The sequence below is a fragment of the Chenopodium quinoa genome, unplaced genomic scaffold (genome assembly GCF_001683475.1).
Source record: "Chenopodium quinoa cultivar QQ74 unplaced genomic scaffold, ASM168347v1, whole genome shotgun sequence".
NCBI classification, from domain to species: Eukaryota; Viridiplantae; Streptophyta; class Magnoliopsida; order Caryophyllales; family Amaranthaceae; genus Chenopodium; species Chenopodium quinoa.
This window is the reverse complement of record NW_018744268.1, coordinates 2,771,053-2,843,141: the sequence shown is the minus strand read 5'-3', so window position 1 is coordinate 2,843,141 and position 72,089 is coordinate 2,771,053. Positions and strand designations below refer to the sequence as shown.

Genomic DNA, 72,089 nt, shown 5'->3' with positions numbered 1-72,089 from the left:
GCCCGGAGGCGCGCCCGGCCTGGTGGGAGAAGCTTTGGCTGGCGCCCGGCGACGCGCCCGGCCTGGCGCGAGATTTGTATTATGAGCAAAAAGGCGCGCCCGATCGGGCGGTGCCTCGCCCGAACGGGTGCGTGTATTTCTTAGGAGACGTTTAACGTAGTTTTAATTTGTTTTAATTTAGGATTTTGTATGGAGTATAAATACTCCTCCGTAATACGATTTTAGCATCTCTTCTTCTTCTTTTTACTCTTTCTTTACTCTCTTAATTATTCTCTTAGATTTATTTTCTCTTAGACCTTTGTTCTTAATCTACTCTTAATTCCAGATTTATTTTGGTAACGATTTCTCTTCCCTTAATCTTAGTTATTTACTTTATTCTTTTTTATCATGTCTTGCTTTATTACTTTGATTAGTTTAGATTTAATTATGTGTGAGTAGTTTTATTTCTAGGGTTTATGGGGATCAATAATTAATATGAAGGGGTAATTTATTGTTGTTGATTATCAATGCTAGATTAATTTCCTATTGATTGATTTAATGCTCTATGACTAGATTAGGCCTATCTTTTATGCATGAGTTTGACAATATTGATTCAAGATTCGAGAGATGAGATTTGATGTTTAGGTCTACTTTCAATAGGCAGATTAATTTATAAATGGTTAAGTCGAGATTCGAGAGATGAGATTTAATACCGGTAAATTAATTGTGTAATTGTAATACGTAGCGAAAGCCCTTTACAATCTGGTTAATTGATGCATTGATGATTGACTATTATTCATTATTGGTATTGCATGATAATTTCTTATTGAATTGTTTTAACGTTTTACAATTGCGGCTTGTAAAAGTATAGCAATATTGAATTGATGAATCGAGCAGATGTTAATTTGATATTAAAGGCAATTTTCAATAGGAACTTAGATCTAGTAAATTGCGAGAGCCTTTAGATCTATATTGATTAATAAATTGCGAGAGCTTGTTAATCATGTTATTTATGCAATGTCAATTATTGATTACTATGTTTTGCCCTGGAGTATTATTTATTGGTGAACCTATGCCCTAGATCCTTTTACATATTGTTTTCTCCCTATTCTCACTCTTAGTAGTTCAGTTTCTTATTCGAATATAAATATTGGTTACTTAGATAATTTAGATTTATAATAATTAATTAGGAGTAAAAAGACTTGTTTCCCTGTAGAGATCGACCCTACTTCCCTATCTGCTTTAGTTAGAGGACTTAGGAATTATTTTTGATTAGGGGATACAACTTTACCCTGTCACCTAGTATCATGTTTAGGATGTTCCTTGTATCATATTAGGATGCTTTCTTTAGTATGATATTTAGGGTTATTGCTTATATCAATTATGATTTATATGATGCTTCCTATTTTCTTTCCTAATAGCATGTTAGTATCATGTTAGGGTTAAATATTTGATCTTTATTGTTTAATGACATGCTAGGGTTGTTATTAATCTTGTTAGTATCATGCCTAGGATCTTGCTATTATTATGCTTTAACATGATTATGATTTATGATTATAATTTTATTATGATGATAATTATGTTGCTTGATATATATTATTTACTATTATTGCTTGATCACGCCTTTTATGCATGTTTAAAGAGAATTGGTACTTTTAATCACGCTTAATAAGTTAATTAATAAACTTGTTTAGGGTTAATATGATTATAATTCAAGTGATCGCGAATAATAGTTTTATTTGTGCATTAAATTCAACCAACATAGATTAAACAGGTTTAGGGTTAATCGTATTGATTGCATGTTAGTCAGAAAGCACACATGAATACGATCAGAATAAAGTAGAGGCCTATTATTAGGGCAGGTTCAATCTCTTTTAGGTTGGATTTATACCTTCATCCCCGAACTACCAGTCATGGTTCCAGACCTATTGGAGTTGACGATCTCCTAGATCGTTAAGGGGTGTAACCTTCACCCTGTGAACGGTTTACAAGTTCCTAAAACTTATTGGCAACTCTTTTGCTCTATCTTCTTTCCCTTTGGACGCCACCGTACTTAATTGTATGATCACAGTGGGGTTCAAGTTTGGGATGATGCTTGAAATATTCCCTACAGTTATACAATACTCCCAACTTTTTTTTATTCACATAACACATTTAATTTATTTTTTTTTTAACTATTATGGTTCTACAATACTCCCAACTTTTTTTTTTGTAAAGTGTTCCATTAGGGTGTGTGCGGAGTTTTAGGCAAAAATATAAATCAATGTATAAGTGTGTATGGTTATGAATTAAAAATTTGGAAGAGTAAGAGAGGTAAATAAAATGGGGGACCACTAGGTATAATATAAGAAAAGAATAATATTATAAAATGATGATATGGTAAAAAAGAAGAGAGATAAATAATGTATGTGGGGTTTCTAAATTTAGTAATGGGCACTTATAAAAATATGGAGGGAGTATATCTTTAGATTAGTCACAATGTTTATTTTTATAGGTTGGAACATGGAAGATGTCCTTCGTCTAGGGTTTGTATGTCCCTCGTCTAGGGCTTGCTGTTAACCTCGATTTTCTTACTCTCAACCTCTTAAATCTTCCTAAAATAAACTAATTTCCATCACAAATTCTGTTTTGATCATGGCGAGGACTTGTTGAACGATTTTGAGAGAATTAGATTAACTGATGAAGAGTCAAAAGTAATTGGTGCAAATTCTGGTGATACTGATGATGATGAGACAAAGTATCAGATTGCTTTATCGTTGATAGGGAAACTTATGAATACTAAACCCTTTAATGTAGAAGCGATGAAACAAACCCTAACTTTGGTGTGGAAACTACATGACAATGTCTCGATAAAGATGGTGGTTTCGAATCTTTTTGTGTTCCAATTTGTGAGCGAGGCGGATACGAGATGGTCCTTGATGGTTTCCCGTGGTTTTTTGATGGGAAGCTTCTTGTTCTCAAGGAGGTGAATGGGGATGAACAACCCTCGGAAGTTGTCTTCAAGCATGCTCCTATGTGGGTAAGGAACATTAAGCGAAACAAGAAGACTTTGATCGAGATTGGTGACTTTTTTGGTACGTTTCTGGAAATTGATGATTCGGATCCTCTGGGTTGGGGGGGGGGGGGATTTGTGCGAATTAAGGTGATGATTAATGTAAAAAAGCCATTGCAAAGGGGGCTGTTCTTGGCAGTGGGTGCGTCAAGCTCAAAGTGGGTGACTCTAAAGTATGAACTTCTAGAGGATTTTTGCTTCTTTTGTGGGAGGTTGGATCACACTGAGTTGGGTTGCTCTTATATTGACGAAGCGAGTGAAACTGATGAAGAAATTTTTTATCAATATGGTCCTTGGCTGCGTGCTTCGCTTAGGAAAGCTTCTCGTAAACCTGCTGCGGAAATTGAAAAAGAGAAAAAATTCAAGGAGAAGTTGTCTTCTGCGAGAAAGGTGCGTGTGCCAAGCTACCATGATTCTGATACTGTTAAACTTGGTCCCCCAGGTGTTTCCAGAAAACTATATTTTCCCCCTCCTCGACCATGAGAAACTTCTTTGGTGAAGGTTATTGATGAGAAGACTTCGAAGTCAGTGCTAAGGCTGAAGAGTGTGGTGGAGGAGGATGGTGATAAGGTATGTGATGAGATATGTGAAGGCTTGGCTACCCCAGAAGAGAGAATTGATCCTAATTTGGGAGTTGGGAGGGTCGGTGATGAAGTTTCTGATATGGAGCATGACTTGATTGAAAATCCGAATGAAGTGGCAGTAAGAGAGAGGAAAACAATAAGGTGAAAGACTGGTAATATTGTTGGGGGGGCCGAAGGACTATTTACTAGAAACAAGGAAAGGGGGTAGGAGTTAAGAGAAATTTGGATGAGATTGTGCTCCCTGACTCAGATCTGATGGAGTCTCAAATAATAAAAAATAAAAATAAAAAACAAAAACAAAATCTAGTAGCTTACTCATAGCCGAGACGGGATAAATCAAGTAAGGGGTGTTGGATCGAGCCAACCCCTGAAAATCCATGAAAATATTGTGTTGGAATTGCAGGGGAGCGGGCAACTCTCGTGCAATTTGTGCTCTCGTTATTGGAGTCGTAGTATTTGCCCAGATATTATTTTTTTGTCTGAGACCATGATTAGTGAACATAAGTCAGATAATTTAAAAACAAAATTTAATTTCTCTAATTTTCTTGGGATTGATAGTAGAGGCAAGTCAGGTGGGTTGTGTGTGTATTGGAGGGAAGGGGTGGATTTCTCTTTAGTGTCCTTCTCGGATCATCATATTTGTGGGGATGTTAAAGAGGTTGGGGGAAGAATTTGGAGGTTTGTAGGTGTGTATGGGTGGGCGGACAAGGCTATGAAGTGTAACACTTGGTCCTTGGTGCGTGAGCTGTATCTTGAATCCCCTTACCCCACTGTCTTTGGAGGAGATTTTAACGAGATACTCGGGAACCATGGGAAGTCAGAGGGTGTTTTGCGTGATCAACGAGCCATGGATACATTTAGGGAGGTTCTTGATGATTGTAGCTTGGGGGATCTTGGTTATAAGGGGTCTTGGGTCACGTGGGAAAGAGGTATTCCATCAGAGAGGTGGTGAGGGAAAGGTTGAATAGATTTGTGGGTTGTACAAGGTGGTGTGTTTGGTTTAATCAGGTGCATGTTACTCATTTAACAAAGTTGAAATCTGATCATGTAGCTCTCCTCATCGACACTTATCCTAAAAAGCGCAAAAAGAAGAAAATAAAAAGAAATTTTTTTGGTTTGAAACCTGTTGGGTACTTATAGAATGTATTTCGGATGTTATTCGTGACTCTTTGTGTGGAGCTCAACATCTTGATATGTCGAATAAACTGCTGGCAGTAGCTCAAGACTTGACAAGGTGAAGCAAGGATACCTTCGAGGACTTAGGTGAGAAAATAGCTGAGACAGAAGAGGCGCTTAAGGAGGCTTAATTACACTCGAATGCTCAGCTAAATTTTGACAAGTGTAATAGGTTGGAGGCACTTCTTGATGATTTACATGAAAAAATGAAGCTTATTGGTTCCTTAGATCGAGAGTCTCGGAGATTAAAGATAGGGACCGTAATACAAAGTACTTTCACCACAAAGCGTCCCAAAGAAAAAGCAAAAATTACATTAAACGTCTCATGGATACTAATGGAGAATGGCGATCCGGAAAACTTGAAGTTGACAAGATCATTCTTGGATTTATGGCTTGTTGTTCACAGGAGGTGAGATTGATGATGGATTGCTCAATGAGGTGCTTTCCAGTGTGTCTCAATAAGTGTCTGAAGGTATGAATAACTCTCTATGCCGCCCCTATCCAAAAGATGAAATTGTTGCCCTGTCACAAATGAGTCCTTGTAAGGTCCCTGATGGTTTCCATGCTATTTTTTTATCGTAAATATTGGCATATTGTTGGAGATGATGTGACTTTATTCGTCAATAATATTATTTCTGGTAGAGTGTCAATGTCTTATGTAAATCGAACTAATGTGGCTCTCATCCCGAAAGTTAAGGACCCTACTTGTATCTCTCAGTTTCGGCCAATATTATTATGCAATGTTTTGTATAAATTAGCTTCAAAATCTATGGCTAATATGCTTAAACCACTCCTTCAAAGTATGGTTACTGAAAATTAGAGTGCTTTTGTCCCAAAACATTTAATTACTGATAATGCTCTCATTGCTTTGGAGCTCTTTCATACTATGAAGAAGAGATCAAAAGGTCGTAGGGTTCGATTGCTATAAAACTGGATATGAGCCAGGCTTATGATCGAGTTGAGTGGAAATTTTTAAGGAGGTTGTTGACTAAATTGGTTTTTGCCGGAGCTTAGATGGATACTATAATGACTTTTATTTCTACAGTCAGCTACTCTTTCATCATCAATGGAATTCTCTCAAATGATCTTATTCCCTCTAGAGGTCTTCGTCAAGGTGATCTTATTTCCCCTTATCTTTTCATTCTATTTTATGATGTTCTTTCTAGAATGTTACAGTTGGCTTCGGAGAGAAAATTGATCCATGGTGTAAGGGCTAGCAGAAATGGCCCCAAGATTACTCATTTGTTTTTTGCAGATGATAGTCTCCTCTTTACTAGAGCTACTCGACAGGAATGTTCAGTCATTGTTGATATTCTTAACAAATACGAAGCAACTTCTGGGCAAAAAATTAATTTGGAAAAGTTGGAAGTATCTTTTAGTAAAGGGGTTCCGTTGCCTTCCAGGATCACTTTTAGCTCTGTTCTTGGTATGGAGATGGTTGAGAGCCATGTGAAATATCTTGGTTTGCCGACTGAGATAGGGAGATTGAAGAAAGCGTTTTTTGCATTTGTGAAGGATCAAATATGGAAGAAGGTTCAAGGTTAGAAGGAGAAGCTATTGTCTAGGGCCGGGAAGGAAGTGCTTCTAAAATTAGTCGTCCAAGCAATCTCTACTTACCATATGGGGGTGTATCAGTTTCCATTTGGCTTGATTTAAGAGATTCATTGTATGATGGCTCGGTTTTGGTGGGGGTTGAATGAGAAGGGTAGGAAGATCCATTGGAAGAGTTAGGATACTCTATGTCAGCCGAAATTCCTTGGAGGCATGGGTTTTAGGGACTTGGGAATTTTTAACCAAGCCCTCATTAGGAAACAAATATGGCGCCTTGCTACCAATGAGGGTTTTCTTGTGAGCCGCGTTTTGAAGGCTAAATATTATCCGAATACTTCCATTTTTTAGGATGCTCTTGGTCCGGTTTCAAGTTATTCTTGGCAGAGTTTATGGAGCTCCAAGGCCCTAGTTAAGGAGGGTAAGCTTTGGAGGGTTGGTGATGGCCGAAACATTAACATTCGGGATGACTCGTGGCTCATTAACGATGGCAACTGTTTAGGGTAATTTTACCCCGCCACATGGTCCAATCAGAGGATGACACGTGTCAGCCTCAGTATGGCCCAAAGTGGACCAACCCCTGCCTGACACGTGTCACTCCTAAATTTAGGGGGAAAATGGCGGCATTCAGGCCCAAATCCCGAGAAAGCCGCAAAGCGGCGCAGCCTGACAAGGGCAATAAACGCGTCGTCAATTGTCTATCCCTAGATCAAATACAATTTATACAACCTAAACAAACCTAATACAAGTATAAGGCAAGCATAGGGGTCGAACCACAGAGAACAGTAAACACCACCAAATGTTATCGACAATTAAGCTAGTCCGGAATAGGAGATAAATAAACTAAAGTCTAAAAATGCTAAAACAAGAAATAAAACATTAAGGCACCAAGGGAAATGGGTAGGTGAAGTTGACGCTTGACCATACAATAACAAAGTAGCATATCAATGGTAAACTAAACATGCATGAATATCTAAGTAAAGGGTCCAATCTAACCGCCTTCCGGGGTCAATTGGCTTCTCCTAACATAGCCTCTATGTTTCCACACTAGAACCATATACTAGGAGGTACTATTAAATAACAATCGATAGTAATGAATCTCAACTAAGTCAACTTCCGTTACTTGTTAGTAAAGACTCATCTTTGATCAACTAACAATGTGCACTTGCAAGAAAGACCAAAGAATATCAAGCATGCAAAGACTTTAATCACCATTAACATAACCCCAACATTCACCATCCCCACACCCTTGGCTAGATGACTACTCACAAATCATATTGAAAACAATATCAATCATCAAATCAATAAGCATCAACATGATTAATAAGCAAAGAAGAAAAATAAAAGCAAATAAGCAAAATCAAAAACAAAGGTAAAGAGAAAGAGTAAGAGATTGCTCATTAATTGAAGATGAAGGTCTACAAAGGATTGAGCAAGCTCCTTCTTCAAGATCCAAGTTCATTAATGAAGGAAACCACACTTTCTCTCTCTACCAATGAAGACTAACCCTAACCTAACCTAAAACTAAAACTAATTAGAGAGAAGAATAGACAGTTTTTCAATGTTCTTCTAATTACCCAAAAATTGAGTATTTATACTAAGCTAATAAAACTAGGAAAAATAGAAAAATAAAAGAAGGAAATAAAATAAAGAAAGAAAAGGAAATAAAAAGAAAATAAAAGAGAAAAGAAAACAAAAGAGAAAAGAAATAAGAAAAGGAAAAGGAAAATAAATAAAAATAAAAGAAAAAGAAAAATAAAACCAAAATCCCCCAAAACATCAGCTACCCCGTTTCCCCTTTTCTTCCAAATTCATGGCTGCTCTATCATCATCAACCATCAGCAAGCAATCATCTTAATCACCACCGCTCATCATCATTGAAAATCGGCATCAAGCAAACACCACCGTTCGATCCTCATTAAAAGCCATGTGCATAACTCGTGAAGAGGTTCGGTCGAACCATGGGTTGGTGCGGCCGAACTACGGGGTTGGTTCGGTCAAACCATGGGTATGTTCGACCACTCCTCTTCGAATAACAAAACCCCCAAAGTCTCTGACACGAAGTTCGGCCGAACATCTCAATGGGTTTGCTCGAACTTGATTGATTTTCAATTTGTTCTGATTTTTTTTGTAATTGATGCTGGTGAGTGATTTTTTGCTTAATTGGTGGTTGTTTTGTTGTTGTTGTGGCTGGTGGTTTGCGGGGTGAAGCACGGGTTGTTGCGTGGTGATTGCGGTCAATTGCGGGTTGGTAGTGGTTGATTGGTGGCAGCAGGGGGGTTCTGATTGGTGGTGTTGGTGTTGTGAGGGTGAGTGGAATTGGTGGTTGATGGTGGTTGTTGTTGCTGATTTGTGGTGGGTACGGAGGTGATTGAGGGAGACAGCAGCTATGAGGGGTGTTGTGGTGCTTGCGGGGCTGCAGGCTGGTTGTGTGTGGTGGTGTTGCAGGGTTGCAGGGTGTGGTTGGGTAGTGTATTGGTTGCGGCAGCTGTGAGGGGTGTGGCTGGTCGAGGGAGCTGCTGTGATGTGTGGTGGCGCTGCTGTGGTGTGGTCAGGTTGTGTTGCTGTTGGTGTTGGTTGAGGGAGGCATCAGGGGAAAGGTTGGTGTGGTGGAGGTTAAGAAAGAGATGGGGGGAAGAATAGGAGGCAGCATTTAAAGGCAGCACAACACAGTTTTCTTGGCTCAAAATTTGTGCCTCGAACCTCGGACTTCGAACTTGATTTGAACATGGAAATCGAGCGTCAACCCGAACACACCTACAACCAAAAACCAAACATGAGGGGAGAAATGGGACAAAGAATAAAATAAAACAAAATGAAAATAAACAAAGGACGAAATAAAACAAAACCACGACAAATAAAATAAAATAAATAAAATAGAAATAAATAAAATAAAATAAAAATAAGAGACATAAAACTAAACTAATAAAAATAAAACAAAAACTATACAAGCAAATAAAGTAAAATAAAATACGAAAATAAACTAAAGCTAATAAAATAAAGAAATTAAACTAAAACGCTCCAAACTACCAAATAAACAAGAAACTTTATTAAAGAGAAAACAAGAGAAAGAAAGGGAAAATAAGATAAAATAAACACGAAAATGACGCTAAAACTACTCCCTAAGAGTGACATAAATGTCACTCATCACAGCCCACCAATGATTAGGGTTCAGTGACCTAATCAGGGGCACAAATCCCGAGGACCCTATAAATAGGGAGATTCCCCTCTTTTAGAGGGCACGTTTTTTCATTTATTACACACTGTCCCTGTGATAGAGACATCTGAGCTTGGAATCCGAGCAGATACCCACTTAAATTTCCGCACCTTTTTCTCTCCCTTCAAGTTACTAACTTGCTCGTCGGAGGCGGAGCACCACCCAACCTGTGTCTCCGTTTGTTTTGCAGGTACAGCTCACGCCGAATTAGTCTTCATGCTGTAACTCTCCCGAGGGACAAAAACACCCAAAACATTTGGCTCCGTCTGTAGGGGAGAGTACCTCGAAGATGGTTCAAGAGTCTGTACCACCCCCTAACCGTCTGGGCGATGACCCAGAAGTCTTTACAGACAAGGAGGATGAGGATCCTCAGGTCAAAACCTTTACAGCCGATGATGGCTCGCTCAGAATCAAGCGCATCCGGCGGGGTATCTGCGAGAAAATAGTCTTTGAGACCAATCGAAGAAAGGGTCAGGCGTTTTTTACCTTGGCCTTGACTACGGCCGCAGCTTTTTCCGCAAGCTCCTTGCGGATGACTGCAAAGGACCGCTGGGGAGTCTTCTCCGTTTGCAATATGTTTAAAGCTTCTTCTGTAAAAAAGAAAGAGATTGGTCAATGTCATAAATCAATTCTGACACAAAAGCACTACAGGCGGATGTAAACGCAGGCGCATACGTTTGGTAAACATGTGTCCTAGCCCGCAGGCGGCTAAGAAACACTTGTCCCTGAACCAGGCGCTCTTGGGAATCCAGTTCTTGGGAACTTTTATTGTTTCCCCGGTTGACAAGGTCGCGTCTGTGAGGCCGAAAAAGTCTGCCTCGATGATTTTGTCAAAATTCTCATCCGGGATCCGGGAAAGAGCGCATTTCCGGCAAATCAGGTCGGGCTTCTTATTGTCTTGGCGGAATTCATAGTTTTCCCGCTTGCTGGGGGCTGACATCAGGTAGAACCTGTGCTTCCAGCCGTCGTATATTGAGACCTTATCCAAGGTCATCATGTATTGGGGATGTGTGGTTAAAGTGTACCACGCCCTCCAACCACCTGGGCTTCGGCTAAGATAATGCATCCTAGCAAAAGCTTCCCATCCGGGTTGGAGCCCCTGAAACTCACAGGCGGCAACATACCCCAAAATGTTTGCCCAAGATTTGGGGTTAAGTTGCCAGAATCCGAGGCCGTAGCCTCTCAAGATTGCCTTCACCGTCTGATGAAGGGGAAAGCGAAGACCGGCCTTGAACGCCGCCTCATAACATCTGAAGTAGTTGTTGGCGTTCTGTTGATCGTTTTCCCAGGCGATGGTGCCGTCCTCAGGCGGCACTCTGATTCTGTACCCGTCTCCTAACGGGTGCATTTGTGTAAAGTTCTTCAGGTTCTCCTCCATTTGAATCCTGTCCTTGGAGGAGACGTGAATTTTGAAGGGTTTCGTCCTTATCCCTCCATTTCTTTCTCTCCTCCTCCTCGCTATCCTCAAGCGGGGGCACGTCGTCGCTGCTCTCAGAGGTGGAGGCGGAGCTGTCGCTCTCCGTGTCCTCCTCATTTTGGGTCAAAGGAGCTGAGACGGCCTCATCGCCGCCTTGGTCGCACTCTTCCAAAAAGGAATCTGCGGGAGTTGAAGGGGCACGCGGAGGGGATCTCTCTAGAGCCGTCTGGTTTCTCTGACCAGACGTTTCTCCCTCAGGCGTTTGGCCGCCTGAGCCCTCGCTTTTGTAGTTCGGATCGGTGGTCGTCTTCATAGTCCGAGCCATTGTGTCCTGCACAAACACATAAATGGTCGGAATCCAAGGCAAAGGGTGGTCCCAACACCCCGAGACGGCACTCACAGTCCTAGACTCGGCCGTCCCTGGTGACCGGCTGGACTCTAACCTAGGATGTGTTGTGTGTGTTGGTGATGCATCCATTTATTGTAAGAAATATGTACAAGCGGTGAAATAAGAAAAAGAGCTGAGAGAGGCAGAGACGGTACCTTTAGATGTGATATCTGAAGATAGACGGGTCCGGCTGGGTTGATGAAGAACGAGCTTTCTTGCTTATGCCTGACTCAAACGGATGACTTCTGCTCTCTCAAAGTTGACTCTCTTGAAAATTTTTGTAAACGTACAAAAAATGACGAGGGTAAACGGCTATATATAGAGGGTAAATACAGGGGCATTCCCGTAATTTACTCGGAAGGCGAACGGTTACTCTTTAATGGTAAAATTACCACCAATCAGAGTGTGACACGTGTTACAGATGCCACGTGGCGTGCCACGTCACATCTGTAAGGGGCAAATGTTTAGGGTAATTTTACCCCGCCACGTGGTCCAATTAGAGGATGACACGTGTCAGCCTCAGGATGGCCCAAAGTGGACCAACCCCTGCCTGACACGTGTCACTCCTGAAATTAGGGGGAAATGGCGGCATTCAGGCCCAAATCCCGAGAAATCCGCAAAGCGGCGCAGCCCACCAATGATTAGGGTTCAGTGACCTAATCAGGGGCACAAATCCCGAGGACACTATAAATAGGGAGATTCCCCTCTTTTAGAGGGCACGTTTTTTCATTTATTACACACTGTCCCTGTGATAGAGATATCTGAGCTTGGAATCCGAGCAGATACCCACCTAAATTTCCGCACCTTTTTCTCTTCCTTCAAGTTACTAACTTGCTCGTCGGAGGCGGAGCACCACCCAACCGGTGTCTCCGTTTGTTTTGCAGGTACAGCTCACGCCGGATCAGTCTTCGTGCTGTAACTCTCCCGAGGGACAAAAACACCCAAAACATTTGGCTCCGTCTGTAGGGGAGAAGTTGGAGAGCTTATTTAATGAGTAGGATAGGCAGGCTATTTTAGCCATTCCTATCAGCGAGAGAATGCCTAGTGATGCTCTTACTTGGGCTTACTCGAAGAATGGCTTATACGAAGTAAAATTGGCTTACTTGTTGGGTATGTCCCTTGCTTAGGATGATTTTGATCTATTCAGGGTTGAGATTTGGAAGGCAAAGACAGCTCCTAAGGTGCGACAATTTTTATGGAGATGTTGCTCCAATTCTTAGCCAACCCGCAACATTTTGGCTCATAGACGTCTAATTGAAGACCATACTTGTCCCTACTGCAACTCGGCAAATGAAACAACAATTCGTGCTGTAATTTTATGCCCCAATGCTAATCAATTATGGCTGAAAAGTGGATGCAAGGAGGCTCTTAATTTTGCTGCTGTAGACTCCTTTGGTGAAATTCTTCTCTCATGGGCAAAAAACTTGCAGGAGGATGTTTACCAGAAAAGCTTGTTCCTTACTTGGTTTATTTGGTTTCGCCACAATTAGTGGGTATTTGAGAATGAGTGGGACGCTGATGCGGATGTTCTTCTTAGATATAGCAGGCTTGTACTCGATTTTGATGAGTATACTGAGAAAATTTACGGGGGCACGACCCCTCCCTCTGAGCCTGCTGGTAGGACTGTGTGGCTGCCTCCTCCCCCTGGTGCCGTGAAAATTAATGTTGATGCTTCTATCTCCGAGAATGGATGGGTGGGACTTGGCGCAATAGCTCGTTGGGAGCCTTTAATTGCAGAAAGCAAGGCTGCTCTATTTGGGTTAAAGAAGGCGGAATATCTAGGCTATATGGATGTTATTTTGGAGGCTGATTCTTTGCAACTTGTCTCTAAAATCAAGAAGAAATATTTCTCCTTTGCATCAGTGGATGGCATTTTAGAAGATATTGTTGCGGATTTTTTCGAATTTTTCTTCCATTTTTTGGTCTCATGTAAAGCGTTAGGGTAATTTTGTTTCCCATCACCTAGCTAGGTTAGTGTCGTTTGGTCGTCAGAAATTATGGGAGTACCTTGTTCCAGATGAGGTTTCTCCATATGTACTCTTGGACATTCTTTCACTTAATTAATGCACTAGTGTAGGGAATATTTCAAGCATTACCCCTAGCTTGAACCCCACTGTTATCATACACTAAAGTACAGTGGCGTCCAAAGGGAAAGAAGATAGAGCAAAAGAGTCGCTAACAAGTTTTAGGAACTTGTAAACCGTTCACGAGGTGAAGGTTAGACCCCTTAACGATCCAGGAGATCGTTAACTTCAATAGGTATGGAACCATGACTGGTAGTTCGGGGATGAAGGTACAAATCCAACCTAATAAAGATTGAACCTGCCCTAGTAATAGACCTCTACTTTATTTTGATCGTATTCATGTGGGCTTTCTGACTAACATACAATCAATAGGATTAACCTAAACTTGTTTTTCTATGTTGGTTGAATATTAATGCACAAATAAACTATTATTGGCGATCACTTGTATTATAATCAAATTAACCCTACACAAGATTATTAATTATCTTATTAAGCGTGATTACAAGGACCAATTCCCTTTAAACATGCATAAAAGGTGTGACCTAGCAATAACAATAAATATATCAAGCAACATAATAATAATCATCATAATAAATTATAACAATTATAAAAAATTAATCATGTTAAAGCATAATATTAATAGCAAGATCATAGGCATGATACTAACAAGATGAATAACAAACCCTAGCATGTCACTAAACAAATAAAAATCAAAGCTTTAACCCTAACATGATACTAACATGAATATTATGAAAGAAAATAGGAAGCATCATAATAATCATAATTGTCATATTTGATAAAAGAGATTATAGTTGTTACCCTAAACATGATACTAGGAAGATCAAAACGCCCTAACATGGCACTAGGAATCATAATAACAACCTAGACATGATTTCTAAATCATAAATAACAATAAATCAATTAAAGCACTTACTTCGATGCCTCGTATCTCTTTCTAATAACAAAATACACACGTTAGTAATTTCAACGAAAATAATAAAACAACAATTGAAAGAGAGATTTGGGACCAAACCCTCAGAAATTAAAACCTTTCACGTCTAGGGCGAAGGCAACTTCGAATTATGCTAGGTGTTTCTTGGTCTTGTGAATGCAAAATTTTGTTTGCAAAAGGGTTGGTTTAGAAAAGAGAGAGAGAGAGAGTAATCAAGAGATTCTTGTGAGAATTGGTGATTAAAAATGGAGGTTTTAGGAGGCTATTTATAGTAAAAATCTGCCAAACGGATAGAAAAACATATCAGAGTTTCAACGAGGATAAAACAAGTTAGCGCCAGACGCTAAACATTAGCGTCAGGCACCAAGCATTAGCGCCAGGCGCTAAGGCTAGCGCCAGGCGCCAAGCATTAGCGCCAGGCGCTAATCCTTGTCGTCAGGCGCTAGAAATTATTTTCACTCGTTTTCATAATTCTGATAAAATTTAGCCGTACAGAAGGGCAAAATTGTATTTTCCTTAAAAACACTCTTTTATTCTAATTAAAACTCTAAAAAGTCAACCAAAGTCAATTTATCAATGCTAATTGAACTAGGAATGATAAAGAACCCTCTAGAAGAATCTAGAAGACTAAAATCAATTCTAATTGCCATTAGTAATGATAAATCCATATTAGGCCCTCCTCTAGATCATTGGGCCGCATATAAAGATCAAACCGGGCCGAATTTAGTAATTTGGCCATAACTTCCTCATTATTCATCGGAATTAGGCTTATAATATATCGTTGAAAAGCTCTTTTCAAGCCCCATCCAACTACACCATTATTGGACCCTTGCTATGGATCAAACCAAAATGTATTGGCTGTTTTCTTAAAATTGGTTTTCAAAAACAGAGAGAAGAGAAAAGAAATTAAAACTATCCGCAACACTAGACTTTCCATACTTTCATTTCATTCAATTATGATTAGACGCGAAAGGTACTCATCACCGGGTTTGGTTTTGGGGAGACACAAATGGGTGTCTACAACTAGTCGTTTTCTTAAAAAAAATGTTTATTTTTATAATCACATTTTATTACAATTTAATGGTCAAAATTGAATCTCGGCAAATATGCCAGTTAAACTAATGCATTTAATATATATATATATATATATATATATATATATATATATATATATATATATATATATAAGTAGTAAATCGTAACTCATAAAATCTATAAAGATATACTTTCTCCATTTTTCCCTATGCTGAAGTTTAGGAGAAATAGTAGAAAGTAACAAAATATGAAAGAAGTAGGGTTAGTGGAAAAAGGAAGTATGAAAGTTGAGAAGAAAGAGAATATAGAAAATTTAAAATATGGTAGTTGGGGTCTACTAGGAAAGAAGAAATTGGTAAATAGTGTGAAAGGTATACAAAAAAAAAATGGAACATGTAATAAATACGGTCGCAAAAAAAAAGTAGAGCAAGTCATAAAATAAGAAGAGAGTACTAAAAGTGAATAAAAAGTAACATGTGTTAACATTTGGTATGTATATATATATATATATATATATATATTGAAAAACATCTTAGGAAAGAATTAATTAATTTACTAATTTTCTTTTCTTCCTACTCCAAATCTTCCACATCTTTTAATATTAGGAAAGAAATTACAATGTAATGCAATCTTTTCCTCCTTAATCAATATGTCTTTTAGCAACTACTTATAGAAACATAAGTTGTTATATATTAAAAAGATATTCATATTGTATATTGGATACAATCTAAAATTTACTTTTTAGAATTTTTTTAAAAAATGAAACTTTATCACACTTTTTTAAGGGAATAATTTTTTAATTATAAATTCTTGTAAATTTTAATAAAACATTGTGACTGAAACTAGTTTTATTATTATAGTTATACATTAGTATATCTTTAGATTAGTCACGATATCTACTTTTATAATTCAATTATTTCATATATTTTTTACAAATATAAACAATCAAAGATATCAATGGCCAAAATTGAGTCTCGATAAATGTACATTTAAAAAAATTTAAGGAGTAATGCCCTTATCTATTCACCTTATTTTCAATTAAGTTCAGATTAAGTTGTGATCAGGGTTAATCAGGGCAAAAAAAAAGTTCTAATAAATACTAATAAGTTCAAATAAAATCAATTTAGTTCATATAAGTAAAAATCAGTTGAATATAATAAATGGTAAAGCTGAAAATTGAATCATCCCCGTATTATCCGTGGAATTCACAAAGGCAATATGACAATAGCAAGACAAAGAAACCTTATCATAAAGTTAACTTCCAACATGACGATGATCATTCCATTCCATAAATATAGTCCAGAGATTCTCTTGAGGCCTCCAAAGCATCTTTCAAACTGTTTTTTTCACCACTCAATGTGCAACACCCCTATCTACTTTGCAAAAGCCAAATCTTATTATTATTTTTCTTCCTATTTTTATATTATTAAACTATCCAATATTACCAACCTTTGTTTTCTCACTTCTGTTCTTCCTCATTCAATCTTCTCACCAACTTTTTTTATTTCTCCAACTGATTAAGAGCTCAGGTAGTTACTACTTTTTTTTTGGCATTACATTGTATTTAGTGTTGTACTTATATTACGTATTAAAAGTAGGGATTTAATAAGTTAATGACATGGAAAAGTTGGTTAATAGAAATTTTAAAGGTTGGCATCATTTTGTATTTTCTATAGTGTTGTACTGTAAATGACATTCTTTTTGTTCGTCGTAGAGAGATTTGATCCCAGGTCTTAAGTACTACTCCAACGACTTTCTCGGGTCAGAAGCTTGATTTTGTTTATCTGATTGTTCCAAGAGTTTGGCATTGGCTAGATCCAATCAGGATTGTTATTGTTTTTTGAATTTTGCGAACGGAATCGTTTTCAATTTGTACTAAAATATTGGTCAAAGAAGTTATGATCAGCTGTGATGATCAGTTGGCTAAAGTAGAAAGAAATTAGTACTGGTATTAATTTAGCAAAAAGAATTTTCTTGGATGTTTTTTGCTTTTAATTAGAGAACAAATAAAGAAAACAACGTACTAATACCAATTTAATACTATATAAGCATTAGTGGCACTATTAATGGACTTCAATTGTGTGTGTTTATAGTTGTTCTGATGTCATTTTCTCATCTTAAGTACTTCTGAACATTTTGAGGTATGTTAATAATCCCTCGGTTATTCCAGACTTAAATGTGTCCCTTATCGCAAAAAGCATGTTTTACTATCCTAATGAGTGAGTTTAATTGCGTAGATGACTAGATCGTCATGCTATCTTCTACCTGTACATATTATCTTACTCAGTTGTGGATACTCGAGTAAGAGATATATCCGTGTGCAAGTGTAGAGCTCAGCTATATTATGGGAAGCTTTAATGTTTGTGGTCCAAATTGAAATGTTAGTCCAAATCCAAGTTGAGATATTAAGGACTAACATTTCAGTTTGAATTCATTCTATATTTCAATGAACTCATATCAGATAATACAATTCAGATATGATATGGTAGGCTGTTTTAAGTTGATGATTGTAAACTGAGACTGAATTTTAAAACATATGCTCACTGTCATTGTCGCTGATTCAGAGTAATTTACAGATGTAATCCTCTAATATTTGTTATTGATATGTTTGTTTCGTAGGGAGGAGTGACCAAACATGGCACAAATACTTGCACCTAGCATGCAATGTCAGATGAAACTCTCGAAAGGTTTGACAAGTTCAATGACCCCAAGCCCTTGGACTTCCATATTGTTAAAACAAGGTCAAAAGGGATCTATGAAGTGCTCAACCAAGTTTAGAGTATGTTCTTCTCTCAAGTCTGACAGCGGCACCATAAACAGGGTGGAGCAACTACTCAATTTGGATGTCAGTCCATACACTGACAAGATTATTGCAGAATACATTTGGTATATTGTTTTTCCTGATGTGAATTTTGAAACTTTGACGACTTTAGGCTAGATGATATTCTTGTAGCATCAAAATGATTATACTATAGTTGTATGGCTATGCTTGTTTTTTGTTCATTTGTAGCAAAGCTAGGCTGGTGGCTCGTAATGAATTATAGAACTAATTGAATTGGAATTGTGCTCTGGAACAGGATTGGAGGAACTGGAATTGATCTTCGAAGCAAATCAAGGGTATAGTGACATTGACAATGTAGCTTGATAGATAATCATAGTTTAAATATTGTAGCTATTTCACAATTTCTTCCTAAAAAATATTTCTTGATGCACCAGACTATCTCGAAACCTGTTGAGCATCCATCTGAGCTTCCCAAGTGGAACTATGATGGCTCAAGCACAGGGCAAGCACCAGGAGAAGACAGTGAAGTAATCTTATAGTAAGATTTTTGGACAACTACAAACCTTCATAATGTTTCACAAATTTCTTGTCTTGTTTTCGAAGCAAGTATGTTCCGGGGATTGATATTTTTAGTGTATGATGATTAAGTTATTGTTGTCACATATCTTTCGCTACAGCCCCCAAGCAATTTTCAAGGATCCATTCCGTGGTGGTAACAATATCTTGGTGAGTTAAATATAGACAGAACTAGATAATCATAACTATGATGTTACATGAAGTTTGATCGTATAAGATTGCAAACCTAATTGCTCTATACTGTATGTTAGGTAATCTGTGACACATACACACCTGCAGGAGAACCAATCCCAACTAATAAACGACACAAAGCTGCTGAGATCTTCAACAACCAAAAGGTTGTTTCTGAGGTTCCATGGTATGAATTTTCCTTCACTGACAATACGTATTCTGATTACACTTATAGTCATCACTTCGAAATCAAATGTTGAAGTTACCTGAAAGAAGTTAGCAGCTGAAAATAAAATAGAAATGAAAGGGAAACTTGTTAGGAAATAGAGACTGCCACTTCCCTGTAGTTTTCATGAATCATTGCACAGATCTTCTTGCAGTAGGGCGGTGTTAGGGGACGAGAGGGTAGCAATATCACCATAAATTTCAGTAACTTTCAGAGGATTTCACTGTAAAGATGGTCCCATTAGACTTCAGGTCGAAGCATGCACATTGCAAAATTATTCAGGGCTGTCAACATTTATAGGATTCCAAATTGCTAGATAAAATTTCTTTTTACTATGCCCTTTTTTCGTTCTATATACTAATTATGCCTCTACAGGTTTGGGATAGAGCAAGAATACACGCTGCTTCAACCAAATGTTAATTGGCCCTTGGGATGGCCTGTAGGAGCCTATCCTGGTCCCCAGGTCTGTCAATTACCTCAAATTCACCGACATTTCTTTTAAACATGATGCGCTGTTCTGCTTATAGAACAATGTTTACTTATGAATTGTGATTTTGGCATTTTTAGGGTCCATACTACTGCGGTGTTGGTGCTGAAAAATCTTTTGGACGTGACATATCTGATGCTCATTACAAAGCTTGCCTGTATGCTGGAATTAACATTAGTGGAACCAATGGGGAGGTTATGCCGGGCCAGGTTTTCTTCTTACACCATTGTAACTTGGATATCATCAGTAATTCATCATTTTTTATAGCTAACTAGCCAAATGCATTTACTTGCTCCTGCAGTGGGAATTCCAAGTTGGTCCTAGTGTTGGTATTGAAGCTGGAGATCATGTCTGGTGTGCCAGATATATACTTGAGGTATTCACCAATCACTTTAATGTCTGGTATTTGATGACATAAATTCCGGTTATAGTGGATACTTACAAGTAATTACAATAGGATAGTTATTGCCATACCCAAATCTCGACAAAACTAATTTGTACCCAATTATCCAAAACATCTAAACTATATCAGTGGTGTGCAGGAAAAAATGTAGCCATTTTGTACTAGTCTCCAACTGAAAGTCTGAAACTGACTCGATCAGAACCAATTTGGTCCAGTAAATATGACCGACTAATCATAACATCAAAGACATTTTAATAGTATTTAACTGGTTTATTTTCCTTCAAACAGAGGATTACTGAACAAATTGGTGTAGTTCTGACGCTTGATCCAAAGCCAATTGAGGTATTACTATTATGCTTTTGTTAAGTATATATATAATAAATTTGAACATTTCTCGAACACCCACCTTTTCGACAGGGTGACTGGAATGGTGCAGGTTGCCATACCAATTACAGGTAACTTGAAATTTTCATTACATTTTTCTTCTCATTTTTTGTACTGTTTGACATAGTCTTGTGAATGTTTTAATTTAACCTGTTGAAAATATTTCAAGTTTAATATTAATGAATGCAACTGTTGTTTTAACTTAGTACAAAGACAATGAGAGAAGAAGGCGGATATGAAGTGATAAAGAAGGCGATTTTGAATCTGTCTCTACGCCATGGAGATCATATCGTTGCATACGGAGAAGGGAATGAAAGAAGGTTGACTGGGAAGCATGAGACTGCAGACATCAACACATTCTCTTGGGTATAAGTCCATTTTCTACTTCACATTTTGTTTTGGCTGTATTTAGGTGAATATTTGCTTATTGTTAATCTGTTATTCAAAGTGTTAATATTATGCAAATAACCTGTTCAGGGTGTTGCCAATCGTGGTTGCTCAATCCGTGTAGGACGTGATACAGAAAAGGAAGGGAAAGGTAAGATATTCATACAATCATTGTAAAAGTAACATGGTTTAAAGGGGTTGTGAGAAAGTTGCACCAATGTAAAGCAACCGTCATAACATAAACCTTATTGTACTAATGTCCTGATTCTCTACAGGATACTTAGAAGACAGGCGACCGGCTTCAAACATGGACCCATATGTGGTAACAGGTTTGCTAGCTGAGACAACAATTCTTTGGGAACCCACACTTGAAGCTGAGGCACTTGCAGCTCAAAAACTCTCTCTCAATGTTTAGTTCCATTACCAACAAACCCTTTACTAATTATAAGGGCCAATATTGAATGTTTCATGAATGAACTTTGCTTAATTTTTTTAGTTTTTTAGTTTTCTGGGGAGTGTGAATGCTTTCTCTCTTATTCCCAGCTTTTGAGCTGTTTGTTTTGGAGTTCATGAATAACACAATGTCATGTTATGATTTGAGAGCTACCTATCTAAATTTTGCTTATGAAGCTTCATAACGGTTTTCTTTTGGTTTGATTTGTGGTTGTATCGTTGGATGCACTTATACATGCACCCGAAACGGTCGGATCAGATCAAGTCAAATTGTGTCAATTAATTTCGGTTAAAGTTCAGCTAGTTAATTTAATTTAAGGTTAAGGCATTTGGGGTCATATAATCAAGTATGGGTCAATTTTATCAGGTATACTAATCAACAATTGATCGATTATACTTTTGTTTCTGCTTACGATTATTCAAGTTCTTGCAATAGATAAGACATCGGCATTTTAATTAAAATTAATATGCTTCTTCCCTATCTTCTTTGATGACCTTGTAATAAATAAATTAATTGAGCAAAGATAACCAAGCACGTCAATAATTGAGCAACTCTATATGGACCGTGTGTTGTCAGGATCATGAGATGAAGGTCAAGGAATTGAAGTCCAGGTTTTGTTACCTGAACTTGTCAAGATTACATTTTGTTCCAAAGACTACTAATTATAATGGAAATACTGCCTCCATTTCTCTTTAATTGCAATAAAAGGGTAGGTATTATTTTGTGAGATATAAAAAAAAAAATTGTTGCAACTAAAAAAAGAAACAAAGATAGTATCAAACATTAGCTCCTTCATGGCTAAGGTTCCGTACAACTACAAACAAGTACTTCAACCTTACATATAAAAACTACTGATGGTTTAGTACAATGGAAAGCCGGTGGTTAACTGCAACTTACAAAGAATTGGAAGGTGAACAAATACATAGTAATTTTTACAAAGAGACTTACACGAACATGAAGAAAATGTTAACACTAAATGAATGAATATTTGAGGATACTGCGAGATACATTATCCTACCATTTATACAAGAATTACAACTCCCGATAAATGTATCTCAGCTCCGCAAAATTTTCCTCCCTGCTCCAACCAGCAAAGCTTTTCTAAGAACCCCTGTTTGAAGTCCACAAATCACTGCTACAGTTCCTCCTATAAGAACCCATTTCCAGTCTATGATGCCCAGCTTTTTACATGTTTGAAGGTCTAAAGACTGACTCTGCTCGTTTTCACCAGAAGCTCCCTCAGAGGTATCCCCAAAGGAAATATTTGTAGTAATGCTTGCCATCACGGCACACCTGGAAAGGGATACCCCCGGTTTCCGAGCATTTTGATATGCTCTCATGCCGAAATGTAGTTTCTTAACAGCTCCCCACATTCCATGCCTCACACCCAACTTCGCCACATCTTTAGGGATACCCATGTCCTCATAATGAACCAAAGTAACTTCACAGGCAGTCACTTGTCCATCTCTAAGAGACTTTGCTGCAATTTTCACCAGTAAATTATAAATTAATAAATATATCTGCAGAATATAAAGGCAATAATATTGACAAGATTTTATTTAAAGGTGCAAGATTGGATGCACTCACCAGGTTTGATAACCCAACTAGAAAAATAACGATCTACACGCCTTGGCTTATCACGCTTGGGCAAACTTGTATACGGGACCCCCTATAAATTGCAATGAGCAAATGAATATCATTAATTGAACTCTATCACGTGACGAAAATTTCCATTTCATGCATTTGATTTAAGTTAAGATTACACTGCACACAAATAAGACAGCATAAAGTACATGAAGAAGAACTACTAATAATATGCAGCACAAAAGGAATTCTTCTGAGTGACTTCAGATCTCTGTGAAACAACCAACAAATATAAAGCTCCACCGTTGTGAGGCTATTGAGGTCTACAAATGAAGAGTCTTACACTACTATCTTAAACCTGATGCACAAAAAATACTAATACTAATAATACTACTACTACTACTACTACTACTACTACTACTACTACTAATAATAATAATAATAATAATAATAATAATAATAATAATAATTATTATTATTATTATTATTATTATTATTATTATTATTATTATTATTATTATTATTATTATTATTATTATTATTATTATTATTATTATTATTATTAATCCCAACTTTGGGCGATTTACTTTCATTAATCCCAACTATCGATTATTCTTAAATAATCCCAACTTTGGGGGGCGTCTTCTTTTATCAGGCCAAAACCGGTCAACGAAAGTCAATCACCTGTTATACCAGGTTACTGGACACGTGTCAACACTTAATTTGTCCAAAAAAAAACCAAAGTTTAAAAAAAAATAAATAAAAAAACAAAAAATCCTCCCTTCATCCCACGCGGCCCCACCACCTACTCCCTAGCAGCCACCAACTCCCCACCGAAAACCATCGAACCCAGCCGATAACCACCAAAATCCAACCGAAAACCACTGAACCCCAACGAAAACCACCGAAACCCCAAACCCAGCCACCGAAACCCCAAAATCCGAGCCCCCGAAACCCCAAATTGCGAGAAACAGAGGGAGGGGGAGGGGGAATCAACGGTGAAAGGGGAGGGGGAATCACCGGCGCAAAGGGGATGGCGAATCAGCGGCGAAAGGGGGAGGGGGATTCGCGCTGTTGGTGGTAATGGAGGTCGAGGTTGCAATTGGTGCAGCTGGTGGTTTTGGGTGGTTTTAAGGGCCGCGGTTTTAAGGGTCGTGGTTATGGGTCCCGGTTGGTGGTTTTGGGTGGTTTAAAGGGTCGCGGTTGGTGCGACTGGTGGTTTTGGGTGGTTTTAAGGGTCACGGTTTGGTGCGGCTGTTGGTTTTGGGTGGTTGTTTGGGATTTCGCTGGTGGCCGGAATTGAGAGGAGTTTTGGTTGTTTTTTTTTTTCTAATTTTTTTGACCAATGAAATTGCGACATGTGGGCATTTAAGGAAAAAAAAAACCAAACCTTTTAATTAGGTCACCGGTTTTTTTGGACCTGATAAAAGAAGACGCCCCTCAAAGTTGGGATTATTTAAGAATAATCGATAGTTGGGATTAATGAAAGTAAATCGCCTAAAGTTGGGATTAATAATTACAAATTTTCCTAATAATAATAATAATAATAATAACAATAACAATAACAATAACAATAACAATAACAATAACAATAACAATAACAATAACAATAACAATAACAATAACAATAACAATATTATTAATCACTAGTTTTCCAAAGTTCAAAGAAAAATGAACAATAAAAAATATTACCTCCGTTACTTGTTACGTGCACAAAGCCCAAGAAAAAAAAATGGGAAAGCATAATTAACAAAGTGGGGGCATTTGAAACAGCACACACCACCACCCACCACCCACCAGACCACACACACCACCACCCACCAGACCGCCCACCCCATCAATGACTTCCATAGCAGGGTTGCTGTTGAATTGAGGGGAATTGAGCAAAGAGAGAGAAATTTGTGTGTAGATGAAGATAGAGTAGAGATCGGTGGTAGTGGTAGTGGTAGTGGTGGTTGCCATTGAAAGTGGTGGTTGCCATTGAAGGTGATGGTTGAAGGAGATGGAGAAAAATGGGTGAAGAATGAAAGTACAATAGTTGATTGGGGTTGAAAAGGATTATTCTAATTAGTGAGGGGTTGAATTAAGTGAAAATCATTAGATTAATTTGAGTTAGGAAAAATGGAAACTAATAATCCCACCTTTGCTATTTCTGCACAAAATAATCCTGCCTTTTCGAAATCTTTTACTTGTAACCTTAATAACAGGTTAAATTTTTTTTATTTTTAATATTTATTTTTTATTTCTTACATCTCCTCCTACCTCCCACTTTTCGAATCCATTTTAGTGGTAACCCACCATAGCCACCACCAGACCTCCATAACCACCATCATCAAACCTCCATATAACCACCACCAGACCTCCATATAACCACCACTAAACCGCTACTTGAAACCACACCCTGAACTCCCAACCATATCCCTCACCTGACTTGAAACCTCATCTGCACCCGCACCTGGCCACCGTGCCCCATAAACTCGACACCCCCATCACCCATGAAACTCCCTATAAAATACAAAATTGAGCTTTTCCGCTAATAGTACTACCATAAGCAAAGACAGCAGCATTGCACCCATGAAAAATACCAGGAATCAAAGACTTCACTTCTTTAAAAATCCATAAAACATTATCATCTTCTTCCCCAAAAATCCATCCAATTTATACCATTATTCTTGTTTACTGAATAAGACATTTCAGAAAAATTCCCCAAAAAAAAAAAAAAAAAAAAAAAAAACAATTGAAGCAGAGTAAAAGAGAGAGACCTCCAATTGATGGATTGAAGATCGATAAGATCAAATTGAGCAGCAACTTTATGAGCAAGTTCTTCAGCCTCAACACGGTTAAAGAGAGACCTCCAATTGATAAATTCTTGTCTACTGAACATATAATTTCATAAATTATAACTTGATCAAATTTGACACCACTAGCCCACCATCCACGAACCCCCCCCCCCCCCCAACACACACACACACCCTAATTCCAATTTCAGACGACATGAGCATTACAATTATTAGTGGTTGACAGCGGGGAAGGGGGATGCTCCGGTTGGTGTGGGATTAGGGAAGGGGCTGGATTGTTATTTTTTGTTTTATATATTTTAAAAATTAAAAAATTTAAAAAAACCAATTACAAGGTTACACGTGGCTAGTAACCTTTTCCAACAGGTTATCAACTTCATTATCCGGTAAAAGACTTGTTTTAAGAAAATGATGTTAAAAGGTGGCATCGTTTTGAAAAGGTGAAATTGTTATGAACAGAATTGACAAAAGTGGGATTATTAGTTTTCATTTTTCCTTTAAGTCATCAATAACTTAATAAAATTTGCTTTAATGTACTAATTGAATTTAAGTAAGGGGTATATTGGTAATTTTATTTTTAAAAGTTTACTAAAGAAAGAAAGTTTTAATTTGTTTCATATAAGGTGTGGCTTCCGTTTTTGGAAAATGTTGCACAAAACATGTACCGGAGGTAGTAAATAATTTAAATAATAATAATAAAGTAAATCATGCTGATTTTCACCAAAAACTTCCCCATTCAACTTATGAATTATCACCAAAAACTTTCCTAATCCACTACTGAGTACATGCACCCTCCCTAATGCCCTAACTATGTTTCTCTAACTATTTACTAAATGAATCACGATTATGATAAACTCTCCTTTTATTAGACCATAATATCCTTACACGATCTCTAGCCAACACTTCACTCTCTAGCTATCTATTTATGGTGTAAAAGGCTCATTCCTAAAAAGTGATTTTAATGATTAAATACCTAGCTCATATGGAGTAATCATCTAGGTGGTGACAAGGTTCATATCCTTCAATGTAATTGCCTACTATCCTCTTTATCCTCACCTGTAGAGCTAGGTAAGAACAAAAGAAACACATGTTCCCTAAAAACAAATTCTTGTACGTAGTTTGTAGGCAAATATGCAATCAAGTGGTTTGCATATTCCCCTAAGTTTCGTCAAGTCTTGCGCAATGTATAAAAAAGCTCTAAGGCGCACTGAAGCGAGAGGGGTTCTGTGCCTAGGGGGTCAGTGCGCCTTTTTGAAGTAAGCGCGATATATGGGCAGTTGAAAATTTTTGGTTAAATTTTGCCTCATGTGCAGTTGTGCGCCTCGGGCGCTTTTTGTGTGCCGAACCCAAAACGTCTCGCCCAGACCTAATTAAGCACTCACTCCTTTAAAAAAAATTATTTTACCTTAAGCATTTTATAATTGCTAGAAAGATGACAACCCCAAAACCCCCGGAAGAAAAATCCAAAGATGAAAATGATTAACCAAGGACATTAAACAAAAAAAACTGCTAAAGATAAATCAAACCCACCAAAGTTTTAACGATCACAGAACTGAACAATTTCCACCTGAAGATGCATTTAAAATTTCATTTAAACTTCTTAAATTGTAATTTTATTTGGCACTCCTTTTTCTCATGCTTCAAGCATTTCGAACCCATAAGATGAAATTCTTGGAAACATCATTGTAAGAGAAGGTTTAGTTCTTTGTTGGCTAATACCTTTTGAGTAACAAATCTTTCTAAAAATAGGAATGACTCAAATATAAGATTAAATAAGTATCAAGAAAATTAGGATTGTATTTAATGTTTTTGACGAAATTTAGAAAGTCACCCATAATGAAAATCTTGGCTCCACCACGCCATGGCACCACTATTCCTCACCTTTGAACTTGTTTAACCTTCATTGACTTTTATGGCATAGAATTGTAGCTTGAGACGAATAACGAGAAGATAGAAGGAGAGAAAGACTAGAAGCAAATTGAAAAGTCAAATCATTTGAACATAGATAAAAGACTTGAAAAAGGATAGCAGGTTTTGAACGCACTTCCTTCATCTAATTTTTTTCATACAGGTTCAAATACATGTCGAATCCCAAATTAATAAACGACTAATCCACTTTTATAACTTTATAGCAAACCAGTCCATATGGAAAATTCTTATTACAAATAATTCTCTATCGACATAAATAGGGAGTCAGTCATAATACATATGACATGATCCATTTCAGACTATTAATGTGCGGAAATAGAGTAGCAATTGAAATGAAGCAAGCCTTTTTTCCTTTGATGGTCCCTTCGCTCCCCCACTTCAACTCTTCATTTAACCTAACCATTCACCTACATTTCTTTCTAACCCCCCCCCCCCTCACACAAACACACAATGTTTTTAATATTGATCCTTCCTCTAAACAAAGTTAGCTATCATCCAGTGAGAATTTCAATCATTTGTAATGCAAGAACATCTCCATTAAAAGAATCTGTAGACACCTAAAAATGTCTCCCCAAAACCAAACTCGATGATGAACAACCTTTCATTGCCATTATTGGTTGGGTTGAGCACTTAATCTTGGAGTGCTTAAATCCATATTCAATCTCAATACATTTCATAAACCAGCCCAATTCCTAGCCCATTTTCCCAAATCATAACTTATTTTCCTCTTTTTGTGCCTTTAAACCCAAAATAATTCATTTCGTGTCCTTTTTAAAAAAAAAAACGTTTATACCAGTTTATTTTAGTCCATAATTTGGCTCCAATGATTAAATAGTTGGATGGGGCTTGAAAAGAGCTTTCCAGCGATATATTATAAGCCAAATCCGAATAATAACGAATAAGTTATGGTCAAAATACTAAATTGAGCCCAAATCGAACCTAAGCCCACCTTACCTAAGACCCAATGATCATGTGGAGGGTCCAAAGGATTTAATCTCATTCCTCCCTTTTGAAAAGATAATATTAAAGAGTTTGAAATTGAATAAAACTTTTCTTCTTGAAAGTCTTATTTCTATTCGAATTGAAAGACGTTCAAAGATAGTCGGATATTATTTTCGTGCCTCATAGTTTTTATCCAAATCTTAGATGGTTGGATAGCCTTTGAAATTATCTTTCCAATGATGTATTATAATATCAATTCCGAGCTATAAAAGAAAAGATATGAATGAAATACCAAACTCTATCAAAAACTGACACCATCCCACTATTTCGGCCATATCTTTTATTTTACAAAATATTTAAATCTGATTTCAGTTGGGTTAGAAATTAGACTTCAACGGCTTTCCAACGACATATTATTTATCTTATTCTGATTTCTGGATCAAAAGATATGATAAAAACAAAAACCACAAGAACTGTTGTATATCGCAAGAGTATTATTCCTATTCGAATTCTTATCTTTTCTTAATACTTTGACCCTTCTTTTTCCTTATAAAAAGAGCTCATATCACCCCTTTTTCAATCATCAACAAGTTGATCATCAAAAATCATTCTCTTCTCCATCTTTAGCCTAAACATTAGTCTCCCTATTCTCTCACCATTCTTCCCTTAAGCACTCCAAGGAGTCCATACGACACTCGAGGTTTCGTCCTTAAACCAAGATGTAGATGTTACGAATAATGGACCAAATCAACTCTATATTTATTTAATTTAATTTCCATTTGATTTATATTTTTTTATTGAATTTACTAACAATTTATTCATGATGTAGCAATTTAAAGGAACGCGCAGAATGTGAGTAATTAATTAATTTAATAACTTATTTTATTTTAATATAGCTAGTATCATGATTAGGTTAATTTATATTTGATTTGACTAACGTTATTATTGTTAAATTGCTTCCAATATTAATGTTTGTTCTATTATTTATTTATGATCACCATATTGCATGTCTAAAAGGAATATGTAATTGAAAATCACGCCTAATAAGATAATTTGGACAACCGGTTTAAGTTCCTTTTTAATCTTGTTGTTTAATCAAGTGATCATATTTTAGAATTATATGTTGCATTAATATTCAACCAATTTAGCTTAATAATAGTTTGGAGCAAATTGAATCTTTGTTTGCATGCCTTTGAGATCGCAAGATTCACTTTTCACTATAAGAATCGAGTAGAAGCCAATACAGGCGAATGTGACTCTATGACTCACTTCGTACCATCATCCCCGATCCTCCTTTAGTGGTTCCGAACCATATGGAGTTAGTAATGTCATGGATTATGAATAGGGTATAACCTTCACAGGTCAATCGTTGTTGCCTACGTTGTCCCTTATTCGTGGTTGCCTTAAATGATCCGTGAACGGTTTACAAGTTCTTTAGAAAATTGTTGGCGGCTCCATACTTTCCTTGTCCCTAATCGTATTATGTCAAGTCCCACTTCCTATGAGTGCCAAGCATATTCACACATGCTTTAACGTAGGCGCACTTCGAACGACGCCTACAGAACCATTATCCAGTTCAATTGTCCAATTATGTCAAAACATCTAATTTTCCGACAAACCCTTGGGAAAATTGAGCCGTTTGGCATATTTATAGATCTTTGGAAGAGTTTGAAGACTAGATAGGATTTATAGAGATGAAAAGGTAAATTTGATTATCCTCAACTTTTTCCATCTTTTAGGTGTGAGGCTGGGACGCCACATACATGCATTTCATGCCTGCTTTACTTTTACCCCCTCCATATAGGTTTCACTAAGCTCTACTGCAAATGATATATAAGGTTTGGTTCTAGGACGGTGGTGGTCGGGGTTAATGGTTGCGGGTGGTGGTTAGAGTTGTGTTGGTAGTAGTGTAGGAGGCTTGAAGAAAGGGAATAGGGGGGAATCCGAGAAAAACACTTTGGGGGCATGAAGAGGGTAAAGAGATTAATTAAATTGTCCTAACAAAATAATTAAATTGTCCTAACAAACAAGGGAGTGAACCAATTTGATTCTCTACCCTTTCCTAAATATCACAATCCAAATACTCTCTTATAGAATACAAACTTCCACATGTACCTTTTCTTCAAAAATAAAAAAATTAAAATAATAATAATATAAAATCCTTAAAAGACTTTGGCATCAAATCGATAGCGTAACATCATGACCGTTATTGATAGTATACTGACCGAAAATTAATTCACTAGACTATACCTTTGTAATGCAGTAATAAGCCTTTCCAGCCTCCCATATTCTCCGGCCAATAATATATTCTCGGTCACTACAGAAGAAGGGAAACTGCACACACAAGATACCAGTTTATAATATACTCTCTCAAAATTAGAGATCTTGGCATTTAAATTCAAATCAATTAAAAGAAACGAAAGATAGATATACCTTCTTGATCCAGTGAACAATCATTGTTCCTGTATGAGAGTAATCCTCTAATATCTTGAAATAAGTAAGCATAGGATCCCATTTCGGACGAAACTCATCATCCCAAAAAAAATCCCTCACCATCTCAGCAGTTGCATCCTCAAATAATGTACGACTACGATATATTGTTGGAGCATTCTGACAAACATTAAACACTTAAACATATTCAAATCTTGTCTTTTATTTTATGAAGAAATAAAGAGGAAAAAACAAAATCATAACAAACAAAATGACTAGTATTAACTTATTGTAGGTTTCCGTATATTTGATAAACTATGAGTACCTCCAACTTAGGTGTAGAAAGAAAATAAGCATCCAAGGGAATGTAAATTCAAAGGAGTAGATATTTCTCAAGCATACAAGAGCATACTCTTATGTACTTTTAAAATAAGGTTGTAGAGTTATCTCTCAAAGTGAAATGTCTCCGACTTGTCGGAGAAGCTTGTGAGACCGTTACGGGAGCAAAAACGGGTAGTGTGATAGAAACTCATCATCCCAAAACAATAAAATTATAGATAATTTTATAAAAAAAAAATTAAGAATAAAATAAAGGAAATTTTGAATTTTAACACTATTAAAAAACAAGAAAATGGTTTTTAACACTACCAAAAAAAAAAAAATAATAATAATAATAATAATAAATTAATTAATAAACAATTTAACACCACCAAAAACCTCAATTTTTTGTTTAGACCACCACTTAAACGAATTTTAGGATAAAATCCGTTAAGTGTGGCCACAATGCCACGTGTCTTCATATAGGTGGCTAAAAAATAAAAGAAAAATAAAAAAAAATATTAAAACCCCAGCCACCTTACCACCACCACAGGCGCCCTTTCCCCCATCTGACGAGCGCAGCCCAGCCCCCGATCCCACCTCCAAGTGAAACCCCTCCTCCCCAACACCGAAAACCTCCCCCGACCCTTTTCCACAACCCACCAATACACCTACAACCCACCCAAAACGGCCGGCTTTTCCCTAAAAGCGGCCACAAAATCAGCCACTAATGGCCGAAATCGGCTGGTTTAGGGTCAAAATCGACCACTCAGCCCCAAAACCGGTTGTTTTCGACTGTTGGTGGCCGATTTCATGACCATTTTGGGGTAGGGCAGCCATTTTGGAGTTACATTGGGTGCTGCGGGAGGTGATTCCCGGTGCGTGTAGGTAAGGTTGGGGTGGGGGCTGGCAGGTGGCCTGGGAAGAGATTTTCGGTGCCTCGGTGGGTGTCGGTGGTGGTCAGGTATTGGTGTTGGTGGTGGTGGTGGTGGTAGGGTGGCTATATTAGTTTTAGGTTTTTTTTTTTTTTTAAAAAAAACTTTTTTTTTCAGCCAACAAAATTGTGACACGTGTACTTTACGGGGCCCACTTAACGGATTTAATCCACAGATCTGTTCAGTGGTGGTAAAAGAAAGTCAACCGTGAATTTCGACAAAGCTGCAATTCTTAAGTTGCTTTGGGCTGTTTTGTGAATTTTTTTTTTTCGTAGTATTAAAAACCATTTTCTTGTTTTTTTTTTTTTTGTAGTATTAAAAACCTTTTTTTTTTTTGCGGTTAAAATTCAAAATTTCCTAAAATAAAATAAAAAAATAGGGAGCTGAGTAGATGTAACAAAATTTATTCAAAAAAAATCAGAAATTTTGGATAATTCTACAAAACAAATAAAAGGAATCACTACCATAAATTGTATTTGTAAGTGAGCTCCATTATTTAAGATAGAATTAAAAAAATAGAGCCTAATCATTTATACTACAATTAGTGAAGGTGGCAGTCAAAAGAGTAAGGAAAAAATAGCTTATAAGCAAAAGTACAACTATCAAGTACTATTAAAGCATCAAACAACTTTTTAGTTCACTATATCATACTTCCACCGTTTTGTATTAGTTGACACATTTTTGACACTATTTACAAACACTACTTTGAATAGCTTTTGTGATTTATAGTTAGGAAAAATTTTAAATTACCACCCATAAAACATACCTTATTTGAAATAACCACCCATTAAATTTTTTATATTATTTTACCACCCCTTAATTTTTAAAAAACAAGTAAATCCCACCATTTTCAAAAAAACCGGTGAGTTTTCCGTTAGTAGGTCCCACCTAACGACTATATTGAGCCTTTTTAATGTTTTCACCCCCGATTTTTTTATCTGTAAAACATCTCCCCCAACTCAATTAGTTGATTCTTCTCCAATTTCTACCAAATTCTCACGAATTTTGCTAAATTGTATTTGAAGACGAGCCCCCCACAAGTGTAGACGCACAATTTTGCAAATAGGTATGATTAATTCTTTGTTAAAAATTAGGGTTCTTGGCACATTATAATTGGGAAATTGGGGGATTACTGAATTAGGATTCTCCGCACAAATTAATTGGGGTATTTCGTCAATTAGAGTTCCTAGTAATAATGAATTAGGGTTTCTACGAATTTTCATAACAAAAGTACAATTTTATAATAAATGTTTTGAAAAACCCTAATTGCATATTAAAAAACAAAAACAAAACAATTTACTTGTAGGAAGAACCCTAATTTCCTTAAAAACAAAAAAAAAAAAAAACCCAACTAAATTGTGTCAAGAACCCTAATTTCAGAAAACCCCAATTAAATTATGCCAGGAACCCTAAATTTAGAAAACCCCCAATTAATTTGTGTGAGGAACCCTAATTTGCCAAGAACATAAAGAATTGAGCTTACCTAATTGGGACTTAGGTGAGGTTGGGTCAAATTAAAGCTTGTGAAAATTTGGAGAATTTGAGGTAAATGATTTCAATATTGTGGAGGAGTGTGAGAAGTTGTTTTATACAACAAAATAGAGGGAAAAAATGAAAATATAGGTTAAATTGGCCGTTAATAGCCATTATGTGGGCCCCAAGGCAGGAAAAGTGACCGAAAAGAAAGAAAAGGTGGTGATTTAAATATTTATTTATTTAAGGGGTGGTAAAATAAAATAAAAAATTTAATGGGTGGTTATTTCAAAAAAGGTGTGTGTTACGGGTGGTAATTTAAAAAATTTCCTTATAGAGCATATCATGTGGGACTTTGTTAGAATTGTCTTAAATTATATTTTCATAATATTAACTTTTTAGAATTTTTATTTATTGATTATTAAATATTAGGCCTCCAAAACTCTTTTTTTTTTTACCTTTATCAGTGACTAATAAAACCCCAATCTAAGACTTTCGTTCCAAATCAAATACCTAAAATAATTCCTTATTTTTATTTCATAACATTGAATTGGACGAGTTCTAGTGGACTGAATATGAGATATTTAAGTGCTCTGCTTGGCTAGTAGGAGAGAGAGAGTGGACGAGTTCTAGTGGACTGAATATGAGATATTTAAGTGCTCTGCTTGGCTAGTAGGAGAGAGAGAGAGAGAGAGAGAGAGAGAGAGAGGAAGAAGAAGGTGAAGTGACCCTTAGTTAAATTTTCAATCCCCTTCACTTTTTAATTTTTGAGGTTAATTAGTGCAGGGGATGGCAGTAAGCAGTACCCAAGGCGTGCCTGCCGTACACCCACATGGCCACACCGTACCCAATTCTGAGCCGTCTCCATTAAGGTCAAGACATCCCGAATACCTATTTCAGTCATACCCAGCCTGTACCAGACCCATCCCCCCGTGCAGGAAATGAAGGAACAACATCATATTAATAAGCAACCAGCACTTACAAAAAATGGGATGGTTGTGGGTAATTGTTATCTTCATTTTAAGGGGTGATGAATTATCTCAATGATTATCTCCCTCCATTCACATCAACCTAGGCATGCCTTAAGGTGTTATAAGCAATCTGACACAAAATTCCAGGTTCCCAACTCATGAGCCCATTAAAGAGGTAACTTAAAGTAGAATGGCAAGATTGACAACTTAAGAATATATAATCAAATAACCTACGTTAAAACTTTAAAAGTTTAAAGTAGATAGAGTGAAAGAAGTTTAACTACTGATGTGATCATGTTTGTGATTTGAGGTGTCAATTCAGGTATCCAGTTGGGTTCGTTAAGGTTGAGTTAGGTCTACTTCACATTTGAGTCATGCTAAATTATTGTGTCGATACAAATCAAAATCTTGATTGAGTTTTGTTCGACTAGTTTCAGGGTGGTTTTTTACACCTCTAGCTGTGATCCATAACTTTGATATAAACCCACCTTTTGCATGTTATAGTAGCGAACAATAAATATTATGTTGTTTAGAGTACAAGATATGTTCAACACGATTATTAAGGTTTAAGGCACTTTGAATGCACCTTAACTATAAAAGGCATCTAAGGACCCTTTCACCTCAATGTGCCTTGCCCCTTTTAGAACTAAGGTTTGACTTACATGTTAAAATGGCAAAAAATTTCCTTTTTGTTGTTTTGGAAAATTTTCAATCACAATGGATAAATTTAATTTCTTTATTGCCATTTAAGTTAGCTTTTTTTTTTGGAAAGTGACTTTGGATTAAGTTAATTTCCCATTTTTGGGAACATTGCTGTGAGTTGACAATTTGGATTTTGTTTCATTAACATCAACAAAGCCTTAGTCCAAAAATTTGGGGTTTTGTTTCATTAACATTGAAAGTAGTTTTTAGACAATTATACTGATTTAAACACATAGCCAAGAATCCTTTCTTCCCCTAGGAAGACAGATGGATTTTACTTGACATTCAAGATGTTTTGTTTTGTTTCTCTAACTTAAGTTAAGACATAAGAGTACTTTCTCAATCTTACAAGTCACTGCTTGATTATAGACTCTCCCTTTTACTTAAAATTATTTAGGGAATCTGAAATAAATTAATTGGCATTGAGGTGGTTTCTATCTATTAGACGTTCTCCATCAAAAAGTTAAGAAAATTAATTTATACCTCGGGCTCGTGACGCCATGCTTTATATGACATATTTGATGTTGTGCGTTCCATCAAGCATTGCCAAGAAAATTCCCCATCCTTTTCTTCAAGAATATGCAATAGGTGTTCTAGGTCATTCTCAGTGAGAATACAATGTTCAAATTCTGAATCTCCAAGGGCTCCATTACTATTACTGCACTTAACAACAATATGAGAGAATATCATTATGATGAGTTTCATTAGAAGTACCACCAATTCCTACTTTAGACAGGTTACTCAAAACATGTAAAAGAAGCGTTCATATGTTATATCTATAGCATAACATGTTAACTTCAACACTACATATTTACTAACTTTAGCATTCAATAATAACTCCCATAACAGAACCAAAAAGTGAAAGTGAATGAACATCCAAGCTCGTATCTAAAAATTAATAGAACCGATTAATATAGACATGTTGATTTTCATCTTCGTATATATCAAGAAACTGTCTTTTACGTTCTTTAGCTAGTTTTCCAAATTTATTAACACCATAACAAGGGATAGCTATTAATTCAAAAGTAGAAAACGTGGTCAAGTATCCTCGTCTTTTTTATTTTTTTTTTGGAAAGAGCAGTCAAGTATCTTTTTAATTTTTGTCTAGAACCAGTCACCACAACAATGCTTCAAATTATTTTTCAAGAAGCCCTACTCGCCGCTTTCAATTGCTATATACTCTGATTGCATCTCTGAAGCCACTTGAATGTTGTACCAGTTTGAACCCTACCCGATGAGCATCCTGTCAACACCGTGCCTGGCCTTCCATCTCACCCCCTACCTAATGCAAGTCCAATAACCTTTACCAAAGTTGAAGGAACCAAGGTTGCCAAGATCGGGATCCCACATTGGATCGATGAGGGGAGTAGGATCGAATCAGTAAAATTGGATTGTAAAATCGTAAGATCCTACAAAATTGATAAAAGGAGTAGTAAAATGGTTGCTACATAACTAGATACACATTTTTTTAACCTATAAACGTTATAAAATTTATAGTTTAAGTAGTTAGATGGTAATTTTCTAGGCTTAGCGAAAAGTTTGATTGCTTTAGGCTCATTTTATTCGATCCTACTCAATTCTAACCGATCCTACATGATTATGTTCAATCTTGACCTATCTGTACAATCCAATAATAATCCAAGTGAAAAACAGGATCGTCCAATCATGTATAATCCTGTGATCGATCCAATCCTGCTTGCCAGCAATTCCACACCCGAACAGAATCGTTTGTTTAAAATTGGATCGTATGATCGCACGATCTTACAATCCGGATTGCGATTCTAACAACAATGGAAGGAACCACCCACCTCAGCTTCACCACCTCCATTTATTTGTCTTTGTATGATTCCTGTGATAAACCCTATAGGCCTGAAACTTTGCTACCACACATTCATTCTACTTCCTCTCTCACATTACATCTAAATGATTGGAGATGCACTCAAGCAAAACTCTATCCATTCCCCAAAAAGAAAATGACAACACTGAAAAAATGTATAGGGATGAACCAGGATGTAATCAATATCCAATCGTCATTTCCCTAGATATTCTTTAGTTGTTAAATTATTATTTTTTCCATCCATAAGAGCCTCTCCAATTCTCCATCCCTCATGTTTAATTGTGACTCGAAATCTAGTAGGGGTGACTTTGAATGCAGATATCTCTTAAACTACAAGTTATTTTGAGGCGATTCAAGTTGGAGGTGATAGCTTGGTTCAAAAGCTTTCTAACAGTAGGTCATAGGCCTAATACGAGAAAGTTATGGCCATTTTATGAAGACCTGGTGTAGCTGGAAAGTCGCGAAGAGGTTGCGAGCTATAGCTCGCCCCTAGGATAATTTATGGGATAGTTCCTAAAATTTTATCTTTTCTATGACGGCTATTTAAGTATACCAGGGGAACAACTTAGGGTTTTTATTAGGGTTTTTTTGTTTTATAAAAGGACTCTTTAATTGATGAATTAGATCATACCTTCTAAGCCATTAGATTTAGGACTCCTTATATTATTCTCTCGTTCTTTCTCCATTATAGTGAAGAAGCTCTCGAATCCCCTACCCGTGGATGTAGGTCTAATTTGACCGAACCACATAAATTCTTGTGTTCATTGTTTATTTTCTTTATCGCTTATCTCATTCTTATTTTTCATGGACTTGTTCTTACATCTCGAGGTAACAATAAAATCCTAAAACGAAAGGAACCCCTGACTAATTGGCTCACACTTGATCTTTACATAAAAAAGCTTCTATCGCTCATTTCAGCCATATGATTAAAAAAAAATAATCGTCTTTCACTCCACTGTTTGAGAGTATTGAGACTGTTTGGGTGCTTTTATCTCCCTTGGGAAAGTTACGGCTCGAAGACTACATCCGACAAGGGCGCCTGTACTTGCAAAATGAACGGAGCGCTCCGAATGGTCGGTGTTTAGGGCAAAAGTGCCCTAGACAGGTGGACCAATGAGAGGAGGCCACGTGGTGAGCTCAGGATGGCCCAAGTGGCCCAATATCCTCTTGACACGTGGCCCCCTTAGATAAGCCTCTGAAATTGCAGCCTTCAAGGGCCCAAATCCCTAGAAGCGCTGTAAAATCTAGGTCAAGTGACCTAGATAGAGGCACATTCTCCAACAACCCTATAAATAGGGAGATATTTCCCCATTTTGGGGACACATTGAATCATTTATTACACCTACATTCTCTCGCATCAGATAAACACCTGAGCTTGAAATCCAAGCAGATCCCCACCTAAATTTTCGTACTCTTTATTCTCTTGCAAGTTACTAACTTGATCTTCGGAGGCGGAGCTCCAACCACCCGGAGTCTCCGTTGTTTTCGCAAGTACAGCTCAGCCGGACCAATCTTTGTGACGTAATTCTCCCGAGGGACAAAAAACACCCAAAACATTTGGCGCCGTCTGTGGGGAGAGTACCTCAAAGATAGTTCAAGAGTTTGTACCACCTCCTAAGCGTCTGGGTGACGACCCGGAAGTTTTCACAAACCAAAAGGATGAAGATCCTCAGGTTGAAACTTATATAGCCGGTGATGGCTCTCTAATAACCAAGCGCATCCGGCCCAGAGACACTCTAGAGCGGGGTGCCGGCCAGGCGAGAACAAATCGACCCCCAGGCAGTCGAAAGGGGAAACCCATACGGCCAGTGGACCAACTCCTGTCACCCGAGACGAACTCATGAAGTTCATGACAAGATTCAAGGGTGAAATTAAAGATCTGATCTCTAAGAGCCGGGTTGGCCTAAGTAGGGGTCAATCGACAAAAAAGACTCCTCTGGAGAAGGGGAAGTCAATCAGAGATCGGCAACCAACTCCTCATCCAAAGGAGAAGGCAGCCGGGACCATTGATTGGTCCAAAATTCTTCTGCCTAAGAGGAATGCCAACAATCCCCGCCGGACTCAACAGCCGGTGGGAAGCAAAAAATCAACTCTTGACGCTCGGGAGATCATCACCCGCAAGAGAAATCAGCAGTTGTCTGAGTCGGCTTCTACGTCGAACTTTCCAGACAACTTCAACAACACTACAACACTTCTGCAGGGAATGTACCTTCCTTGCATGAGATCCAAACAGGCGGTAATACCGTCCATTCTGGCCCTCAGATGATTGGGACTGCGTTGTATGTACCTTCTCAGGTCTACGGTCAGTATTCCCCTTATTTCATGCAGCTGGCGCTTTTTGGAGGCCAGGCGGCATACAACAACATCCAACCTCTGGCACCTTCGCCTGCTCCGCCTGGGTGAACAACCTTCTGCGTTCACCCGGGAGATAACCGAGGCGGCATAGCCGGCCAAGGTTAAAAATGTGTTGGTAGGCACCTATGACGGTACCTCCAACCCGGAAGATCACCTTATGGCTCACACCAACCTCATGAACTTACAAGGGTTGGATTATGCCACTTGGTGTCGATGCTTCCCGGCCACATTGAAGGGCATTGCCCAACAATGGTTTGGCAACCTGCTAGCCGGGTCCATTGATAGTTTCAGGAAGTTTGTCTTCCTGTTTGCTTCCAACTTCTCGATGAACATCCCTGCTAAGAAAACAAGTCTTGACTTGAGCAACAGAAAGACAGCCGGCCTGCTCAGCCGGCCAAAAAGAAGGAAGAGAGCAAGAAAATAAAAGAAGTCTGGGCGGTTAGTGATTCTGACCAGCCGTCTCAGAAGAAGAAGAAAGAATTTAAACTGTACGTTCCTAAGTACGAGTTTAACAAGGACTGCAACTCCATCCTCATGGAGATCAAGGACCGGCTGTCCCTAGAGAAGTCGAATCCAATGAAAAGTTTCATTCAATCAAGGAACAAAAATAAATTCTGCCAATACCATGAGGAAGTTGGCCATGATACCAACGACTGCTTCAGCCTTCAACGGGCGTTGGACCGCCTGACAAAGGGATGTTAAAGTCCTATATCTCCAAGTCCAAAGGGACTAATAAGAAGAATCCAGGGCAGTCGTCTAAGACACCCCATCCTGCTAGTAGTTGAAATGAAATATTGAAACAAAAGGGATCCGCTGTTCCCCATTATACTTATAAAACTTATCTAATTGAATTGTAAGGAGCCGGTCTACACCATAGCAGGCGGGTTCTCATGCGGTGGCCCTACCATCCGGGGCATCAAGAGCCATCTTCGAAAGATGGACAAAGATGATGATGAGCAGGCGTCTGCTAGCTGCTAGCTCCTCCTTTCCAGACGTTCTGATCACTACTCAGAAGGACAAGGGCAGCGTTCGCCATCCGCATGACGACCCGGTTGTCATTGAATGTAAGGTTGCCAACCAGCTGGTTGGACGAATCCTTATTGACACCGGCAGCTCATCGAAGCTGAAATACAACGTCAGCAGCATGCATCCGGTTACCCACCCCTTGGTTGGCTTTGGGGGTGGAATCGTTTACCCAGTCGGAAGGGTTGATTTACCAATCCGGCTGGGTGAGAAAGGAAAAGGACGACACCTGGTCGTTGGTCGTTGAGGAGCTGACCGCCTATAACATTATTCTGGGCCGTCCCACCCTCAACAAAGCCAAGGCTGTAATCATCCCTTCTCTCATGCTCATCAAGTATGAGAGGGATGACGGCTCTGTTGGTTCCTTGAATGGGGATCAGAAGACGGCCCGGGAGTGCTACCTCTCAGCCGTCAAGGATACTGTGGCCCCAGACAGCCAAGGGCAGGAACCAATAGACCTTGACAATGTCAAGGATGCCGCCACAGCCCCACTAGCAACCGGGAAGAAAACAAAGGTCCCGCTGCTGGTGGAGGTGAAGAAAGAGAAAAAATAGCAATCACTGCCGGGGAGCGGTCTGCTGAGCTCCGTCCCCAACCAGCTAGATACCATATTGATTTACCTCTGGACGACAGCCGTCCAGAGCGTACTGTTAAGGTTGGGACGGCTGCTCATGCTAAATTAGGTGCAGATATGCACCTCTTGCTGAAAGAATTCAAAGACATTTTTGCCTTTGAAGTGGAGGAGATGTCAGGCGTTAGCCCGAATCTTGCTGTCCAGAAACTCGCCGTGGATCCTAAAAAGAAGCCCATCCGGCAAAAGAAAAAAAAAATCACGGCAAGGAGAGAAGTCAGGCGGCAGCTACCAAAGTAAAAAAGTTGTTGGACGCTGGGTTCATTCGGCCATGTAATTTTCCCGACTGGGTGGCGAATGTTGTGCTTGTAAAGAAGCCGAATGGTACTTGGCGTATGTGTGTTGATTACATAGACCTCAACAAGGCATGTCCTAAGGACAGTCACCTACTTCCAAAGATCGACAGTTTGGTCGATTCGACAGTCGGGCATGCCTTGATGAGTTTCATGGATGCCTACTCCACCTTCTATCAGATACCCCTGTGGAAAAAAAATCAAGAGAAGACGGCCTTCGTCACTAATCAGGGGTTATTCTGTTACACTGTGATGTCGTTTGGCTTGAAAAATGCGTCGGCTACATTCCAACGGATGATTAATACGGTCTTCATTAATCAAATTGGGAGGAATGTGGAGGCGTACATTGATGACATGATAGTCAAATCCAAGCAGCAAGCAGATCACCTTGCTGATCTCCGAGAAACCTTCACCACCCTCAGGCGGCATAAGGTTATGTTAAATCCTAAGAAATGCGTCTTTGGCGTTGAGTCTGGGAAGTTTCTCGGATTCCTGATTGATCAAAGGGGGATAGAGGCTAACCCTGAGAAGATACAGGCGGTAATTGACATGAAGTCACCCCGCACTGTCAAGGAAGCGCAAAGTCCAAAAGCTAAAAGAGCACTTGCACTCTTTGCCAATTAGCCCTCTGCCCCAAAGAGTCATTATATATGTACCTAGCCGTCTCGGATCATGCTCTCAGTGTTCTGTTCTCCTTGCTGAGAGAGACGGCATTCAACTTTCGGTCTATTTCATTAGCCATGTTCTGAAAAATGCTGAGCTCTGCTATCCCATGGTTGAAAATTTTGGCCTTGCCCTGTATATGGCCTTCAAGAAGTTGAAGCCGTATTTTCTGGCCCATCCAGTGGTAATTTATAACGATCAGCCCCTCAAGCCAATGTCTACCTTGGAATCATCCGGTAGAATGCTGAAATGGGCTATTGAAATGCAAAGTCTTGAAAGCACTTTTGAACCTAGAAAGGCAATGAAAGGTCAGGCGTTTGCTGACTTCATTGTTGAAATGACACGACCGGTTCAACCGGATAACATGGATCAGGTTTGGAAAGTGTATGTAGACGGGAGCTCGACGAAGAACGGTTGCGGTGCAGGAATCATATATGAGTCCCCTGAGGGGGACAGATTTGAATATGCACTGCGGTTTAAGTTTCAAGCCTCAAATAACGAGGCGGAATATGAAGCTCTGCTAGCCGGAATTCGCATGTGTAAGGCAGCAAGGGCAACTAAAATTGATGCCTACTCTGATTCACAGTTGGTCGTTAGCCAGTATGAGGGAAAATATGAGGCAACTCATCCGGCTATGATCAAATACCTTCAGGCACTCAAAGAAGAGGTCGGGACACTTGAGGAGTTCCGTCTGAGTCAGATAACAACCAGGCGAATGCGTTGTCCAAATTGGCTTCGTCCGCCTGCTGTGATACGCCTCGGTAAGTCTTTTGGGAAGTTCTTGAAAAGAGAAGTATATATGAAGAGCCCATTGGAATCCTGGACCGAAGCTCTGCCTGGATGGATGGCATCCGGGCATATTTAGCAGACGGCATACTTCCTAATTCACCACAGGAAGCAGCCGTCATGAAAAGCGAGCAACAAACTTCGAGTTGAGAAACGGAGAGCTCTTCAAGGCGGGTTTCCTTAAACCTCTATTGAAGTGTGTTATCCCAGAAAATGGGAAAGAAGTTCTTGAAGAATTGCATGCTGGATACTGTGCCTCTCATATAGGCGGCAGGTCCCTAGCTGTCAGCGGCATTACTTTTGGCCCACTCTTGAAGCAGACGCTAAAGAGTAGGTGAAGAGATGTGACAAATGCCAGTCCACAGCCAGCCCGGCTACTTATTCACCGCCCGGCTACTGATCTGACGGCAATCCACAGCAATCCACAGCCAGTCCCGTTTACTAAATGGGGCATGGATATCCTGGGTCCTTATACGCCTGCTGCAGGCCGCAGAAAGCGCTACATTTTGGTGGTTGTGGATTATTTCACCAAATGGGTAGAAGCTGAGCCGGTCAAGAACATCAAGATAAAGGATGTCATCTCTTTCATTTGGAAGAACATCATCACCCGGTTCGGGGTACCTATGTCTATGGTGTTTGATAATGGCCCTCAGTTTGAAACACCTCATCTTAAGACTTGGTTGGGAGATCAGGGTATCTCACATTGTTTTGCATCAGTCGGCCGACCCCAAGCAAACGGCCAAGTTGAAGCCTTCAACAAACTCATCTCAGACGGCATAAAAAAGAAAATTGAAAGAGCCGGTGGCTTATAGGCAAAAGAGCTAATTCATGTCCTATGGGCCATCCGGACTACTGCCAAAGGGGCAACCGGTGAACCCCCATTTCTTATGGTATACGGTGCTGAAGCCTTCTTGCCCATTGAACATTACGAGCCGACTCTTAGAGTCATGCTTTATGATGAAGAGGCAAACTGGGAGGCCATGCGGCTAGCGTTTGACTCCCTCCCGGAACGCAGGGGCAATGCTGCCTGCGCCATGAGATATACCGTCTGAGAATGACCAGAGCCTACAACAAGAAAGTGCGCAAGCGTCCTTTGAAAGTTGACGACTTTGTGTTACGTAAAATGGAGGCAACTGGTAGGGCCAATGAAGCTGGAAAGCTAACTCCTAATTGGGAAGGCCCCTACCGGATTTATGAAGAAGTCAGGGATGGCACTTACCGTCTGGAAACTCCAGACGGTCGACGTCTACCTAGAACTTGGAATGTAGATAACTTAAAAAAGTACTACTTCTGAGAAATGTAAATTTTTTATAAATAGTGAGTCAATCAATGAGAAATCAGGCTTTGTTTGCAAAATTATTTTTCTATCTTTATAATAACTTATCCGCCTGGGTTATCCTCAGACAGAACTTATGTTTGACTGTCTAAGTTTGACACTTAGTGTAGATTCAATGATATAATTATTTATCCGCCTAGGTAATACTCAGACGGATTACTAGCTTAATCAACTAAGTTTGATACTTAGTGTAATTTAATGTTATACTTACCCTTTCGCCTGGGACGGACAAATTGCTTAACCAACTAAATTGACATTTAGTGTAAATATGATATCGCGTGGCCAATGGCCAGCTTGAAAAAACTAAGTACAAAAACGGTTAGTGGCTATACAACCGGTCTCAAACAAGACCAAAGGCCAAATGGCCGGATGGTTGCTTATTTTATAAAACCGCCTATCCCAACATGGACAATGGCGTCCGGCGACACCCCTCCGGGTGCAATCGTCGCAGAGAACAGACTCTTCGTCAGTTCTACGTACCTATGCAGACGACAAAAATTGAACGACCAAATTGGTCAACTCATAGCCGTCTGACCAGAATAATCTACGAGAAACGGTTAAGTTACCGAATACCGGATACCCCGAGGTATCAGTCGGTTGGCGGCAGAAGTTCCCACTTAGATTATTTATTCCAAAGTTGCACTCTCTCTCCCAATTGGGGCAAAAGATTTTGTGTAATGGCTATGTAATAATCCTAGACGAAATATTACCGTCTGAGTAAGAGACTCGAAGCACCCGTTCTAATGGCCGGCTGTGCACTAAGCTTGGGGCAATCACCATTGTGATTGATTGGCCTAAAAACACCTCATACTTCTCCAAGTATCAAGTGTTTTCAAGCCAATCAATCAATTTGAAATGAAACCAACCACACAGCCGTCCAGGGGCAAGAGCACCCGGATTGCAAATTGCCGCATGCTTTTTTAAGTTAGGCAAAATATTAAAGAATTGCAAATATACGCAAAAGTCAAATTGAAAAAATTCAAACAAACACAAATATATATAAATAACCGACTGAGTCGGAATACTTCATAAAAATAGCACAAAGGCCAGAATAAATGTGAGCCGGAACTTCCGGGGAAGAAGCAAAAGAAAATGATTGTTACCCAACTCCACAGTTGGTAAAAATACAACATTACACGGCATACAATCCGGCGAAGAAAAGTAGTTGGCATACTGCCGCAGAATTTGGGGAGGCTCGCCTAAGGCTGAGGTGGAAGCTGCTGCGGGTCGTGGCTGGTTGGGAGGGCTTCAGATTGGTCATCAGCAGCTACTTGACGCTGATTACCTTCGTTTCGCTCTACCTCCGCCGGCTCCTCAGTGTCCGACACTTCATACCCTTGCTCGCCCAGTCTTCGAACGAGGCGGAGGAGCCTCACCCAGCACTTGGGCGTCATACACCTCAGTGGCGTAATCATACCTAAATTTATAGACTTCAAAGTCTATATAGGAGGCTCCAAGTGATCTTCAGGCGGGCTGCATTGTCCCGCTCATTTTCCTCCATCAGCCGCTTTTGCTCCTGAGCGATCTCGTCCGACTGCTTGTTCCGCAGAGTGACGATCTCGACCCCCGGTCGGGAGACATCTGCCCGGAGTTTGGTATTAAGCATCCTTCAGTTTTTACTCAAGGTCATTAGCCCGGCAGGTGGCCTCATCGTTTGCAGTCGTCAAGCTCCGGATCAGCTCCTCCTGTTTCAACTCTACTGCTTTAATCTCTAAATCACACATATAATTAACATATTGCATGAATAGAATTCAAGTTAGAAGAAATTATGGAAAGTTTGTAATGAAAGAATAAAATCAAAAACATTCCGGATGCAAGTGGATCTACCCTTGGGAAACATGGGACTTAACCCACAAGCGAACAAGAAGCATTCGTCCTTGAAGTAGTCCAGGTGGGGGATCCAGTTTTTTGGAACTATAATATGAGTCCCATCCCCCATGGGCTCAGTAGTGGTTTCAAAGAAACCCGGCTCCATTATTTGCTCCCGGGCCTTAGTAGATAGCTCCGGGAGAGGGCATTTCGTGCCAGAAGAGTCGGTTCCGTGTTGTACCGGCGCAGTGTCCGGTTGTGTCTCAGAGTTAGAGAAGAAATCAAATAAAACTTATCTTTCCACCCGGACCATTTGGACACCTTGTCCAAACTCATCAAATACTAGGGCAAGGTGGAAAGAGTGTACCACGCCCCATGACCGCGCTCAAGTAATGCATATAAGCGAAGGCGAAGAAGCTGGGAGTTATGTTCTGGAGCTCACAGGCGGCGATGTAACTCAAAATGTTCACCCACGAGTTAGGGGTGAGCTGCCAAACTCTTAGATCATACCCTTTCAGGATTTTCCTAATCCCGATATGGAGGGGGAACCGGAGGCCGGCTTCTATGACCGCCTCGTAGCAGACAAAGTAATGGTCTGCATTATCAATGTCATCGTCCCATGCCATTATTGCGTCAGCAGGCGGGACGATAATATCCCACCACTTTCCAAAGGGGTGCTTCTCTTTGAAAGCCCTAAAGTCGCTCTATAATAGGGCAATGTCACCCGGCAGCATTCTAATCCTTTTAGGGTTAGGGTTGTCAGCGACTTTAGGCGGCTTGCTGATAGTCAGACGCAAAGTTATCCTGGTCAGAAGTTTCGGCCCTTGATCTTTCACCGGCTTCATCATCGCCGGATCCATTTGAGGAGGCAGCTTCCTCATCGCCTCCCTCCCGTACACCTGAGCTCCCGGAAGTAGAAGGAGCCTCTACTTCAGAACTGCTCTTCTCCAAATCCTCATGTTCCCCATCCGGAACAACCTCATCGGCTGGCAATGACATAGTGCGTCGGCTGGCCGTCTGTAAGTGTCCTGCACAGACACAGAGAGGGAGGAATTCGGAGATGAGCACATCGATTTTGACAGTCCAGAAAAGGCACCCCTGTTCTAGACTATGCCGTTTTGGGGGACCGACTGAGTGTCCTAGGCAATGCCGAGTGTGGATTAAAAACTCATTTTTATTTCTAAACTATGTATACAGGCGGAGAAAGAATGTATACAAGTTGAAAAAGAGAAAAGCTAAAATACAGGCGATTACCTTACTTTAGCTCTGATAAATCTGAAAACAACTACAGACGGTGAACCGACTGTTGCAACGTTAGCACGCGGAAATCCGAAAAACTTTGACGCAGACGGAGGCAGAGAATCTCTCTCTAAAAATCTCTCTTTCTCTCTCTAGAAAGCCAAATGAAAATGAAGTGAGAGAAAAAGGGGGAGGTAAACTTCTATTTATAGAAGATTAAAACGGGGGCATTACCGTTTGAAATTTAAATTTTACTATCCGTTGTTACTGTTCACCTCTGATAGGTGGACACGTGTCACAGGCCCCACGTGACATGCACGTGACCCCTGTGAGGGGCAAATGTTTAGGGCAAAAATGCCCTAGACAGGTGGACCAATGAGAGGAGGCCACGTGGTGAGCTCAGGATGGCCCAAGTGGCCCAATATCCTCTTGACACGTGGCCCCCTTAGATAAGCCTCTGAAATGGCGGCCTTCAAGGGCCCAAATCCCTAAAAGCGCCGTAAAACGGCGCAGCCCACAAAAATCTAGGTCAAGTGACCTAGATAGGGGCACATTCTCCAACGACCCTATAAATAGGGAGATATTTCCCCATTTTGGGGACACATTGAATCATTTATTACACCTACATTCTCTCTCATTTCCGTACTCTTTATTCTCTTGCAAGTTACTAACTTGATCTTCGGAGGCGGAGCTCCAACCACCCGGAGTCTCCGTTGTTTTTGCAAGTACAGCTCTGTCGGACCAATCTTTGTGACGTAACTCTCCCGAGGGACAAAAAACACCCTTAAAATAGTCGGAGGTCCACCTCCGAAGATTAAGTTATAGATTCGGAATAAAACGTGCGGATAGTATCTTCTCGGATTTCGAGATCAGGTGTTCTGTTTTCGAGAGCAATAAATGTCCTAATGATAAAGACGTTGCCCCAATTATTTGGGGAATCTCCCTATTTATAGGGTCTTAGAAAAGTGTGCCCATTACTAGGGTTTGATGACCTAGGAATTAGGGCAGCGCTGTTTTGCGGCTATGTTGGGTTTTGGGCATGTGTTGGGGAGTCTATTTGGACGCCTCTTAGAGAGACACGTGGCACATGATCATTGAGCCACTTGGAGGGGTATAAATACCCAAATCAGAGACTATTTTGAGGATCCATGAGCTCTTCCTTAAATGTCTCTTGATGATTCCAATCAACAATTCACCAATAGGTTGCAAGCTTACCACTAATTCATTTATCCTTCCAAAATCTAGTAGTTCTTTCATCCCACACTTATTTTTGTACACACTTTTAAAGGCAGCAGCACTTCTAACCACACATTCGAAACAAAACAACCTAAGAAGTTCCACCTTGCCTTCAAAACCTCTTCAAGAATATAAGACTTATAGAGTGTATGAACCCTCAAAGCACTTATACCAAGAGTTGTATCCTATTGTTTGTTTATAGGTAAGAATATTTTTTTAGGTAAGGAAAGGTGCCCTGCTGAGCCAGAAAACCTCTAAAAGGACCCCTTGTGAGTAAGGGAGAAGGGTAAGGGATGTGGGATCCCCACCTTCAAGGTGCCTTCGGCAAACATTGATCTCACAACCTCAAGGCTGTGGGATACTACCACTAAAACTAAAACTACTTGGTGATTTCATTTTAGTACTCTCCTAAAAGATATTGTCACTAATCAAAACTTTTATTTCGTAACATTTTCCATCATCACTACCCACTTAATTTGAACAAATTGGTTAGGAGATAACAGTACCGTAGGCCAAATTGAACCAACACAACATTTGAAAATTACAATTAACACAACAGCTACTGAGGCAAACACAGAAAGAGTAAACATAATCTTAAGATAATATATAATATAATGAACCACTACATCTACAAAAGATTGCAAATTTTTCAATAACTAATCTTTGACTGGAACCGAGCTCCAAATAAAAATTTAAAGCAAACCCCTTATCCATTATTTTCAAATTAAATCAGCAAATACCAAAATTCACAATCTTCATACTAATTCCCAATTTGAAAAAAAAAAAAAAGAAAAAAAAATTGTTCATTTAAATAAAACAAAAACAAAGAAATCGATTGTTTTTGTCCTAGTAGCATATAATTTTTGTAGGGAATTCTTCATTTCCGTGAAAATAAACAATAAAATTAAAACTCCCAAAAATTAATCAATCAATCAATAATACTTTAAAATTTTCCAAAAGAAAAACTTACTTGGAAATTTCACGCCCCAAATCAGACACCAAATGAGAATAATTGTTAGAAGATGATGATAAATTAGAACCGACAGATTTTTTAGCATTCCCCTTCAAAGAAGACCAAAGAGTTCGAAGAACAGAAAAGGCAGAGAGCGCAGTAAACGCGAGCCAAAGCCGGCGAGCGCCGAACCCAGGTGGAGCAGCAGTCCATAAGAAACGAAGCTTGCTTCGAAAGCCGAGGAAGATTAAACCAGTCCAACGCGGACGCCATGACCAACCAATGAGCAAGCCGATCATTACGGCTAGCCAAATCGGAACTGTACAGAGTAAAATGTCGACGAATGTTTCGATTATGGCGGGTTGTTTTATGATCTGGAGAAGATCATGGAGGCCGTTGCCGGACTCCATGAGAAAGGGGTAGAATTAGAGGAATTGGGGTTTTCTGTGGGATGATCTGATAATTAAATTTGGGGGAGAGGGATGAAGGTCAAAGTGCAATTAGTATTACATACTCCTGGATCATGTACTCCATACCAATTATGTTAGAGTTATTTTGCTTAAACCTCATGTTATTTTCTTTTAATGTTGTGTTATTTTGCTAAAATAGTTTGTTATTTACTTATATACTTCAATAGCATGTATAAAAAAAGCATACAAGAATGAAATAACATGTACTTATCTAAAAATAACATGTATATAAATTGAAATAATAAGAAGTTTATATCAAAATAACATGAATTTTATAAAATTGGTGTACAATGAAATAATCGATGTTGAATATAAAAAAAGAATATGCAAATATAAAATAACATATACTTATTTCAAAATAACATATATATATAAACTAAAATAATAAAAAGTTAACAATGAAATAACATAAGTTTTATAAACCTGGAGCACCATGTACATTGTACTCCAGGAGTAACATAGAAATTGCGCTGAAAGTGTGCTTGCAGTTGTTGAGTCGCACCAGCATGTGTCTGCAGTTGTTGGTAGTTGTACTCATTTCGCCACACGGCATATACTCTCTCGGTTCCATGAATATGTTTTTTTAATTGGCAGTTCCTTGGAAAGTAACTACAGCCCACTACGGACGTGTTCGGCGTTAGTGTTTAAGTAGCTTTTATGGGGCGTTTGGAATGTGGGAATGGAAGTTTGGGGATTAAAATGTGGGAATAGAATTGGGAATTTATTGTTGGGAATATATAAAATATGACAATACTTTGTTTGGATAGTGGATGAGAATAGATGGTGAATAACTAACAAAAATACAAAATTACCCTTACTAATCTTTCTTCTCCAATCTTTTCATTAATGGCAAAATTGTCATTTTCCACTTATTCCCATTCCCACCATTTATTACCTACCTTCCCTAGATAATAAATTGGTGGGAATTCACCCCATTTATTCCCAATCTCATTCCCTTCTTTATTCTCAATCTCATTTAACAAACAAGAGATTTTTTTTAATTTGGGATCAAAAATCTCATTCCCACCCTCAATTCTCATTTACCAAACACCCCCTTAGTGGTTTGAATTGATCAAACCACCACTTAAAAAAATGTGAATGATTGGCAAAGTAGGGGTTATGGTGGCTATTTTGGGTAAAAATACCCTATTCATGTGGACCAATCAAAGAGGGTCACGTGTTTAGCCTAGGCAAGTCCATTTGGGCCAATTGTCAGTTGACACGTGTCAGCCTCATATACCCTCTAGAATTGCGACCTTCAAGGCCCAATTCCTAATAACGCCGCAAAACGGCGCAGCCCACCAAATCTAGGTCAAGTAACCTAAGAGAGGGCACCTTTCCCAAAGACACTATAAATAGGGAGATATCCCCCATTTTTGGGACACATTCAATCATTTATTACACCTACCCTACATTCTCTTACATTAGAGAGAACACCTTGTTTTGGGTATGTTTGTCCCTCGGGAGAGTTACAGCTTGAAAACTGGTGAACGCGGCATGTACCTGCTTAACAACGTAGACTCCGGGTGGTTGGAGCTTCGCCTCCGACGACCAAATTAGTACTTGAGTGAAAGTAGGAAAAGGTGCGGAAATTTAGGTGAGATCTTCTCGGGTTCCGAGATCAAGTGTTCTCTAATGTAAGAGAGTGTCGGGTAGGTGTAATAAATGATTGAATGTGTCCCAAAAATGGGGGATATCTCCCTATTTAAAAGGTCATTGGGAAATGTGCCCTCTCTTAGGTCACTTGACCTAGATTTGGTGGGCCGTGCCGTTTTGCGGTGTTTCATGGGAATTGGGCATTTAAGGCCGCAATTCCAGAAGGTATATGAGGCTGACACGTGTCAGCTGGCTATTGACCCAAATGGACCAGCCTTGGCTGTACACGTGGCCCTCTCTTATTGGTCTACATGAATAGGGTATTTTTACCCCAAAACATTTTCCCCTCACAGGTAGCAAGTGACGGGCCACGTGGTGCCTGTGACACGCGGCTGTAGGGAATATTTTAAGTCATCCTACACTTGAGCTCCACTATGATAATACACTTAAGCATGGTGCGTCCAAAGGGAAGGAAGCTAGAGTAAAAGAGTCGCGAACAAATTTTAGGAACTTGTAAACCGTTCACCGGGTGAAGGTTACACCCCTTAACGATCTAGGTGATCGTTGACTCCAATAGTCTGGAACCATGACTGGAAGTTCGAGGATGAAGGTACAAATCCAACCTAAAAGAGATTGAACCTGCCCTAAAAATAGGCCTCTACTTTATTCTTCTCGTATTCATGTGCGCTTTTTTATTAACATGCAATCAATAGGTTTACCCTAAACCTGTTTATCAATGTTGGTTGAATATTAAGGCACAAATAAATCTATTATTTGCGATCACTTGAATTATAATCATATTAGCCTAAACAAGATCATTAATTATCTTATTAAGCATGATTACAAGTACCAATTCCCTTTAAACATGCATAAAAGGTGTGATCAAGCAACAATAATAATAATCATCAACATAATAATCATTATAATAAAAAGTTATAATCATAACAATAATAACAATCATAATTAAAATAATCAAGTTGAAGCATAATATTATTACCAAGATCCTAGGCATGACACTAACACGATTAATAACAAACCCTAGCATGTCACTAAACATCAAAGATCAAAGTTTTAGCCCTAACATGATATTATGAAAGAAATAGGAAGCATCACAATGAACATACTTGATATTAGAAATTTAGTTAACCCTAAACATGATACTAGGAATCAATAAAATAATCTAAGCATGATTTCTATTTCGAATGATCAATAAAACAATTAAAATACTTACTTTGATGTCCCGTACCTCTTTCTAGTAACAAAATACACACGTTAGTAACTTCAAAGAAAAGTAATAAACAAAACAATTAAATTAAATAATTGAAATAGAGATTTGGGTCCAAACCCTCAGAAATATCAAACATTTCACGTCTAGGGGGAATGTAACTTCGAACTTGGCTAGGTGTTTCTAAGCTAATGAATGAGGAATTTTGAGAGAGGGAAGGTTTAGAAAAAGAAGAGAGAGAGAGAGAGAGAGAGAGAGAGAGAGAGAGAGAGAGAGAGCTTCTAGCTTTTAGAGAGAGAGAATAGAATTAGAGAATTCTGGGTGATTTGAAAACAGGGAAATACGACCCCTATTTATAGGAAAAATAGCACAAGATCAAAGAAATCATATTCGGAATAAAATACCTCTTGTCGCAAACGACATGAGCCAGTGCCAGACGACAGGCGCTGTCGCCAGGCGACGACTCTGTCATCTCGCACTGGTTCAAAAGTACAACGCGCTTTTACACGCGTAATTACCTTTTAAACCGGTTACAAGTAATTATGCGTCCAAGTAGTTTTAAAATCAGATTTAATATATTTTATTCAGAATAAAACATCTTTATAAATATAATTATCAATCCTAATCCCTTAGAATCAAACAGAACCTTTTAGATATTCCTAGAAGACTATAATCAATCCTAATTAATTTAGGAATAATAATTAATAAACCATCCTCTAGATCATTGGGCCACATTTAAAAATCATTGGGCCTAATTCAATTTAATCCATAACTTCATCATAATTCATCGGAATTGGGCTTATAATATATCATTGGAAAGCTCTTTCCGAGCCCAATCCAACTACACTATTATTAGACCCTTATCATGGACCAAATCAAATTGGACTGGCTATTTTTCATAAATAGAGTAAGAAAAAAATATTTTTGAAAACAGAAAGAGAAATATTTTAATAAAAACATCCACATCATTAGGCTTTCCATACTTTCACTTTGTTCGATAATCAAATGACGTGAAAGGTATTTATCACCGAGTTTGGTTTGGGGGAGACACATTTGGGTGTTTACAGAAGCCCCCACTTTGACTGAGTTTGGAGAAACGCAAGTTTCGAAAACAAAAGTCAAAGTAGCAATTGGGACGGAGAATGATTTAAGAACGTTCTGCGATCCTAAATCATTCTTGTAATGTCGATACCTGCAAACTAGTGTTAGTTAAACATATAAAAGAGTTAAGAAATTCCTATCTTGCACCGTCGAGCACACGTCTCTGCAGTAACTGATTTTATTGACGATCTTCCTCAAGCTAGGGGATACCGCCTGAAGACTACCACGCTTGCAGCTGCCTTCAATTTCCGTTTTTTATGACCATCTTCCACATCCTAGGGAACATGATCGAAGATAACTTCGCTTGAAATCATCTCCTGCTTTTGACAACCTTCCACATCCTAGGGAACGCCGTCGAAGATAACTTCGCTTGAAGTCATCCTCAGTTTTATGTGACAACCCTCCGCAAGCTAGGGAACGCCGTCGAAGATAACTCCGCTTGCAGCCATCTTCCGTTGTTGCGATAATATTCCAAAGAAAATTACCGAAGACCAACGCTTGTTGATCCTTAAAGCTCGCTTGAACTTTGCTGTTGTGATATTTGCTGAAATTTTCACGGTGCAAGTACGTCAGCGTATTTTGCTGCTTGTGAACCATTACGTCGGTGCCTTTGCATGCTTAAGAACCATTATGTCGGTGCTTTTCCAATGAGCCAATGTTTAGGCGCTTTAAGCTAAGTGAGAGGATCTTTTATCATGTCAATCACCTACTGTGATTGTAATCGAGCCGATTACTTAATCATGTTAAATTGCTTATAGGGTCTATCTGTCATACCAAGGAACCCGAAATTGCTGCATAAGGTCCACATAGTCATTTATGAGGACCACGTATTCTATCGCCACACCAGCGCACGCTGGAAAGCACTGTCGCCAGGTTTTAGCCTTGTCGCCAGGCGACGAAGGTCAGTGCTTGGTGATAAACTCGTCGTCTAGCGCTGATGTCGGGTTTTTGAAATAAAACCCCTTTCTTCTTCATTTACCGTAACTGCTGCAACTATTTGTTCGTGTTTGCTTGAATCTTCGAACTGATTGTTTTTGCTTGTTTGTCCACCAAATTCACTCAAATTTGTTGCAAATCAAAGCTTGTCTCATCTATTTTCCGGATCCATGTAAGTTTTTCTCAAACTTAACTCAATTTTTTGCTGAATTTGGAGATGTTTGCGAAAAAATCAAACCCAATTATGCTTAATTCACTTTTTTTGTCGAATTTTATGCCTTGAAATTGCTGGATTATGTATTTATATCATGTTTAGAGCATTTTGAGACTTGTTTTACTCAATTTTGTGAAGAAATAAGCAAATTGCCATTGTTGAACCCCTTGAGTTCATGAGAACAATGTGACTTGTTCTTCATGTTTTTTCTAGCCATTCTTGTCAAAATTTGTCACAATATTTGACATAGTATTGCAAGAAATTGTTTGATTATTGAAAATTGCAATTTATGCTTGAATTGAAATCATGCTCTGTTTTAGTACTACATACTATGTTTTTTGCAAACATAGTATCATGCGACTAGGCGAACCTTAGATACTATAAACCCTTAATTTTCTAGTATTTTGCATAATATATCATGGCTAGACGACGAGGTTCGGGTTCTCGTTCTCGTTCTAGTGAGGCTCATCCGGAGGACGATCCCGTTGACGCTGGCGTAGGGATCTCTTCTTCCCTAGGGAGGTTTCTAGAGTGGGACGAGCACACTCTGTATTTCGCGCCTGAGTTCCATATTTTAGAGCACGTCCGACAAGGGATTCAGAGTGGAAGGGTCCATAGCCATGGTTCTGGCAACACGACCATCGGCTCTTTGTACGATACTTACTTCCGCAACCATAACGGTCTGCGCCTTCTGTGGGAGTCATGTGGCTTGACTCCTTTGCTGCGAGCCACTCAGGCTATGTACTCTTTCGAACAAAGTCACCAACACCTTCCATTTTCCTTGGGGTGAGATGATTGTTACCCCTGCTGACTTCATTCTCATCACAGAATTGGAGTTTACTTCGGTCCCGCTTCTTTTCGATAGCGAGATCACTGTCTTTTCTCCAGAAGTACTGGAGCTGCTGGGCCTAATAACCATTCGGGCTCGTGCTGAGGCTGATTCGACACAGCTTAGCACTAGATGCATTAGCCGGAGCACGCTTGCGGTGGCCTTTTAAGATAGTGCGACCACCCCACAGCAGCAGGTGCACATTTTTGCTCTTATCTTGTTGTCAGGGACCTTTTCATCTGACAGAGGAAGTCGAGTGCTACTCTACTACCTGTCTGTTCGCGACCTTGCTAGGGTCAAGTCGCATGATTGGGCCAGCTTGGCCTACGCAAACTTCCTAGTCGGACTGTGACTTGCTAGTTGTCATAGCTCCTTCGAGGGAGATATCGCGCTTTCCAGCTTTTGGAGAGGCGTAGAGGTACACTTTATTTCTTTTAAAGTTAGCTCTAGATCTATTTTGGCATTTGTTGACATTTCTTTATTTCCATAGATCTGGTTCTACGAGTACTTTCCATCTCTTGCGCTGGCGAGACCTTCACCTCGCGAGCTCCCCGTTGCTGGGGAGGTTGTCACAGTGCGGATGTTACTACTAGGCGCATTCGAGAGTTAATCCTCTCGGTATGTTCCTTAAATGATTGCCTTTTTATATCTTTAGAAGGATTTTATCTTATGAGTATGCATTTTATAGGAGCCAGCCATGGAGTTTCGATTATGGGCCGATTTTGACATTTTCTGCGCTTGCTGCACAATACACTACTCAACCGGTACTTACATGGGACGTATGAGGCTGCGGTGTATCTAGGCGAGAGAGTGGCTACTCAACCCTCCTCAGAGGCCTTCGTTGTTCCATCTCTCCCTCCTCGGCATTTATTCGATAAGACGAGGTTGAGGACTTTGGTGAGTAGGGCGCCAGAGGGCACGCCTTGGCGGACGTACGCTCGTTCGGAGCTATGCTACATAGAGGCACTACTGCCGCTCTTGGCTCCACCACTTGTTTTGCTAGAGGGAGGAGAGGAGGTATTCTTTATCTTGTGTATTTGTCTCTTATATAGCCCCCAAGTAGATATTGATTACCTAGTTTATTTTGTAGGATGTGCGCGCGGAGCTTGTTGCTCCTCCTGTGTCCATTACTTATCAGGGGATGTATGGCCCAGTTGAGGAGATGATTCCTCAAGCTCCTCCGGATCACTGCTTTATTGAGCAGTCGATACCACGGCACCAGACTTGGGTGAGTCATTTATTTTCCTTTTTTACTTGCACATATATGTTTGATTGTTACTAACTTGTCTCTTGACAGTTCTCTCGTGAGGTGGTAACGAGGATGGCAAGAGGTTTGGATGCCTTTCGTTACCAGCTGGTGAGATTGAGGAATCGAATTTTTGTCGTCGTGACGACACTGCAAAGGTATTTCGCTTATCCTTATCTCATGCTTTATTTACTCATTTATCATTTGACATGGTTTACTTTTGCAGGGACCTCCTATTCATCCTCCGCACACTCGGGCGAGACCTGAGGCTAGGAGAGAGAGGTCCGACTCAAGGCATCGTCGTACCTCTTCCAGAGATGAGGGTGGCCGATCGGAGACGGCTCCACCTAAAAGACAAGAGGGTTCAGGCTCTTCGTCTGAGGGTGCATATGCTAGGCCGTCAGGCCAAGGAGGCGCGCCATCAACTCCTTCAGGGGGTGGTGGGACGTACGAGGTTGGCTAGTCGTCGCGGCAGCCTCAAGCGTTGGCTATTCAGCTCTAAAGTGAGCCTGGATGGGCTGGCCCTACTCTGTCGATCCCGACTGTCGATGATCCGAGAGCCGATGAGGGGCATACTTCATGATCTACCTTATTCTTTGACACTTTGGGAGTGCCTCCCCATTTGCGTCCTCTGGCACTATAGTTGTACCTGTGTTTATTTTATTTGACTTGTCGGACTTTGCTAATTTGTATTATACAACTTCTATGTTAGACACATTGTATATACAACTTTATTATGCTTATTTTATCTCTGCATTTTATTTTTTATTTTATGTGCATGTGAGTGTGTGAAAAAATTATGACTAATTTATGCGCAAAAAATTTCCGTCATTTTTATTATTAATGGAGGGTATCCGACTTTCTCCCCCAAAAAGAAAAAATGAAAAATAAAATTTTGACTAAATGTAGACACCTAAAAATGTCTCCCCAAAACCAAACCCGTTGATGAACACCTTTCACCGCCATTATTGGTCGGGTTGTGTATTTAATCTTTGAGTTCTTAAATCCATGTTCTATCCAATATATTTCATGACCAATCCAATTTCTAGCTCATTTCCCTAAACCATAACCTATTTTCCACTTTTCGTGTCCACATCGCAAAACTGAGAGAAACTGATTTTATGGCTATACAATTTTGATCCAATTACTATATTGTTGGATAGTCCTTTAAATAAGCTTCCCAAGCATATATCATAATCCCAATTTCGAGCTATAACAAAAAAGATATGAGCAAAACACTAAACTCGGCCTAAAACCGACACCCTTCCACTAAAACGGAAATATATTAAAATATACAAATTATTTAAACCTGATTCTAATTGGGTTGGAAATTAGACTTGATAAGATTTCCAATGATATATTATATGCCTTATTCCGAGTTATGGATCAAAAGTTATGATTATTTTTAAAACGGGTAAAAAACTGAAATTACCGCGCAACAGCTAAAACGCCGCGACGCGGCAAATGCTGACGTGTCACGAGGCTTATTCCTGTGACACGGTGCCCTTTTGTGTAATTCTTCACATTTAATCCACTGTGTCACGGGATTTTACACCGTTGACAGGGTAAAGTCGTATCCCCTAATAAAAAAAATTACCTAAATCACTAACTAAGGTAGATAGGGAAGTAGGGTCGAACTCCACAGGGAAACAGGTCTTTTTAATTCTAATTAATTAATATAATCTAAATTATCTAAGTAACCAATATTTTGAATGTGAATTTTATACTACGAAGAATGAGTTTAGGGAGAAAAGAATCAATAATAAGGAAACCTAGGGTCACAGGTTCACCAATAATTAATATTTCGGGATAGAACGAAGTAATTAATAATTAACAATGCATAGATAATATGATTAACAGGCTCTCGCAATTTATTAACCAACATAGATCTAACAGGCTCTCGCAATTTATTAGACCTAAGTTCCTATGAAAAATGGCCTTTAATATTAAATTAACATCTACTCGATTCATCAAATCAATATTGCTAAACATTCACAATCAAATTACATCTGCTCGATTCATAATCTAATTGCAAAGAATTAAAACAATTCAATAGGAAATTATCATGCAATATCAATAATCAATAATAACAAACTATCCCTTCATATTAATTATGGATCCCAATAAACCCTAGAATTAAACTACTCACTAATCATCATAACTAATCCAATCGAATAAATAACTGAAAACATAAACAAGAAAATAATTAAAATAGTTGAAATTAAAAAGGGAAGAAATTGTACGAAACTAAATTTGGAATTAATGATGGAATTAAGAACAAGAGTTAGAGAGAATTTAAGAGAGAGAAAAATACTAAGTAGAGAGAGAAAGTCTAAGAGAAAGAAGGTAAGTAAATAATCCGTACAAAACGTATAAATACTTCCCCTAAAACAAGAATTAACTAAACTAAATCAGACACTAGGAAAAACACGCGCCCGATCGGGCGAAAGGGCGCCCGATCGGGCCCGCCTTTTTTCTATGCCCAGTCTAAAGTGTCGCGCCCGATCGAGCTCATGCTCACCCGATCGGGCGCGCCTTTCTTGATAGCCTTCATGCGCGCAACCGCCCGATCGGGCGTATGCTTGCTCGATCGGGCCCGGTCTTCATCTTCAAGGCTTGGACTTCGATTGGGCTAGATTTCTCGGCCCAATCCATATTTCCTCTCGGGTCTCGAATACATGGTCCAATTGCCTCGTGATCCAAATAACCGAGCCCTTAATCACCGGCTCGATGGCTCTAGCCAGCCTTGGGCTCCAAAAGTGGTCGTGTTCTTCCAATGCTCGTAGTCGCTTCATAAAAATCTCGGGAAAACGCTCCAAAGGTGCAATTCCTTGCAAAACTTAACCAAAACTACGAAAACACTAGAAAACACATATTAGTAATAAAAGTGGCCCTAAAGGGCCAAAAACACTACTAATTATGACCAAGGGACGGGGGTAAAACACTATATAAAATAGACATATCAAACTCCCCCAAGCCAAACCTTTGCTTGTCCCTAAGCAAAGAGCTCATCAATGAACATATAAAACATACTTCACCCCAATAAACAAATCAAAAGCCAACGATTCAAGGTAAAATTAAAAAAATATGCTTCAACATCAATCAATCTTATTCATCTAATCACCCTTCCTCCCCAACAATTGTCAAGTAGAGCAAACCACAAGAGCATATAGAATTCAAGACTAGTGCTCACACACTCGACTCTCATTTATGTGGCGAGTAAAGAATGTACTCGATCGCTCTCCACCCAACCCCTTTAATGTGAACAATGCCCTCCCAACTCACACTCTTGTGTGTATAAAAACATTGAACGCTCTTCCTACTAGTCGACTCGAAATATGTCAAGTCATAACTTGCATTGAAAAACAACACTTTCACGTTTACATAACTTCTATGCACAAGGTCGGAAGGTCTTTTAAGCTTGTAATGTAAGGCTAGGGTAAAGGTAGGACAAATTTGGGATTATGTGAGAAAAAAGCTATGCATTAAGGGAGCCAAATACTAATAAACCCATGATAAAAAATAATGATCATACACATCTCCAACATAACCAGCTCCAAACAACAAAACACCAATTATACTCCAAACAATATAACAATCCCAACACTCACAATTTCACTCATAAAAATATGATAATGTAGAACAAGAGTGAATAACAAACTTTGAGCTCATAACTTGAAATATTTACATTGAAACTCAACATTTTTTTTCTTTCTTTTAATTAACCTTCACTTAGAACATTTGAATATCAAGCATTTTTTCCTCTTTTTTCTTAGAAGTTCACTTTCTTTTTTTTTTTTTTTTTTTTTTTTTCAAATTTCTCACTTTTTTTTTCTTTGAACTTCCTTTTTTTTCATCACACTTTTATTTTCTCAGATATATACAACTTTCAAACTCATATAAACAAAAATATGATCAAGAACAAATTTACTTCTCAAAACCCACCCAAATTGTGCAAATAATGTGCACACTACAAACTCCCTCACCTCACTTACTAATAGCTCCCCCAAGCCAAGCTTGGGACTAGTAACTAATGGGGCAATTAAGGCTTGTAATGTGGCTGTAACCAATAAAAGGGCACAAGAAACAACATGGGTGACAAGAAGGGAACAAATGTATCTAAATACTCTGAAGGCTACCTAGAAGAATGAATGCCTTCGTCCTCCTCATGTGCATAATAAAAAGTCATGAAACACTACTCATAGTTGCAAATCAATACTCAAATTCATTGACATACCAGGAATTATGGAACTATCACACATTTCCTAACCAAATCAACTAGTCAAGCACTATATTCACAAGTAGTTGGACAAAATTGACGCATGTTTAGGAATCCAAACAATTAGACTTCAAATCATGACTAACAAATCCACAATATTCATCATCAAATACCAAGAATCAAAACAATTTTCTCAAGTATGGGGCACAGGGAAGTATGATTTACAATTCATTGGAACGTATTTTTGATTTTTTTTTATTTTTATCAATTTTTTTTTTGTATTTTTCAAATATAAGAAAGCAATAAAAAACTACACTAGGAAAGCAAATAAAAACTATACTAGAAAGCAAATTAAGAGAGAGAAGGAAGAGAATTTCCAAGTGAAAGAACACCCCCCCAAGCCAAATCAAGCAATGCCCTCATTGACTTGGGAGAGTAGCCTACTCTTCATCCTCATCCATCCTAGATTACCCCCCACCATGGCTAGAGCCGGCACCTCCATGGCTAAAGCCACCACCACCATACCCCGAACCATCGGCACAGTAGTTAGGGTCTACATTCCCACCCATACCCCCATATCCGTGGACCGAAGAGTAGTCCACATAAGTACCATAAGCACCGGGGTGAGAATACCCACCTTGGGGGTATTGGAACCAATCGGGAGTAAGGGAATCGGGAGGAATAGCCCCCCGACGGGCATAATCATCATACATGGGGTAAAGGCCCCTCCCTAGGTTCCTCTCAATAAGACCAACCCTCCCATCTAGGGTGCTTAACCTAGAGTCTAAGTTTTGCATCATACCCTCAACCCTCCCTTGCCCCGTCTCAATGCGGTCTAGTTGGCTCCTAAAAGCCAAAAAGTCATATGGGGCATTTGAGTCGACATTGTAATCGACTGAGGAAGTGGGCATGCCGTAGGTGAAAGGTGGGGTTGGTTGGTAGTGGGGTGAGTGGTGAATGGGGGATTGGTGAATGGGGGATTGGTGAGGTTGTGGTGAGGGGTGAGGTGGTTGAACCTCACCTTGACCATCTAACTCGAAAGTGTAAGAGGGCTTCCCCCTCTCAAATTTGGTCAAGGCGGGGTTGGGTAAGGTAAAGGCTTGGTCCCTCCTACCCGATTGTCGGTGGACAATCCACCAAGTATCACTCCCCACCGGTTGTACCCAATTCAAGCTCCCTAAATAGGGTAGGTCCATTAGGTTCGATCCCACAACTTTCCTATGGCCATCGGGGTTCCAACCTAAGTGTTTCCTAGCTATATGGGTCACTATCCCCCCAAAGTAAATAGGCGCTCTAGACCTACTAGCCTCGACCGCATTGGCCGCCCTTTGGAAATGGTTGGCTATCCTATGGGGTATATTTAATTTTTCAGCATTAGGAATTATATAGGAAGCCAATAATTCCAATTCATCCCTCCGAACATTTGCCGGTTCATGCCTCCCAAAAATGGTGAGGCCGACAAATCTTTGCCAAAGTTTGGGGACGGGATGTTGAATCCACGTCCCTTTGGCATGTTGGAGGTTCACCAAATCCTCCCCTGTTAACCTCTTATAGACCACGGCAGTGTGGTCTTGAGAGGGTTCAATAGGCTTGTCTGATTTCAAGTCAAACAACTTACCAAATTCTTTTAAAGTTAGTCTCACATTGTTGTTTAACAATCAAAATTGGACATGAGTGATAAGTGCATTCATTTTGATAACATTAAAACTTGATATAAATTCCAAAGTTAAATAATCATAAGTATCATGGCACATTTGAAACAAACCACTCATGCCTATGCCCTTAAACAATTTTTCTACGTATTTATCAAGACCTAGCCTAGCTAAAGTAGGATGATGAATGAAACAGGTAGAAATTACCTGACGATCGATGAGGTTGATCATCCGAACCCATTGCTCCTCCGAGGCGATTACAACCTCCTCCCATCCCGGAATTTGAAGGTCTGGGTTGATTGTTGGTTGTGGTGCACTAGAGCTCTCACCCCTTTGATTTCTTGAACGCTTGGAGGCCATTATCTTTGAAAATAGTAGAAAATTTGAGGTTTTTCTTTCTTAGGGTTTGGGAAAAGTTGAGAGAAAATTGGGGAAAATTAGTATAGAGTGTAGAGGAAGGTCAGGGGAGATGGAATATGTAAAAATTTTTGATTTTGGATGGAAGAATTGGAGAAGATCTTGGAGTGAAGTGTAAGTTTAAAGTTTGAAAATGGAGGTTTTAGAGAGAGAAAGTGAATGAAGAAGATGAAATAAGGAGGAAATGAGGAAAGAAAGAAGAGAAAAGAAAATAAAGGGGGTCGGCCTGATGTCGCGCCCGATCAGGCGAGCCTCGCCCAATCGGGCGAAAGTGCGAACATCCATAACTCAAGTTGCGCGCCCGATCGGGCGAGCTCCTCCCGATCGGGCGCAAACGCGAACGAATTTTCGCCCTTTTTCTCGCCCGATCGGGCAAGCTTCGCCCGACATTTCTTTTTCTTTTACTCGATTTTCCAAAAAAATTGCCCGATCGGGCGAAAATAGCCCCTGAATCCAACTTAGCTTGCGCGCCCGATCGGGTTGTTTCGCCCGATCGGGCGAAATTAGTTCCGATTTTTAGCTCACTTACGCGCACGATCGGGCAACGTCGCCCGATCGGGCGAGATTGCTGCTGAATTCTCGGTAGCTTGCGCGCCCGATCGCCTCGCCTCTCTTAAAAAAATAAAAATAAAAAAAATAAGAAAAATTAAGGAAAAGGAAAACTAGCCTAGAAAGCATGAAATACGGGTTGCCTCCCGCAAAGCGCTGGTTTATCTAGGTCCCGCGCGACCTTCTCATAACCTTGAAACTCATGTTGGAAGTGGAGTTAGGAGAGTCTCCTCCACATCTCTAATGGTAGCACCTTCATGATACACTTTCAACCTTTGGCCATTCACCTTGAATTTTTCACCTTTGTCATTCACCAACTCTACCGAACCAAATTTGCTCACCTTTGTGACAGTGAAGGGACCGGACCATCTAGACTTCAACTTTCCTGGGAAAATCTTCAATCTAGAATTAAAGAGAAGAACCTTATCGCCCGGTGCAAACTCTCTTGGTAAGATCCTCTTATCATGCCACTTCTTGGTCTTCTCCTTGTAGATCCGCGCACTATCATATGCCGACAATCTAAACTCATCTAACTCATTGAGTTGGAGGAGTCTCTTCTTACCCGCGGCTTTAGAATCCATATTAAGCTCTTTGATCGCCCAAAAAGCTTTGTACTCCAATTCTACGGGAAGATGACATGCCTTACCATAAACCAATCTATAAGGTGAAGTACCGATCGGTGTCTTAAATGCTGTTCGGTATGCCCAAAGTGTGTCATCAAGCTTCATGCTCCAATCTTTCCTTGACTTGGCTACTACCTTTTCTAGGATCGCCTTGATTTCCCTATTAGAGACCTCAACTTGACCACTAGTTTGAGGGTGGTAACTAAGCATTGTTATGTGATATACGCCATACTTCTTGAGGAGGTTATCCAATTGTCTTTCATGGAAGTGGGTACCCCCATCACTAATAATAGCGCGTGAACACCAAACCTGGGAAATATGATCTTCTTGAAGAGCTTAATGACTACATTGGAGTCATTTGTTGGTGAAGCTATGGCTTCTAACCACTTGGACACATAATCGACGGCTACAAGTATGTAACAATTCCCATTGGAAGATGGGAACGACCCCATATAATCGATACCCGAAACATCGAATATTTCAACTTCGAGAATCCCAGTTTGGGGCATCTCATGCCTCCGCGAAATGTTGCCAGTCCTCTGGCAAGAGTCACAAGCCTGCACAAAAGTGTTAGCATCTTTAAACATAGTAGGCCAAAAGAAACCTGACTCATTAATCTTAGCCACCGTTTTAGTGGGGCCATGATGTCCACCATATGGTGAAGTATGACAACTGGTAAGGACGCCGTGAACCTCCCATTCGGGAATACACCTGCGAAATAATCCATCTGCACACTCACGAAACAAAAAAGGGTCATCCCAAAAATAATGTTTAACATCATAAAGGAATTTCTTTTTCTGTTGGTAGGACAAGTCAGGAGGTAGAGTACCACCCACTAAATAATTAGCAAAATCGGCGTACCAAGGGTGATGCTGTAAAACTGCATACAGGTTGTCATCAGGGAAAGAATCATCTATAGGTAAAGAATCCTTACCCTCATCATACCCGATACGTGACAAGTGGTCTGCCACTACGTTCTCTGCTCCCTTTTTATCTTTTATTTCAATGTTGAAATCTTGGAGCAAGAGAACCCAACGGAGTATCCTTGGCTTTGATTCCGCTTTGGCTATCAAGTATTTCAATGCTGCATGATCAGTAAAAACAATAACTTTAGAACCAACTAGATATGATCTAAATTTTTCTAAAGCATAAATAACAGCAAGAAACTCCTTTTCTGTGGTGGCATAGTTGACTTGAGCTTCATCTAAGGTTTTGCTAGCATAGTAAATAGCATGCAAAACCTTATCCTTCCTTTGTCCGAGCACGGCTCCTAGTGCAAAGTCACTTGTGTCACACATGATCTCGAAAGGGAGGTTCCAATCGGGAGCACATATGATGGGTGCCGATATTAAAGCCTGCTTAATCCTGTGAAAAGCCTCAAGACACTCGTCAGTAAAAATAAATGGGGCATCCTTGAGAAAAAGCTGTGTCAGTGGTTTAGCAATTTTAGAAAAATCTTTGATAAAGCGGCGATAAAACCCCGCATGACCCAAGAAGCTTCTAACTCCCTTAACATTGACTGGGGGAGGTAATTGCTCAATCATTGATATTTTAGCTTTGTCTACTTATATGCCCTTATCAGATATAATATGACCAAGGACTACTCCCTCTGTCACCATAAAGTGACATTCCTCCCAATTAAGTACTAAGTTGCACTCCTCACATCTTTTCAAAATTTTAACGAGATTAATTAAGCATGAATCAAATGAAGAACCATATACGCTAAAATCATCCATAAAGACCTCCATAATAGACTCTATGAAATCAGAAAAAATGCTCATCATGCAACGTTGAAAGGTAGCAGGTGCATTACATAAACCAAAGGGCATTCTACGATATGCAAAAGTGCCATAAGGGCATGTAAAGGTGGTCTTTTCCTGATCTTCAGGGTGAATCGGAATTCGGAAAAATCCCGAATACCCGTCCAAATAGCAAAAGAATTTGTGATTAGCTAACCTCTCAAGCATTTGGTCAATAAAGGGGAGAGGGAAGTGATCCTTTTTAGTGGCGGTATTTAGTCTACGATAGTCTATGCACATACGCCACCCTGTTACAGTTCTAGTGGAAATTAATTCATTTTTATCATTAGTTATCACAGTCATCCCACCCTTCTTCGGTACTACCTACACAGGACTTACCCACTTGGAGTCAGAAATAGGATAGATGATACCTGCATCGAGCAATTTCATCACCTCTTTCTTGACTACTTCTTGCATGTTTGGATTTAATCTTCGTTGGGGTTGAATGCAGGGCTTGTAATTTTCCTCTAGATGAATCCTGTGCATGCAAAAATCAGGGCTAATACCCTTGAGATCATCAATACTGTACCATATAGCCTTCTTATGGGTTTTGAGGACCCCTAGAAGTTGGGAAGATTTTAGGTCAGTGAGTGCAGTACTGATGATCACGGGGTGTAGTTCCTGCTCATCTAGAAAAACATATTTTAAATGAGAAGGGAGAGGTTTTAGCTCAGGTTTCTTGACCTCTGCAGGTTTTGATTCCTGAACTAAATTTACTACCTTCATTGTCTCCTTGGGGCTTAACTCTTCTAAGGAAAGAGCCTTTTCAATATCCTGTATCTCATTACCCCAAATGCTTGCATTGTCACTAGATAAATTCCCGTAGAGAACTTCCTCCAAGGGATCCTTCGCAAGGACCTGTGGCAAGCTATCAACACAAATATCGTCCATTATATCAATTGTATCAATATAACAACAATTTTCCTCTAACATAGGCCCTTTCAAAACCTTCCCTAAATTAAAGGTAACGTTATCGTCACCTACAGAAAGGGTTAGTTTACCATTTTTCATATCAATAATAGCTCCTGCAGTATGGAGGAAAGGCCTACCTAATATAATGGGTATTTGTGTATCCTCTGCCATATTTAAAACAACAAAATCAACAAGAATAAAAAATTTACCAACTCTGACAGGTACGTCCTCTAAAATACCTAAGGATATTTTACCGAATGATCTGCCATTTGCAAAGTTATATTAGTAATTTTTAATTCCCCCATATTTAATTTAGCACATATAGATGATGGCATGACACTGACACTAGTGCCCAGATCACATAAAGCTTTATCAATAAAAACATTCCCAATGTGACAAGGGATAGAAAAACTACCGGGATCCTTTAATTTAGGAGGTGACTTATTTTGCAAATAAGCGTTACACTCCTCTGTGAAAGCTACAGTTTCTACTTCATTGAAGGCCCTTTTCCTAGTCAGAATGTCTTTCATGAATTTAACATAAGCAGTTACTTGAGTGATTAAATCAGTGAAAGGAACTGTTACCAGCAGGTTTTTCACAACCTCTAAAAACTTACCGAATTGTTTATCAAGCTTACTCTTCAGTTGTCTATTAGGGAATGGAAGCTTGATAAATGGGCTCTGCACAACTCCTCCCTTATCCTGCAATTTACCCTGCACAGAAACATTAGTAGGGTTAGTATCTTTTTATAGCCCTGCAGGGCTGACAGGATTACCGTTTGATATAGAGGAATCTAGATCAGGAACTGGTGCATCTTCCTTTGGCGTAGGAGGTCCATCATAATGTGAACCACTCCTTAGAGTGATTGCATTAGCATGATTTGTAGGATGGTTAGGTTGTGATGGTAGAGCTCCCTGCTGACGGGATTGTGGGGTAGATGAAAGTTGTGCAATTTGATTGTCCATGATTTTATTATGGGCTAGAATAGAATCAATTTGCGCATCCCTACTCTCCATGTGCTTTTGCATATTAGCTAGCATCGCTCTAATTTATGTCATGGCAGGGTCGGAAGACGATGAGGGTGATGCTTGGCTTTTCTGGCCGGCATTAGGATGATAATATTTTTGCTGTGGTGGGGGTTGCTGTTGTGGTTGTTGTGGAGGTGGAGGGTTTTGTACATTGGTACTCCGGTACGAAAGATAAGGATTGTTTTTATAACCGACATTGCAGGAATTGGAATAGGGGTTATTTTTCCTATAGATTTGGAAGGCATTAACTTGTTCCATAGAGCTCCTACAATCTTGCTCCCAATGACCTACAATTCCACAATTTTCACAAAAAGCTTCATGGTTAGCAACAGCAGAAACATTAGCTACAGAGTTAGGAGCAACAGTAAGATTATCTAATTTTTTGCAAATAGATGTTAATTGAGCTTGCAAAAAGGATACGGAATCGACATTATGTTTTTCCTTATTTGCAAACCCCCTCGGATTCCCATATTGGGAATTGTGTATTGCCATGTATTCGATAACCTGTCCTGCATCATCCACATTTAAATTCATAAACCTCCCACTAGCTGCCAAATCTAGTACTGATCTAGAAGAATTTCCAAGTCCATTATAGAATGCTTGGATCAATTGCCATTGTGCTAGATTGTGGTGGGGGCACTCTCTCTGTAGATCCTTGAACCTCTCCCAAGCCTCATATAATGTTTCGTCGACCTCTTGAGCGAAGTTCTGAATAGCACTTCTTAGCACCGCTGTTCTCTCTGCAGGATAATATTTATTATAGAAGTTCAAAGCAAGAGTTTCCCAGTCAATAATACCAAGTGCAATTATATTCAAACCATTAAACCATAATTTTGCTTTTCCACATAAAGAAAAGGGAAAAAGAATCTCCCTGATTTGGTCCTGCGTAACCCCGACTTGTCTAATGGTGTTACAATATTGGCAGAAATCTGCGATGTGAAGATTAGGATCTTCACCCTTAGCTTCGCTGAATTGCTTCCTCTCTATCATAGTGATAAATTGGGGCTTGATCTCAAATTTAACTCCATCTAGAGCCGGAGTAGGAGTAAGGTGCGGGAAATTTGTGAGCTTCGGTTGCGAATAATCACTGAGTTTCTTCTGGACCGTCATCTCTAATTCTGAATCAGAAGGAATATCTGTATCACTAGAATCAGTGGGAGGATCTCTTCGATCATTGTCCTCCTCAGAACCCGCCATAATTTGTCTATAGAGTCTCCTTTGCCTATGAAAAGAACGCTCGATCTCAGGATCAAAAGGGATATCACCTGATCTAGAACACCTGGGCATAAACAAAGAACTAGAGACAAAAATGAGATTTGCCTCAAAGAACTAATGTTCTCTGATGCAAAAGGGGGATAATCTAGACTAAAAAAATATAATCAGAAAATAAAAATAAAACCGTCTCCCCGGCAATGGCGCAAAATTTTGACAGGGTAAAGTCGTATCCCCTAATCAAAAGTAATTACCTAAATCACTAACTAAGGTAGATAGGGAAGTAGGGTCGAACTCCACAGGGAAACAAGTCTCTTTAATTCTAATTAATTAATATAATCTAAATTATCTAAGTAACCAGTAATTTGAATGTGAATTCTATACTACGAAGAATGAGTTTAGGGAGAAAAGAATCAATAATAAGGAAACCTAGGGTCACAGGTTCACAAATAATTAATATTCCGGGATAGAACGAAGTAATTAATAATTAACAATGCATAGATAATATGATTAACAAGCTCTCGCAATTTATTAACCAACATAGATCTAACAGGCTCTCGCAATTTACTAGACCTAAGTTCCTATTAAAAATGGCCTTTAATATTAAATCAACATCTGCTCGATTCATTAATTCAATATTGCTAAACATTCACAATCAAATTACATCTGCTCGATTCATAATCTAATTGCAAAGAATTAAAACAATTCAATAGGAAATTATCATGCAATATCAATAATCAATAATAACAAACTATCCCTTCATATTAATTATGGATCCCCATAAACCCTAGAATTAAACTACTCACTAATCATCATAACTAATCCAATCGAATAAATAACTAAAAACATAAACAAGAAAATAATTAAAATAGCTGAAATTAAAAAGGGAAGAAATTGTACCAAACTAAATCTGGAATTAATGAAGGAATTAAGAACAAGAGTTAGAGAGAATTTAAGAGAGAGAAAAATACTAAGTAGAGAGAGAAAGTCTAAGAGAAAGAAGGTAAGTAAATAATCCGTACAAAACGTATATATACTTCCCCTAAAACAAGAATTAACTAAACTAAATCAGACACTAGGAAAAACACGCGCCCGATCCGGCGAAGGGGCGCCCGATCGGGCCCGCCTTTTTTCTATGCCTAGTCTAAAGTGCCGCGCCCGATCGAGCTCACGCTCACCCGATCGGGCGCGCCTTTCTTGATAGCCTTCATGCGCGCAACCGCCCGATCGGGCGTATGCTTGCCCGATCGGGCGTATGCTTGCCCGATCGGGCCCAGTCTTCATCTTTAAGGCTAGGACTTCGATTGGGCTAGATTTCTCGGCCCAATCCATATTTCCTCTCGGGTCTCGAATACATGGTCCAATTGCTTCGTGATCCAAATAACCGAGCCCTTAATCACCGGCTCGATGGCTCTAGCCAGCCTTGGGCTCCAAAAGTGGTCGTGTTCCTCCAATGCTCGTAGTCGCTTCATAAAAATCCCGGGAAAACGCTCCAAAGGTGCAATTCCCTGCAAAACATAACCAAAACTACAAAAACACTAGAAAACACATATTAGTAATAAAAGTGGCCCTAAAGGGCCAAAAACACTACTAATTATGACCAAGGGACAGGGGTAAAACACTACATAAAATAGACATATCAACCGTGTCACGGGATTTTGTACTGTGTCACGGTGCAATTTCCCTTGTCACGGTGCCCATTCCGTGACACGGGGATATTCCGTGTAATTTCCGCGTACTTTCTACATCGTGACACGGCATGCTGCACTGTGCTGCGGTGGACAATGCCGTGTCACGACATGTCTTTCCGTGTCACGGTGCACATCCCGTGACACGGGATTGCTCCGTGTTTTCTTCGCGTAATCCCTAAACGCGTTTTCACTTCCCGTAACCTAATTATTTCCCGCGTCACTCAGTTTTCCCCCGTGTCACGGGATCTTCCCCCGTCTGACGGTGCCTGGAACCGTGTCACTGTGCTCTTTTCCGTGACACGATGTTATTTTTTAGGTTTTTGTTTATATCTTTTTAGGGTTCCGCGTGATCCCTCTGCTCATTTTCCCGATAAATATGACCCCCCTTTCTGCAGTTTGGGGCACCAATAATCATTCTCTCTCACCTTACACCTAAAATCATTCTCTTCTTTCTCTTTAACCTAATTTCTAGCCTCCTTATTCTTCCATAATGATTCCCCTAAGCGCTCCAAGGAGTCCATACTTAACCTGAGGTTCCGTCCTTAAACTAAGGCGTTAAAGGTACATATAACTGAGGGTTTGGACCAAATCAAATCTACATTTATTTAATCTAATTTTCATTTGATTTATATTTTTTATTGAAGTTACTAACAGTTTATTCATGATGTAGCAATTTAAAGGAACGTACAGAATGTGAGTAATTAATTAATTTAATTACTCTTATTTTATTTTAATATTGCTAGTATCATGATTAGGTTAATTTATTATTCAATTTGACTAACATTATTATTGTTGAATTGCTTCCAATATTAATGTTTATTCTATTATATTATTTATGATCACTATATTGCATGTTTAAAGGGGATATGTCATTGAAAATCACGCC

At 39.2% G+C, this 72,089-nt stretch overlaps 2 protein-coding genes across 2 annotated transcripts; one reads left to right on the top strand and one right to left on the bottom strand.

Moving 5' to 3' along the window:
• The first annotated feature begins 16,683 nt into the window (after positions 1-16,683).
• On the top strand, positions 16,684-21,426 carry LOC110694878 (glutamine synthetase, chloroplastic). Its single transcript, XM_021872051.1, has 14 exons — positions 16,684-16,901; positions 17,992-18,258; positions 18,450-18,489; positions 18,589-18,692; positions 18,832-18,880; positions 18,982-19,088; positions 19,503-19,590; positions 19,695-19,823; positions 19,916-19,990; positions 20,306-20,359; positions 20,435-20,472; positions 20,608-20,767; positions 20,879-20,939; positions 21,064-21,426. The coding sequence occupies exons 2-14, from the start codon at positions 18,008-18,010 to the stop codon at positions 21,201-21,203; spliced, it is 1,296 nt and encodes a 431-aa protein (XP_021727743.1). The 5' UTR covers positions 16,684-16,901; positions 17,992-18,007; the 3' UTR covers positions 21,204-21,426.
• Positions 21,427-22,013: 587 nt separating this feature from the next.
• On the bottom strand, positions 22,014-50,074 carry LOC110694877. Its single transcript, XM_021872049.1, has 6 exons — positions 49,503-50,074; positions 35,808-35,982; positions 30,929-31,105; positions 30,746-30,829; positions 22,830-22,911; positions 22,014-22,722 (listed from the first exon to the last, which is right to left on the bottom strand). The coding sequence occupies exons 1-6, from the start codon at positions 49,892-49,894 to the stop codon at positions 22,298-22,300; spliced, it is 1,335 nt and encodes a 444-aa protein (XP_021727741.1). The 5' UTR covers positions 49,895-50,074; the 3' UTR covers positions 22,014-22,297.
• Between the last annotated feature and the right edge of the window lie 22,015 nt (positions 50,075-72,089).

Coding starts and splice junctions, on each gene's coding strand:
- LOC110694878 (XM_021872051.1), top strand. CDS start 18,008: ATGGCACAAATACTTGCACCTAGCATGCAATGTCAGATGAAACTCTCG. Junction 18,881..18,981: donor GTGGTGGTAACAATATCTTG/GTGAGTTAAATA, acceptor ACTGTATGTTAG/GTAATCTGTGACACATACAC. Junction 20,360..20,434: donor TTGATCCAAAGCCAATTGAG/GTATTACTATTA, acceptor CCTTTTCGACAG/GGTGACTGGAATGGTGCAGG.
- LOC110694877 (XM_021872049.1), bottom strand. CDS start 49,894: ATGGAGTCCGGCAACGGCCTCCATGATCTTCTCCAGATCATAAAACAA. Junction 35,983..49,502: donor TTGGGGCGTGAAATTTCCAA/GTAAGTTTTTCT, acceptor TGTTAAGTGCAG/TAATAGTAATGGAGCCCTTG. Junction 30,830..30,928: donor TTGTTCACTGGATCAAGAAG/GTATATCTATCT, acceptor TTGTGTGTGCAG/TTTCCCTTCTTCTGTAGTGA.